The 72089-nt window shown below is 39.7% G+C and overlaps 1 protein-coding gene across 3 annotated transcripts; it reads right to left on the reverse strand.

The window, feature by feature from the left end:
* Nucleotides 1–11377: 11377 nt before the first annotated feature.
* Nucleotides 11378–30930, reverse strand: LOC121508618 (protocadherin-10-like). Of its 3 annotated transcripts, none has more exons than XM_041785595.1 (5): nt 27927–30930; nt 26834–26892; nt 26142–26248; nt 14689–14849; nt 11378–12492 (listed from the first exon to the last, which is right to left on the reverse strand). In XM_041785595.1, exons 1-5 carry the CDS (start codon nt 30468–30470, stop codon nt 12439–12441), a joined length of 2925 nt encoding a protein of 974 aa, XP_041641529.1. In that variant the 5' UTR covers nt 30471–30930; the 3' UTR covers nt 11378–12438. The 3 variants fall into 3 exon arrangements, with proteins under 3 accessions (XP_041641529.1, XP_041641528.1, XP_041641527.1); XM_041785594.1 differs by having other exon boundaries at nt 14466–14849; XM_041785593.1 differs by lacking the exon at nt 11378–12492 and having other exon boundaries at nt 14326–14849.
* Nucleotides 30931–72089: the final 41159 nt, after the last annotated feature.

Genomic DNA, 72089 nt, shown 5'->3' on the forward strand with positions numbered 1-72089 from the left:
GTGAAGCCGTAGCCTGACGCGCACCTCCCAAAAATTCTAACTACGTGTCTTGGTCCGCTCAAAACATCATTTCCAGCAGTTACTTTTTCTGGTCTTTCTTCCAGTCATTAGCGTACATATCCTCTCTTTAAACACCAACATTTACTCATTTATCATGAGGATTTCAACCATGAAAATATAACAGAGAGATGGGTGAATGGTGATTCAGATCAGCGCCTGTTGCTTTATTCTCTCTTGCTTGCTCCACCTCACTCGACCCTCTTCTCTCTCCCTCTCTCTGAAACCTCACTTTCACTGTAGTTTCCATGATATCAGTCATGGAAATCTAACAGATAAAGGTATATGTTTGTAGCCTACTCACAGGCCATAACAGAGACAGAATTAAAAAGTTGTTTTCCAACTCGTCTCAGCGCTATTACGCATGAGCGTGTGCTGTATGAAGCTCTCTGTCAGGATGGATCCAGTGGGATTTTAAAGGAGTGACAAAAAAGTCCAGCGCAACCTCTGGTTTGTGCTTATGTGCAAACAACATGTAATATCGACTACGGAAAGACATGGCCGAGAGAACAGTGCGATTATGTGGCGACGGCTTTTCCAAAACAATACAATGTACTTTGTTTTTAAAACATATTTTCACGGTTGTCTTTTCTAAGCACGAGGCGTTTTCATGTCCTCTGTCAGCCGCCATATGTTCACTTATTAAGCAGTAAAAATATGCAACCTCCGCTTAATCAGCGAAAATTGCTTTATTTGTTGAATTGTGCAATCGCATAATGGCGTTCTTCTGGAGAGACAGCTTAATCTATGTGGTTAGTAGATGAGCTGAGTAGAGCACACGCAGCCCCCTGCTACAGAGCTGCATGGAATCATGATGTAGTTTAATAAGGTGACACCTGGCTATGAATGTAACAGTGTAAATATGACGTTAACTATGAAATAAGCCACCTGAAGTCAAGTATACTTTAGTTTTAAAAAAAAAATCTAATTTATAATGTTAAAAATGTGTCAATTCAATTCAGTGTATAAACACCATAGGCTAAACAATGGGGTCACAGAGCATGAAGATAAATAAATGTTAATGTTAACTGTAAATCTGGTAGGATTATGAACCTGCTCACTACAGCACTACAGTGCATTAAAGAAGCTGTCACACCAATGACTCAATACACCTCTGTGTGCTCTACTTAACACATTTTCTAGTTTTCCATTTAGTCAAATTATAATTAAAAATTATACATGAGGCTCACTCTAAAGTTGTTGAATCTACATATGAAACCTAAATATTAAATTGCAATAGTTTATCCATCTCCACCCCCCACCCCACAGACAAACAAACAGATTCCAGCAAAATCAACTTCATAAATATATTTATTTTATTAAGAGAGAACACTGGCATGTTAAACGTTGAAAATATTATTTTAAGTTAATTAATTAAAAAAAAAAACTAAAAATATTAAGTTCCACATTCTGTTATCAATTATTCCATTAGTTTTATGAGGTTTTAGGTTTTGCCACAGTATCATTTCAGTATCGGTATCGAGATACTTTAGGCAGGTATCGTATCGAGATCATAATTTTGGTATCGTGACAACACTACATACAACAAACCTACATACAGATTCATTTTCACTTTACAGGGTCTTTAAAATAAAACCAAAATTGTGGGTACATGCTGCAGTGATGAACAGTCGTTACATTGAAGCACAACAAGTCTTAAGTACCACCTTCGGGAAAAGCACATCTACAATAGAAGAGAAGTAGAAACTTCAGTAAGGAGTATCGATAAGGGTATTGATATCAGAAAAAATGAACGATCCCCATACCTGTTTGAGACATCATCCAGATTGCCTCAGTTGACCCGTACCACAGAACACCTATAACTACTGTCACAAGAATCCATGGACTGTACGGTAGCGAAAAGGCAACAGCTGACGAGAGACCACTGGACATCAGACAGCAACTTCAGCTACCGCGGGGTAACACCACATCTGATCATTCACGTTACAACAGCAGTTATTTTGTACCTGATGTGTTTGTCTGCTGGGCTCGTTTGCAGTTTATAAATATTGTTGTTCAGAGAATTAAGACACTCTGATTTACAAACCATCACAACAAAGCTGAGATGTTTAAGAAAGTTTAAAAACTAGAGTTTAATATTTCTTTATTTAAAAACCATACTTGTACTTATTTTATCTCAAACAAAAATCCAAGTAAATGGTAGTATTTTGGATGTATGATTTATAAATAATAATACATTTTTTCATATGTACTTTCAATGTGCTGTACATAGAAATAAAAGAATGAAAATAAAACACTTGACAATAACATCCTTTAAAAAATCTGAAAACATAAAAATAAACTTGAACTAGAGAAAAATATGCCGTGATTAATCATGATTAATCACAGTGTAGTGATGTGATTAACTTGATTGTTTTTATCGAGTAACAGCACTAAATAAAACTTTATGTTAGAAATTTTTACAATTATTAGGCTATGATAACTTTTAACTTAGGTTTGAAAGATGTCATAGGACAGAGTGCTGTCTATCTAATGTGTGTTCACAGAGCTCTCAGTAACTTGTAGTATGAGTGGTTATTCTCCATCTGACAGTAACTACTCTCATGTTTTATTTATTACTTGAAAATGAAACTGTTCTGTTCATCGTCAATGTAATAATGAATGTGTTTAGGCACAACACTGCCATCAGCTCACAAAGGCGGCTCCACTGCAGACACAGCAGCCTGATTGTCAGTCACTCTCTGGGCGGAAGCAGACCAGCTGTCGCTCTGCTGCATGGCCAACATATTGCAAAGTGTCGAAAGAGATAAACAGTAAAATCAAAGTCATGCGCTGCTAGTCTGTCGCTGTCAGAAAATGGGATAAGGCTTATACAGGTGCATTTAAAAAAGTAGAAAAACATGTAAAAGTTCATTTTATCCTGTGATTTACTTCAAACAAATGGAACATCCAGAAATCCTAGATTCATCTCATACAAAGTGAAATATTTCAAGATTCTATTTGTTTTAATCTTGATGAGTACACCTAACAGCTCATGAAAATCAAAAATCCACAATATTATAATAAGATAATAATGTGGGGAAAGTCCAATTTGCAAAGGTTTTCTGAGCTTTCATTCTCTTACTCTAGTTCAGTACACACAACCATCACAATCATAGGGGAAGACTGCTGACCTGACTCTTGTCCAAAAGACAATCACTGACACCTGCCACAAGTAGGATAGGCCACATAATGTCACTGCTGAAAGGGCAGGTTGTTACAGAGGCTGTATCAAAGCATATTTATAAAAAGTTGACTGGAAGGCTAAAGTGTGGTGTGGACAGGTGCACAAGCAACAGGGATGAGCTCAGCCTTCAGATGACTGACAAACAAAGTTGATACAAAAACTGAGGGGAGCTTCACAAGGAGTGAATAGGGCTGGAGTCAGTGGATCAAGAGCCACCACACAGACATTTCAAGTAAATGGGCTGCAAGTGTAATGTCCTTGGTGTCAAGCTACTCCACAGATTTCATACGCATCTCACCGAGGCTAAGGTGAAAAAGAACTGGACTGTTGATCAGTGGTCCAAATTCCTTTTTTCAGATGAAAATAAATTTCGCATTTCATTTGGAAATCAAAGTCCCAGAGTCTGGAGGAAGATCAGAGAGGCACAGAATACAAGGTGCTTGAAGTCCAGTGTTTTTGGTTTCCACAGTCAGTGATGGTTTGGGGTGCCATGTCATCTGCTGTCGTTGGTCCATTGTGATTTATCAAGTCCAGAGTCAACACTGTCAGCCATCTACCAGGAGATTTTAGAGCACTTCATGCTTTCATCTGCTGATAAATTAATGGAGAGACGGATTTCTTTTTCTGGCATGACTTGGCACCTGCCTACAGTGAAGCCAAAACTACCTGTTTTCTTACCATGGTATTACTGTACTTGATTGGCCAGCCAACTGACCTGACCCCCACAGAAAAATCTCTGAGGTTTTGTAAAGATGAAAATGAGAGACACCGGACTTAACAATACAGACGAGCTGACGGCTGCAACCAGAACAACCAGTGCCACGGACTGATTGGCTCCATGTCACATCCCACTGATGCAGTAATATGTGCACATAACTTTTACATGATATTCTAATTTTTTTAGAGACACTTGAACATGCCACAGTATCTCATTTTCTTTCTGAGTTCTCCGCGTTGCAAAACCATGCTTCTCAAAAACAGGAGGAAGGCGTATGCCAGATGGAACCAGTATACTTTTGAAATCTGGTAAAAGCTGGGATATTCAGGTCTATGTAAGCACATTGTGAGTAAGAGGAAGGCATGTATGATAATAGTGTGATTTCTAATACCAAGATGGCAGTTGCACATGATGATTTTAGTATTTACATGGAAAAAGGGTAAAGGTCCAACTATTGCATTTTGATTTGCTTCGAAAAAGGAAGTTCTTTAACCTTTAACCTCAAAAACAGCATGACAAGGTTAGACAATTTCCCTGCATTTAGAACAGATACTTTACTAATTTGTTCATCACACAATAATTCATTGAAAGCTCAAACTCTGCTTACTTTTTGCTGTAAAATTTAAACAGTAATACTAGTTTAGGATGTTTTGATACAAATGTTTTGTGATACATCAAATTAAAACAGGGTTCCCCAATTAGTTTTTCCTGGGGGGCAAAATTTTTCAAGGACAGAAAACCAAGGGCCAGACATGATTTCTTATATATATATATATATATATATATATATATATATATATATAATTATATATATATATATATATATATATATATATATATATATATATATATACACACACACACACAGTATGGCTTAATTAGCTACTTTAGACAGGATTTATTTGCAAGTAATCTAAACAGGTCAGTCATAAATATGCTGTCCTTGTATCAGGTGGGAATTTTTACACATTTTTAACATTTTTAAGATCCACTGGAATATGGAATACTGGAATATTCATTATAAACATTTATTCAGCATGACTGTTTATGGCGCAAAAATGGCAACCTGTTGTCCACAATATCTGATCAGACCCTGAGATTATTTCATCTGACCTGGGATCAGTGCAGGGTCCAGAAAGAGCCTAAGTAACCAAATTTAGTCTAAATGTTGAGCCTTGAGCGTTTCTACAGATATAGCCTTTTTTGATGATTTATTTTGTAAGTTTTGTCTTGATTTAAGCTGAGGTAACTTTACTTCCTGTTTAACAGTAGCAGACTTTTACTTTGAAAGTGCCAGAAAGGATGTGACTAAAGTAACACAAGGTAACTTGAACACAGTGACAAAAGTTAGCGGAGCAACGTAAACAAACAGAGCTTCGGTAGAAATCGAAAACCTAGCACCCCCTGTGCAGGCATTGAGCTCTTATGGTGAATTTTTGTGCTTTTGTGACTTCTGCAACTACAGTTTGTTTGACTTTGACAAGTTAAAATAAACCACGAAAATCATCAAATCAGTATGAGAGTCAACGATCATTCACTCAGGAGGGATGCTACAAAGAGAGTAGGATCCTGCTGAGATGTTTCCCTGACTGCTGCACTATTACTGCTCAAAGAGCTATAAATCCTCACCTACTAAGTGAAAACTTGACTTATAAGCCCATGTCTGAGTCACAACAGTCATTCTTCCGCATGCCCATTCTCTCTGAGTCCCCCTGACATCTCTGCCCGCGTCAGGAAGTGGCGCATCTCCGTGCATAATTATGTCTGTGAGCGCTGATCAAGTCCAAAAATGCCGATCTCTCATGTCATAGGACAGTCTGTGTCCAGGTTAGGAATACATCTTTAGTTATAAACTATTTGTTTTTATCGTTATAAGTGTAATTTTTACCATTTTTGAGGAGACCTGTAGTTAAATACAGGTAGGATTAATAAACTATGTCCTGTTTAAATGTAAATGATCAAGACCATAATTCACGTCTTGTTGACATAAAATTGAATTGTATGTAAATAAATGTAGCTGATATTAGTTTGGCATTACAGATTCTTTGTGAGGGATTAAATCAGGTTGACATTAAATTGAATCACCAAAGTGAGATATGCTGCATTTGTGGCTGACGGACAATTACGCAGGAAAAGTGTTTGCTATCCTGAGCGCAGCTCTTTCAGTCTCCCACAGGGATAGAAGTTTGGTTTGACAAGGCAAAACTTCGTTAAGGCCTGAGATGCAGAAAACTAGTCAGAGGTGCGGGAAGGGCTGGATTCAATGAGAGTCTGTGCAGCAGACCTTTCCTTGCTATAATTATAGAAAGATCATGATAAATGAGTGAAAAATTAAATTTTTAACACCAAAGGGGGTAAACATTAAAAATTAATATATTTTTTTTGAATTTCCATTTTTTTTTCCCCCAAATGTCTTGCGGGCCAGATGACACCTGCTGGCGGGCCGGAAGTGGCCCACGGGCCGCCATTTGGGGATGGCTGCATTAAACCTTACTTTATACAGACACTACAGAGTCAGGCTGTTTCATTTTAGTTTTTTTTTCTCTTTCCCCTATTTTTAAAATCTATGCTGAACTCTTTGAATGAGATTTTAATCAGAACCCCAGGCCATTCACTCACATCAGCAACTGCCGGATCAGTCACAAGTGGGTCATATGTACCACTGCTTTTAGAGGAAGGCTATCTTGTGACAGACAAAAACAGATTGTCTCTGTTTTCAGGCTCTTTAGTGAGGGGCTGCTGCATCTCCCACATGACCCCAGGCTTCATTTGAAGGAGTGGATCCAAAGTCCAGCAGTCTTCTTCTTCTCATGCCTGTTATCTCGTGCCAGGCCAAGTAAAGATCACACTTGAGTGAGGGGCTGGGAATGGGATTGCTTTAGAGTTTTTCAAGGAATAGAAATGGGCAGAAAACTAGAGTGGCAAGCACCAGAACATTTTTTTAGCAATTGAGGTCAGTGAATGAGGAAAGTAGAGCAGAACCAGAGTGATTACATCTTGAAATATTCTATTGGGATGGCCTGATGTCTTTTCATTAAAATTCATGGACTAAAAACAACAGTGAAAACAGAGTACATACTCTTTTATTGCTCCTCTACTACAAAATAAAGGAAGCAGGTACTTGCCTGAATTTACAAATAGTTTTAAGCTTGTAGATCTGAATACATTTATGTTTCCTCTTACAAAAAGGTGCCTTTTTTTTTCAAGTTTACAACATCATTTTTAGCCATGCTGCAAACTACACTTTGAAGATAGCATTAGTGATCTGTATAATTCAAACTGTTACTCCATAACTTTGGCAAAAACTGACACATCCTTACAATTTAATTTTAGGGTTTTCAGAAAACTCTGGAAAAGACATTCATGACCACTGGGTAATGAACAAAAATGAGTTTGGGGGTACAGTTTTGTTTTTCTTTGGTTCCATCAGCAAGTTGAGATTATAGTTAGTACTCACTTGTCTCAACAGCTTTTAGAGTTGTTTCCATGAGTTATAGCACACACATCCATAGTCCCCAGAGAAAGGAGCCTAGTGAGAGATGAGGACAAAGATTTTAATTATCCTTTCAGCTTTTCGAACACAGAGCTGATGGATTGGCACAATAGCTAGAAATGATTGTAATGGTGGCTATGAATGGCTCAGTTTCCATTCAACACAAACTTTTTTTGTGAAAGATTTTTGCATATTTAATCTTTTAAAATCACTGTCTCTCAACTTGTCCAGCCTCAAGACCTTCTACCAGCTCCATAATGATAAATTGCAAAATTTCTTCAATTTTCAGCTACTTTCATTTATTCAAAGAAAATGTTGTGGTCTAGATCTTGGATGAAATAAAGCATATGTCTGAACAAAGAGTCAGTGCAAAACAGCATGTCTACAAAGCACATAGAGTAGCCTTTGGATCTTAAAGGGATACTTCAACATTTTGGCAAATTCGCCCATTGCCATAATTCCTATAGTCTTAGTAATAGGTTCTTTACCTTTAGTTGTCAGTGCAAGCTGTTTTTAGATCGCCGAGTTCAGACCTGCTGTGCCAACTCAATTTAAGCAGAGGGTATTCTGGCTTTCCCTCCTCAAACTCATCAAATACACAATCCAACAACTCCAAAACCCTCTCGTGGACAAGTTGTGACCTGCACATTCACCACGCTATGAAATAATAACATATAATTATGTAACATTACGATGCATGAAGCAAATACTTGGAACTATGAGTAAACCATTGGGCGGAGTGACACAGTGCAGCAGCCATGTCCGGAGTGTAGTTCCGGCTTTGCATTTAGCTTTAAAACATCTCCATCTTGTAATGTTCCATGATTACTTCATAGCGTGGTGAATGTGCAGGTCACAACTTGTCCACAAGAGCATTTTGGAGTTGTTGGATTGTGTATTTGATGAGTCTGATGAGGGAAAGCCAGAATACCGTCTGCTTACATTGAGTTGGCGCAGCAGGTCTGAACTCGGCAGCGGCGATCTAAAAACAGCTTGCACCGACAACTGAAGGTAACGAACCTATTACTAAGACTATAGGGATTATGGCAACGGGTGAATTTGCCAAAATGTTGAAGTATCCCTTTAAGAAATAATAAAGTATCACAGGAAAAGCAGCTTTGTTATTTCAGGAGAATGAGATAAGTTAAGATCTAGAGAAAGAAATTAGGCATTATCATAAGAAAAGAGAGTGAAATCAAATATAGGAAATGTGGCTATTTAATAACGAAACTGTGTTTAGGAGGGTAAAACCACAGTCACATCAAGTGTTGTATTTTAATGGTTGGGTTTTCACGCACAACTACTGTAAGTTTCCATTAAGTGACATCTTTAGTTCACTACTAGCTACTGATGAAGTGATCGTGGTTTTGCAAAGGCACTGGAAAAAGATCAGCTTAAAAGTTGAGCAATGCATTAACTTGACATTTTTTGTGAAATCAAACAAAACAGTAGCCAAATCTATTCATACATTAACTGAGGTGTGTGAGAACACTGCATGTCATGTGCACGTGTGTTTGAGTGGCACAGACATTTTTATGAAGGCGGAGATGATGTCTAAGACAGTGAATGCTCTGGGCACCCATGCACATCAAAAAACAAATTGAACAAATAGTTTGAAATGATTAAAGACTCAGGGTAAGAATGATAGCAGAAATGGCCACCATTGATAAAGACACAGTTCGGCAAATTTTCCTGAATATTTGAACATGACAAAAGTGTGTGCCAAAGTTGCCCCAAAACTTCTGATGCCTGGTCACAAGGAAAAACACAAGCAAATTTGTGGAGACAATTTGGAACTAAATGGAAGGAAGGAATGAAAGGAAACCCTTTTTTTAAATAAGGAGTGATGACATGCAATGAACAGCAAAACGGCAGTCAATACATTGGAAAACCCCATCCTCACAAAGGATGACGAATGCATGACAAAGCAAGTCCAAATTCAAGGCCATGTTAATTGTTTTCTTTTGCATTAAAGGGGAAATATGCAAAAATCACTTTTTCAGGCTTTTCTAACAAAAATATGTGCCCCTGACCTGTCCACAATCCCCTCAAATACCAGAAAAATCCATTTCCTTCCACCTCTCTTTCTCCACCTTTTAGAAAATGTGTGCTGAAACAAGCCGTTATCAGATTTTACCCTCATGACCTCATGTGGGGAGTAAGCACCCGCCCCCAGGTTTGGTTGGCCCTCACCGCTTGAAAGCAAGTTCCACGCTCCTCTCCTGATCTTCTTCTCAGCTGCCTGCTGAGATGCTGGATAGCTCAGTGTGTTACCCCGCTAACATTGATCTGGGAGATTGATGGTTTGAATCCCAGTCAGGTCCTTATCTTTGGATAAAAGTGTTTGTAACATTGTAACACCAAGAGCGCCACATCCATTTCCTGAGGGGGTGTGGTCAGGGATGGAGTCAGACAGCTCATTAACACTTAAAGCCACGGACACAGAAAACAGCTCGTTCTGAGAAAGGCTGTAACAGAGGGGTTTTTAGACATGCAAAAATCCAATACTGGGGTGTTTTTTTTTTCAGCAACAAATTTCACAGGCATGTTTTGGGGACCTCTGAGACCAATATAAACTTGTCTTAAATGGGTAAAATATGTCCCCTTTAAGGGTATCATTTTGGAGGAGAGGGTGACTGAAAGGTCAACACTGAATCAATGCTATTACATACAGGTTCAAGGAAAACTCAATAAAGCAGTTTCTGGTTCAAAACCATTCACAGTGCTTGATAACCCTCCCTATTCCCCTGGTCCAACACCATGTGACTTCCTTTTTTCCTTAGATGAAATCTGTGCCCAAAGATAAAATGTTGTGTCTGTGTCAGAAGTTAAGTAAAACACTCAGGTCTTCTGAGGCTGTGGTGTTTTAAAGCAGAAGGAGAGTATTTTGAAGGAGAAAGATGTTGAAATATGTTTATTTTTCAATAGACTTGTATTACAGTCTCATTCTTTAAAGCCATACCTTGAATGGATGTATGTCTGCTTAGTGTTTCAAAGGCTGCTTTCCACATTAGTTTTTATCCAGGCACACATTCATAATATAATAATAATAATAATAATAATTATTATTATTATTATTATTACAGTACTAATAATAATTCAGGGATGCTGGGATGGCATTAAGGGATGGGTCTAAAGTTATACTGAATGAATTCTTATGGTTAACACTATTCCTGCTTTACATTCAAATGTATCTTAAGCATGCTCGTAAGCATACTGACTGCAGTTTGAGGCACAAAATAATATTTACAGCCTGACTGAATTGCCAGCTGACCTGTATGCTCAATCTCTTTTTTTCTTCTTCTGATTAGATGAAATGATGATCAGGTAAACAGGACAAGGCACAAAGTAGAGAATTTCAATGACACTTTTTATTTATCACCACTTGACCTGTGTTTGTGTGTAAGGGTGTGCATGTGTGAGTGTGCATAATGCAATACTTTGCACCTGACCACATATTGCCTAATTGTCCATAACTGTGTATAGCTCGCTTGTATGATTGTAAAACCTTTCATATTGAGCGCAATTGTGATAATCCTCCTTCCTGTACAGAAACATATATTCTGCTTGTTAAAACACATAGCAGGCCCAATAACTGTGCCGTTGCTACACACAACAAGGCCTAACTTCTGTATACGTGAAAAGTAACAATCAAATAAGAACATCAACGTAATCCTTTGTATGGTGTGAAAATGTTGGATTTTTCTGCTGTCTCCTCCTCATTTTTAACTGATACAAGTCTTGATTTTGTAGCACTTGGTATTACTAGATAAAAAGACATAATGAGGTGTAGAAAATAACCAATGTTTACACAGTTTTCAGAAAAAAGGATCCTGTATATATATATATATATTTATATATATATAGTTATATATAGATTTATATTAATTTATACGCTTTTAAAATAGCACAGTAAACACTTTGCACACATGATAAAAACCACTGAGTGTGTCTGATTGTTATGTATAGGCCAGTGGCAGGATCCATATCCTGGTAAAGGGTCATTTCCCTTTCTTTGCAGTCAGCTCAGGAAGGAACTTGGAAACTGTTAGTCAGCATGTATAAATGAGAACATTCACATTTGTGATACTTTATTTATAAACTGAACATCAGAGTTATTTAAGCGTCTTTTATAACACAGTGTATAAGTCAAAATCTCCTTCCTGAAGTGGCCAAACTTGAAAGAGGACTGAACCATCTCCAAGACCACATGTTCCTGTCCATAACCGTAAGTAGGAATATGTTAGAGTCTGCACACTTTAACCACACAGAAAGAACAACTGAAATAAAAAATAGAAGTTATATAAAGACAGTCAAGTCAAAAAACCAGAGTTACAGAATTAATAGTACTGCACATCGTCTCTGCTTCTCCCCTCCAACTTCTTTTTCATGTCATTTTACACCTGTACAACTGCTGTTTCTCTCTCTCTGCTTGTCTAACACTGTTTCTCATTCAGTCTCCTCACCCTGAGTCTCTGTACAGTTGGCTTAGTGGTGACCATAGAAATACTGTAGCTAAAGGGTTCTGTGTAACATTGGTTAAGTTTGTACAGAAACACTAGTTTTTCTTCATGTAAACAGGCACACACAGATCTCTGGAGTTTTACTCCATAATGTTCAAAAGTCCCCCCCAAAAATACCACTGAGTAAACCAGTCCTTTGTCTTCTTGTATTGTATTCCTTTGTTTGTTTCAGTTTCCCACTTCTGCTGATGACTTTATAATTTCCATGTCAAGTGCTGCGGCCCTGATCTCAGTCCTGCTGAGAGGAATAAGGCCTTGGATTGCTCCACGGAAATCTAGAGGTTTACAGCTACTAAGAATTTATGTTTTCTCTCCTCCCTCGGCAACCACTGCCAAGGCTTTGTTACAGCTCACCAACCCAGATAATAAAGCTTAACCAAGGTTGCTGTGTCCAGGTTGCTGTTTGTTTCATTTTATTTTGCTGTCACTAGCATCAGTGTTGGTGGGCTAGTAAAGAAATTCACGCTGTCTCCGACAGGTCCACGTGGAATGAGCTAGCAAATCCTTTTGCGGGCTGAAAAGAGAGAACACACTCGTTAAGACAAATGGCAGACTATCCCTTGAGACTTTTTTGAGACACAGTCAGCTCGAAATACCATTTCAGAACGATATATGCCACAAAAATCTCTTTATGACGTTATTTATGTACCTTTAAGTCTGATCTTTGCTGTGTAATGGTAACTAGTTTGGGAACTGGGTAAAAACATGTCCATCAAGAAAGATAAATGTTAAAAATTTGGTGGCTACATAATGCATGCATAGAAAATACACAGACCACTAATTGCCTCATTAATTATCCATAAATGGATCATTAAGCATTTATAAGCCCTTTATCAAGGCAGTCCTGGTGATCAGAGTATTGCTGTAGCCAGAAGTAGCATGCCATGCTATTTTAAAAGCAGAACATGATGCCTGTTGGTCAAGAGCCTCGGCCTCTGAGACTGTTCTCATATTTTACTTTACACTGATGAACACTGTGTTTGTCGTGGAAGTTTGGGGTCAGATTATTTTAACAAACTATGCAAAAAGACAAATCATAAGTCAAAAAATGTAACAGAAATATAAAAAAGGAGTATTTCAGATCGAGCAAATGTGGAGTGCATTTATCCTAACCCTCCGAGGCAGACAAGATGAGCAGACGCGCAGACTGCTATATTTGGAGCAAGGCAGGCTCTAGCACCTTAAGGCTAAATACAAATTATTTTTCACACAGATCTGATGTGCAAGAGGAAAATTGCTTGGCTCTGTTTGCACAGTAACAAAACAAGTGAAAAAAGGCAGGTTATAGTGCTCATCGTTTACCTGGGAGACAGCTCGGCATGCAATATCATGGAGGATGGTGGTTAACATGGTGGTGACTTGACTGGAAATGACTTCTCTACTATGTCTGTGTATCAAATCAATTCTCTCCTCTTAGAACTAATAGAATATTCATGTAATGTGGAGCTTGGAAGGCAATTGAAAGCTGCAAGACATATCATGCCTTCCTTTTCTAGAGAATCTCATTCTGCTTCTTCTAAACTTCCAGTAGGACACTCACATTTTTTTTCAAATGCATATCAATAGTTCCCATTTGCCAAATTAAACATTTCTTGTAAGCTTTGTTTACATTCTTGAACAAAACTTGGATGTGTTCTTTACAAATGAAGAATTGACCTCAGGGATGACAGCTCATCTGGCCTGATTTTCTTTATGTCAGTTATTGATCCACAAGCAAGCAGGCATAGATCCTTGTGACCTCCTTTCTTTGTCTTTCTAAATGGACTTCAATCCTCACATAAAAGTGCAGCATGGGTTGTATATTTCACCCTTCAGGCTTTTAAGTAGAGAAGTCACCTTGTTTGATTAAAACGCTGGTTGTTGAACAAATGGAAAAAAGATGATGGCCCTTACAACATGAATTGGTCTATCTTATATTCCCTCTCTATGCACTGAAAATGTTTCTTAACTCAAAAGTGGTGATTACTGTAGGTTTATGACTATTGTAAGACACAAATGTGACATGTTCTTGTGTTGGTGACCTTTACTTGTATGAGCATCAGACAAAAAGGCTGATTGGGAGGAATTTGGAGAGAAATTTGGAGAAAAGGAATAAAGAAAGAAAAAGGGGCCACAGCAGCTCAAATGGGTCCAATTCAACTTGTTTTTATTTTAATTATTGCATTATTACAAACAATTTGTAGGGTTGGGATGGGGTTTGATTAAAGTTTTCAGAGTGGGTTTTGGAAAAGGAGTTAGCAATGACTGATTACATTTACACTGAAAAAATAAATTATAACAACAAAAATAATAATAAAAAAAACAGTTCAACAAAATATAAAACCTTATTCTTTTGAACTCCTTAAAATAGTAGAAATAAAGTTTGATGAACAATATAAAAAGTCCAGATCAGAATAAAGAAGCAGAATCATGGTCCCCTCCTTTAGTATCTGTACTGGACCAGACCAAAGTCATAGGGTCCCAGGGAACTTTCATACTGATACTCACAGAGAAAGGTGGGTTTGTACGGTAGGGTCCCCCTATCATACTCTTTCCTCTCTAGCGTGCTGGAGCTGTACTGTTGTTGTTGCTGATGGAGGTGATGGTGAAGGCTGTGGTGTGACTGTGACCTTTGACCGTCCTTGCCAAAGGTGGAGAATGACCTATCGGTGGTCGAGACGGTGGACGAGGTCATGGTGAGTTGGTCGGAGAGGTTGACAGAGGAGGGTACCTCAGTGTCAGGCAGCGTGGCGTCCATGCCAGGAACGTGCAAGTTGCTGCGGTAGTCTGGCCCCTGGCGCCCATCAGACGGCACAAAGGATGGCATCCAGCAGCGGTCCGAGTGTCCAAGGGCTTTGCATTCCTCTGTGCAGTTGGAGAAAAGGTCAGCACCTGCAGAGAAGATACAGATTGAGGTTTGGAAAGTGAAGGATAATGGAAGATGAAATGGAAAGATGGAAATGTGGACAAAGGTAGCAGTGATATAAGGAAGGAAAAGGAAATGGACAAAAGAAATGGCATGACAAGTGGTACAGGTATTTGGAGTGGAAAGGCAGGAAAGGGTGAGATGAGAAAAAAGAGACCAGAAGAGAGAACATAAGTTAGCAATTATTTGCCAGTGTCGCAAGCAGAAAAAGTGCAGCAAAAGCTATTCATCAAAGAGACAAGGCCAACATTGATGAAGTGAATTGTTTGTTTTTCCTCCTCACCTCATTCATTTCAAATGAAATGTGCAATCAAAGTGATGTGGTGTTGCAAAAACATTTCAACTCCTCTCAACATCAGTATCCTCAGACTCACGATTGATTTCCAAACACGAAAAGGCAAACTGTGAATCCATACTCCATTTTTCATACACAAAAAACCCACAATTATCTTAAGAAATGCCTTGCAAATACCAACACAATATTCACTGGCTACAAAATCATACTCCAATGTCAATCATTCCTATGCAAGTGTACAAAGCAGGTAACTGACACAGAGCTAATGCCAAAAACAAACAACATTAAAAGGTTACATTAACATCTGAAAATATATAATGGAATAACACATTTTTTATTTTTCTCTCACACACACACAACCAGTATGAATGAGTGAAGTTATGTTAATCAAACTCTCCTAGAAAGAACAAAGAAAGGATTTGGGGTGTCACAGAAATGAGATAAGGGGAGGGAGAAAGAACATGAGACTTGAACAAAATCATTATAATGAGGGTCTACAGATATGCAGAGTGGAATCGCAGTTTTTTAGCTCTCAGGTGAAGCCTGAACAATGTGGCTCGAGGAATATGGCATCAAAGCAAACAATGAGCTGTTTAAGGTAAGGGGAAGGCAGCAAAAACATACAAAAAGAGAGACTTATACTCTCTCTTTCCTTAACAGAGAGAGATATCTGTAATTTGCCAATCCCATAAACTGTCACAACTTACGATCAAAGAGTCCACTAACACAAGTGTTTTCACCTGGTCTGTTTCACTGATAATGCCATTGTTGATCCATTACAAAAAAAAAAAAAAAAAACAGGCCTGAAGGGCAGAGGGAGAATACTGAATACAAGAATGATCAATACAAAAGTGATTTAGAGAATTTAATATTTTGGAGTAAAACATTCAAAGAAAAGGATCTCCGTCTATTTTTCTTTTTCAGCTTGGGCTTAGCTTCTTTACCTGGAGCTTTGAAGAAAGATACCCCCTCCCCCAGTTGGACTAAATCTGAGAATATCAGCCTGTCACAGATTATGGATTATCTTTTCCATAAGTGAAAGAGGCAAGTACTGAAGAAGTGCCTTAAAATGAGGTGGCAGGCACTGGAAAATCACTTTTGCCGTTTTTCAATCAGACATATTGCTACTTCTCTTTGAGCTTGTGCATTTCAGACGTGTTCCTACATTCTGACAAAAATTCAACGCAGTGGGAAAAAAGTTCCATCAAGAAAAACAAGTACAATTGATCGCATCATTATCATAAGAGAACATTAACTGTTCCTATGACAACAATGTATGAGTATAATTTAATTGTAGATGGAAGGGAGAAATCCTGCTATTTGTCATTTAAGTTTGAATTACAAAACCGTCTCCAAACAGTGTAGTCTAAATGTAAAATACAGATGTAATCACACAGCTGGTGCTGCCCTCAGTTACTGATGCTGTGACTAAGGTGTGTTTTACTCCCATAGATTTTCCTCCTCATCTCATACATGCAGAAATATTAGGGCAGAGAAGTAAATACATATTCTCAATATGTTTTTGTTTAAAACAGTCTAATATATATCAAACATTGTTTACAAAATGTATACATCCTAAAACATCCATCAAACTAAAGGAATTACAGCAACCTTCTGCTAAAAGTAAAGAGGCAGAGTCTTATCTAAAAATGATAATGGAATCAAAAGTGAAGCAGATAATGAACATTTTTCAAGTTATGATTTTTCTTCCAAATGTTTTTTGATTATACTACTTTTATTATAGTCTACAAATGGTTTGTGTTGGAATTGTGCTGTAATTATACACAGTTGTCACTGTCCAGTTGCTGGAACCAAATCTCACCATTAAAATGAGGGACCCAAGACTGAAATAAAGAGAAATGTGTATGTAACTGAGGAAGCAATTGTGCTGTACTCAGTCTGCCTTGTCAAATATTACATTTTAAAAGCCCTTTAGATACCACTCATCATAAAACAGCGACAGAAAAAGAAAATCCAAATATCTGTAAAGCTTTGATTTAATTTACAAAATATCAAGAGTTATTTTAGGGACAAATGGCATCCAGTGACATGATTATCATCAGCTCTTCAACACATTGTCAGGTATCTACCACTGTGGCTGGCCCTATTTTTTATGCCTGTTTGCATTGTGTGGATTGAATCGTGTTGCTAATTCAGGTCTCACAGGGAGTGAGACAGGCAACAAAGACTGTGCAGTGCCCAGAGAGCCAGAAGAGACACAGGGCTTACAGACAAGGGACAGCAAGGGCCAAACAGACGGGGGATTCACATATTTTACAGACTGAGACAGCAGGCAGGGGAAGCAGCAAGACTGCAGGAACCATAAGGAGGGAGAGGGGAGACCTGGGCAACCACAGATGGAAATAAAAATGGCCAGAAGAGACAGTGGGAGACCCGGGCCTCACAGATGGAGACGGGAGAGAGGTGACACAGCGGTAGACAGAAAGAGAGAAGAATTTAATTAAAGCATGCATGAAGAAAAATCTCAAGTTCAACAAGCATTTTTATATTTTAACCCTGGCACACCATTTTATATATCTCAAGTTCAATAAGAAATGAGTATCCATGAACACATTTACAGAAGAGGGTTAATGGCAGTTTCATTTTTTCTTTACTGAGATGTTTAAAATAAACAAAAAGAACATGAAAGGCAAATTGCTACAAAATGTTCAGAGTATTTATATATATATATATATATATATATATATATATATATATATTTATATATATATATTCACCTATATGCACACATATATGTATGTATGCGTAGGTGTGTGTCAGTGTGTGTCCGTTTACCTCTGTTTCATCTTACGGTCAAAAAGATTCAGCACTAGCAGTGCTTTTAGAGCCAAGGGGTTTGTTCGTTTTTATCACCACCTAGCACATGTGGGTTGTGGTTCAATGGATGCTCTGTTCTAAAGGGAACACACCATGATCTGGTGGAGAACAAAACAAGCAATCTTAAAATACCTAGTGGGAAAGCTTTCCTCAGTGAATCTAAATGCATATTCAGATTCTGAGCTGCATCGAGTTTTCCCTGATTTACCCTGCAGTGTATGTCTATGTTGCTCAAACTAAGGGAAATCAACTCACCAATCACTTAATTAGGTATACATGTTCGATTGCTCATCAATGCAAATATCTATCCCAAATATCCAGTACATTGGAGCAACCAATGCATTTACAAATGTAGACATGATCAAGACTGCATCAGTTCAAACTGAGCATCAGAATGGGAGGAAAGGTACTTTAAGAGACTTTGAACGGCTGTTGGTGGTCTGTCAGGCAATCATGTTGTTTACACAAAACATATGTATCTACTGTCCATATTTTGAAAAAATTGAGTCTCATCAGACCAGATTGACCAATCGTGGTGAGCCAATTTTGGTGAGCCTGTGTGAAGTGCAGTCTCATTTTCTTGTTCTTTGCTGACAGGAGTTACACCCAGTGTGCTCTGCTGTAACCCATCTCCTTCAAGATTTGACATGCTGTGCATTAGGAGACACTCCTCTGCATTCCTCTTTTTAATGAGTGTTTTGGTTGTTGTTACTTTTCTCTCAGCTTGAACCAGTCTGGACATTCTCCTCTGACCTCTGACATCAACAATGCATTATGGCCCAGAGAACTGCCTCACAGTGGATATGCTTACTTTTTCAGACTGTTACCAGTAAACCCTAAAAATGGTTGTGCATAGACATCAAAGGTCTTTCAAAAGTCTTTCTCCACAATACTGATGCTCGGTTTGAAATTCAGCACGTCGTTTTGACCATGTCCGCATACCCAAATACATTGACTGATTGATTGATGATTGATTACCAAAATATTTGGGTTGAGCAGTTGAACAAGTATTCCTAATAAAGTGGCCAGTGATTTTATTGATCATTACAGTTTTTAATTTCTTCCAACGTAGGTCTTCCGCCTTTTGAATATACCTATTGCAAATAAATGAGCTGTTCTGAAACATAAGGGTGTCGACTTCATGCCCTCGCATCTGTGCTTTACCATGGATTAAGTGTGTGATAGCAACGACAAAATACACTCCTTAATATACCAAACAAGTCAGCAGAAAGATTGAAGCACAGGTGCAAGGCCAAACAAATGTGCAGCTATGCAGAAAGAATATATGCATACTGATCAAGATACAGAGTTATTATCTTGGGATTAAGAGAAAGGCTTCGGTTGTTCCCTCTTTCTCATCTCTCAGAATATTATGAAGCAGGCACAAGAGCACACTGTACTCTGGATATATTAGGTAAATATAGTCTGCATCGGTTCCTCTCTTGTCACGTACTTCCAAACTATGCAGTAATTTCTGCCTGCCTGCTCACTTAAATAAAAGCAACATCAACACATATGTTTGCAAACACAATGGCATTTAAAAATACTCTCTGAATGCTGGGATATTTAAATGTATGCAAGAGAACATGGAGAAAGGCTATGACGCCACATGACACCCAGTGGCTGTTGATTCTCGTGAAGCACCTTTTCTTCCTCTGGCAGGAAGCAAAACAACAACCAAAACAGTGACTGGCAATGACAGGCCCTGCCAGCAGCCCTCTCTCTTTTATTGTGACCTTATCAGACAGGAAGAACACATGCACACTCTCACACACAGACATACACACTTGTGTAATGATGCAAACACAATCAACTTGCTAATAAGCAGTCTGCTGTCTTGGATTACTTTTCAGTGCTTCTTCTTTTTTGTTACATCCTTGGGTGTTTCACAATCCTACTTACCTGTGATTTTACTAATTATGCTGCCTGACAAACATCCAGCAACTGGGAGCAGAAATGAAGGAAAGCAAATCCTTGTAAGCCATTACCCCCATGTTTGAATAGACTTTGTGGGTATATCTGCTGCACTCAGGTTTGCAGTAATTCCCCCTGTGCACTCATTCATCTGCCTGTCTACCTTTTTTCTGTCTCTATTAGTCCCTCTGTGCATCTTTCATGCCTTTTTGTCCCAGTCTCTAGTTATTTTCTCCAACATTTAATCCTCTTCGCCCATTTCTCCCTCTCTCTTAATCCCCTTTACTCTCTTTCCAACAAACAAACAAAAAAGAAAAGAAGTCTTGTCCCCCAGGTAGAAGGTGTCTTTTCTCCATTCCTCTGTTTTTCATCTTGTCCTCCAGTGCTCCGGAGAGAATGTGGACACAAAACGTCAATATTTTGACAGTAGCTAGGACAGCAGGGGAGTAACATAAATTCCTTAAAAGAGCTGTCCAGTAAGGCTGCAATGAGTAAACCACAGACCTCCCAGGACCAAAAAAGAGCAGGATGGTTCTTGCTATATTGAGTAATTCCACACGGAGAAATTGTTCTGAGTCTCTTAGAGAGAGTGACCATTTTTGATGTTTGTTACATAGCAACAAGACTGATAAGAAGAGCCAAGATGGTCTCTTACTCCAGTCGAGTAGGTTTGATTGATAAAGCCCCTTGACTATGTGGAACCAAAGATTCTAGAGCACCACTTGTTACTGGTCTTGCCAATTATTTGTAGACTTAGCCAGTCTTTGTCTTGTGATGATTCTGAGGTCCTATGTGTAGACTGGGACCTCTGAATCATTTATGGGTTATTATTCTTTGAACAACTCCCTAAATCAAGTTATTTTGTCTGTTTTGTCCATAAATTTTATGTTTTCCACACAAAATAATAGGTTTGCAAGATTATTAGGAACATAAAACATATTAGGAACCTTCTTTCAACAAGGGATTGGTTGAAATACTCAATCCCAACATCTATAACATTAATAATTTATTTGGATGAAAGAACTCATTCACAATTTTACATTTAATTTCCTTCAAAATAATATTTTTAAAAAGATAAAGTATTTATTCATTAAAAATAGAATACACACACATATTTATATTATAATAAATACAAATTGTGATAATCATTCATTTAACCTTTTACAAGAATAACACACATGTATTTTTATAATGCAAGTTCACACACAATCCATATAGCTCAGTCAAGATTTCCTACCCTATTAGCAAACACTTGAAATGAAGTAACTATCACATATCATATTTCAGAGTTTAGCAACCATTAAGCATTGTATTGGGTCCTTTACAGGAATTTAGCATTGCAGCTTTAATTTCCATTGATTTCAATCTCTGAACGGATATTTCCATAGCTCAAGGCCAAATCATGTTTATGTCTCAGGCTTTTTCTAAAGACCTCCGTTAGTCTTGCTGCTTCCCTCTGTTTCAATATGTTTAAAACCCTCATCAGGAACAGTGATAAGATATGTTTTTCTTTTTGATCTTGTTTTTTTTTTTTTCAGAAGAGCTGAGGGAGACTCAGGTTTACTGGTGCACTGTAAAACCAAACAATACTCAAAATATTTGTTAAAACTGATTGCTTGGGAGTTTTTAAGCAGTGAAAATATTTTTTAGAAGACTCAAGTTAAAATATATAATTTACACTACAATCCCCAGATTTTTTTTTCAGTTTAACAGCACTGTGGAAATGTTCCTACACTTAAAAATTCTGTCTATATCCAACTCAAAAGGACTTTAACCTTGAACATTTATGCCATTCAGGGAAGACCAGTGACGACAAGAGGCAATTACTGAAAGATGCACACTGTACCAGGAAGTTGTCTCCCATCAGTATTACATTCATTGTATATTGTGGTTGCTTCCTACAGTTAGGACTTCTCTAACTGAGTCAGTGACTTCACTCAGGGTGCAAAAGTATCAACTGCACAAAAGCATTCTGGGAAAACAATGTAGATTAAGGAATGATTGTCAAATAATTCGAGTCTATTTATAAAAAAATACTTCAAGTGACTGAGTAATGTTCACTTAAAACTAAAAATATTTTCAATCAACTCAGAAAAATAGAGCTGAAATGGGTGTTTGGGATTTTTAAGTTAACACAACTGCATATCTTTAACAAGTGTCTACAGTTCAGTCTTATAGTGGACTGTAGGTGAAGACTGCTTGTGTCCTTATTTTACATGTCAGTGCAGAAGCACTTAATGTGCTATTCTATTCAATCAGGAATAACAGCATAGGTATTATTTTAAACACTGTACTAAAAAAGAAAGACACTGTGGGAACTGAAGCCATCCATTTAATTAGTTCATCCAAGGGACTGATCCCTCCTTTTCCTTTGCCTTTACAGATGTTTATTGACAGTGAATAAATTAGCTGGCTCTGCTAGCATGTGAACCTTTACTCTCAGTGCAATTTAACCATTTCCACCTGTTTAAAGGTTCTACTTTTTCCTGACACCATTATACTTCTTTGGGTCACCTACTCTCAGTCAAGCAATGTTAAACAACCAGTGTTTGCATAGCACCAATTCATAACAATTCATAACACTGACAAAAGAGCAGTACACAATTATATTGTGATTGTGTCTTTGATATTAATGGACTACTCGTGGATGATTTTCCAAAAGCAAACGTCAAACATTTGAATGTCTTATATGCAAAGACTTCTGTTTCTCTTTGTCTTACAAAACTGAATATCTTTGGATTTTTGGTCAAACAAACAAGCTATATTGAAGAGACTCTCAAGTCTCATGAAGGTATTTTAACTACTTCACTGAAACATAATCGACACAACTTATGAAAAAGTTGATCTACAGAGAAACAGATACAATTTTGAAACCTGGAATTGAATATTTTCTTAACTTTGCGGGTTTTTATGAAGCGACTTTTCACTCATCTTTTCTGAAATGTCTTTTTTGTCATCTATGCTTCTTTCAAAACTTCCCTTTCACTTTGAGCAAGGTCGCTGGTGTATTTTCATTCTGTGAGCTTCTGAAATAAACAAGACATTTGTTTTAGTTTCATGGATCATAGAGTCAAGGATCACAGCTCACTATTTTCAGTTTCTAGGGCCTGAGTGGAGGGCGTTTCAAAACTCTGTGTGCTAAATTCCTCTGACAGCTCACTGACATGGGAAACTGCAACACGGTGCCCGCCACTAATTCATAATCAGCCATCTAATACACCGTTGCCAAAGTGATTTAATTGTCCCATTTGTCACGGCTGTTGTTCTCACCAAAACAAACGTCACGATAATGATGATTTCCCGTCTCTCACCTAGCCTTCCACAGCTAATCGAAGGTTTCAAACATGCTACATTTTTCTACTGATGAAAAGTCTCTCCCTCTTATTTGTCATTTTTTAAGGTTTCCTTGTTCCTTATCTCTGCTATTAGTATGAGGAGGAACATATTTAGGAAAAAAAAAGTGTTCTATTCAAATCCATTCATTCAATCCAATGAGGTAAAAAAGGACGTGGGATGCTAACAGGTGTGATTGTCCATCAATAGTGCTTTGGCTCCTGACACAGCAGTGCCTCACTCCAGACACACTGCTTTCAGAAAAGCCATTTGCCCACTTTTTAAAGGTATCCGCTGATAACCCAGCCTCACAGGCAGTGTCCTTTTGATTTAAAACCACGTCAGGAGACTTATTTTCTAAAGTGTCAGACGAGCGGCCGAGCGGGAAGCTACGGCAGGTGTAGTTGATGATATGCCAACTGGAAATGGTTTTCCCTTGATTTGAAATATTCTGAGGTGCACCAAAAGGGAGAATGTGCCTGGCGCAGTCCCGTGAGGAAACCTTGCCTCGAACCCTCCTTTGATAATTGCTATGTAAAGGTTGTAGAAATGAATTACTGATCAGCCGAGTGTTGCAGAGAGCCAACGTGTGAGGGAGACAGAATGAAGGATGAGACCCTGCCACATACTCCAGAAAGAGAATATATGTGTGTGAAAACATACACATACAGAATGCAAGTACTCCTGCTTAACCTGTGAATGTATACACTAGTTTGCTTATACGGACAAACCCTGCACAAAAGCATAAAAATACATGCTGAATACAGCTTTGCTCTTGCATGTTCAGTGTGGCTTTGCACAAAACTGAAGAGCATGCTCTCAGCATAAAACTCCTAAAGTCAAGTTCACAAACAATTCAGAAAAACATAGTGTTACAACCCACACGAGTGACCATCAACATTCTCTTCCCAATATATGAACTGAGTAAAATAAGTCTCACATATGCATACAAAGAGACAAATGAGCCAGTGGGTTAGCCTATATGGAGGCAATATATACCTGGCAGTGGGCCAAGAACTAGCTACCACTCTCTTCTCAAACAGAATCTCATTTAAGCTTCCCAGAGCAACGTCTCAGAGGAAAACTCCTTTTCAATACAGACATCATCACCTCGCCTTGTTTTCTCCTACACAAAACACACACACAAGCGAATTACATCCAGGTACAAACGCCTACATACTGAATCAGACAACGGTACTAAGTATACACCTATACACACACACCCACACCCACAAACACACATTGTGTCTGGTTTTGTTATTTACAGAAGTCTGTGGAACTCAAGTGTCCCTCTATCCAAAGAACCAGTCGTGTGATATCACCTCCCATGGAGTGGTAAGCTGTTCCCTTATAAATCCAACATAAGAGACAAATGTTGGTTTCTTCATATGAAACACAAAGTACATTACCAACTGGGTACATTCCCAGGCCAGTGCCAAATGAACACATTCAGAGCCAAGCAACGCTGAGACAACATGTTATTGGTCTATAAATGTGATCTTATTAACAGTGAGATGTATGGGGCAGTTCTCCACAGAAAATAAGTTTAAAATACAGAGTTAAGTTGTCAGGGCTGCTAGATGTGCAATAAGATGCAAATTACAGCAATTACATGCCCATATTACCTTTGAGTACAACTGAACAAAGGTTTAACTCTACATCACTGTACTGTTCAAGGTCTTCTAACATCACTACGCAATAGAAGATATCCAACTCTGAATGTATGTTTTAATATCCATGCTATTGTAAACCATAACATTCTCTAGAAATACAGGAATAATCCTGCTGATTTCTCCTAATTCTGCATGTCTGCCTCACAGCAAGTTTCATCAGTGAGGACAGAGAGTGATTCTACCACTGTTGCACACTGGCTCTCAATTTGGACTTTGTTCATTAATAATGTCAAACACCATGTAGCCTGATGAGGAACATTTACTGTCCTACAACATCTATCTAATCGGCTTTATTTGTATTCACAGCACTGATATGATATTTGGCAGACTCTGGTCTAGACAAGGGTCTTGCACAAGACCACTGCAAGAATCCCTCAGAAGAAAAGGGCAATTCAATATGAAATGAGATTTGATATTGCTCTACTTTTTGTCTGACTCCAATCTGATCAATAAACAGGTACTAACCTAATAGAGTTTCAGTGCAAACAAGGAGCTGGTGGGGCTTATGATAAGACCCAAAGCCTTTTATGAAAAAAAAATATGGTATTGTAAAGGTCAAGAGTCAGTAAATAAACCTGAAATGAGGCTAGAGGGCAAGTGATCGCTAATTCTAACATTTACCTTTCCCTTAACTTATTATAAAGCTGAAAAGATTTGGCTGGCAAAATCAAAGAAAAGAAGAGCTAATATGTCTGAACTTGTGCCCAACAAAGCACTTCAATGCGCAGGCAGTCAAGCTTAGTGAAACAAATCTCATTATATCAATTTAGCTTCTATGCCTTTTCCTCTCCTTGAGTGAATCTATTGATTTGTGTCACTAAGGCACTATAGGCCTCACACTGCTGCGCTGCAAGTCGCTGTCCTTTCAGCACCACTTGGAAAAACAGCAGCAAGGTTAGAAAGAAAAAAGTGGAACAGCAAGAAGCAGAGAAGAGAAAAAAGATTTCTCCAAATTTCCCTCCTTTTCACTGAGGTGTGAATTACAATCAACACCTCTGGGGCCTGTTCTTGCCAGCCAGCCAACCAGCAACACCGAAGCCCGGGCCTTTGCACACTCTTAAATTAAGGAAATTAAAAGCTACCCTTCCGCACCAACAATTCAGCCTTATTCCACTCACAATCACAAAACACATAGCATGGAAACAGAGGAGGGCTATCTGAGAACTGAAATCACAGCATAATAACATGATGGCGGGTAAGCTCACCGGCTGAATGACCCCGGTTGGTGGCATCGTGGTCACTGTCCCCTTGCTCACTGTCACCATGACCACTGTCTTTGGAGCTGACAATGTCTGCCTCTTGGAATGCCGAACTGGAAGAGGGGAAGTAAGGGAAAGGGTTCAGAGAATTGTGTCGGAAAGGGGAGACAGAGGTTAAAAAAAGAAGAAGGAGGAGGCAGGGAAGAGACAGAGAGAGAGAGGTTGATGTACAATAGGGATGTTGAGAGGAGAGGGAGAGGATTAAACAAGGGGCAGAGAAGAGAGAAGGAGAAGGAAAAGCCGAAATCAACACCACATTAATACAGTCATGGTGGCCGTCAAGAGTCTAAATTGGATGTTACACATGGCATGTAATGAAATCCAGCATTAGAGCTTTAATGGGCACTGCTCTGTCAGTTATGGGACCAATGCCAAATTGAAGATGAACGTTATGGATACAGTGGGAGCCATGTTGCCTCTCATAGCCACAATTAACATTGCACAAAATACGGGATTCACCCTGATGGGTGTAATATTCTGTTTTATTGATATGTGAATAGGCTGTAGTTCCATGAGGCCTATTGAATGTTACAGGTCCTCTGAGAGTGAATGGTATGTGGCTCACTAAGTTTTGCATGATAGTAGGATGTGTGTGTGAGTGTGTGTGTGTGTGTGAGCGTGTTTATGCATTTTAGTACCTGTTGACACGCCTGGGTCTGTCCACCAGATAGCTGAGTTCTGCTCGTTGGTGTTTTGTCTGAAAGACACATTTACACACACTTTTAATGCCAAAGACACATACTGATGAATAAAGCAAAAAAAAGTTTATCCTGTACGGCATGGACTTTAGTGACCACGATTAAATGCAGGCTATGCAGTGGTTAGTTAAAGGAAATTGTGGTAACACAAGGCGTTGTGCCGATGGTGTGCGCATCCACTTGGTGAGTGAGTGGGCGAGAGGAGAGGAGAGCAGGGGAGAGTGGGTTAGGGCTGCAATTGAATGCGTAAATGATTGAGCCGCCCGATACTGAAACTGAACAACCTTTGTTCATGGTGCTGCCGTGCTGGGTCGTGCACAGAATATTTAACGCACAGAAAGGCAAGGCTGTGACTGGCTGTCTGGCTTCATTCCAGCCTCACCGCAATCAACAAAAAGCCCCTACTCCGCAGCTCACCGTGCAGAGCACACTAGCTGCATAGAGCATAGAGGGGCTGTCAAGTACCTCTTCCTCTCCCATCATTTATAACATAATATGGTTACATCAACTAGCACGGGCGAGGGGGTGGGGTCGAGTTTATTATGGCATCACGTGTAGCCAAACTATCTTAGTTTGGGAACTTCAGGTAATTTAATGCATTCATGTGATGACAGAGCTTTGAATAAAACCAGATACACAGGAAAGTGTGCGCCACTTTCATGATGTTGAAATTGTCTGAATTCCAGTGAGCTCTGTTTGTTTTCCACCATATATATGTGGATATATATAAAGGTCACTCTGACATCTTTCTAATGCATTAAAGCAAAAGGCCATCAGAGATTTAACTTTTTCTCAGTCATTGTGCAGGACCATGATTAAAGGCCACTATGTCACCACGGTGTCCTCCTGGAGACTGTGTGCTGCGTGGGGCACCTTTGGATACTTGACGTGAAGGAGACACACAGCTGTTTATTTCTGAATAATCGTTAAAACTGGGTTAACCCTTAAAATTCCAGTTTGGTGCATTTGAATACATTTTGTGGGGAGTTAAGTGTAGCCCCCGGTGACAAAAGCTGATTCAGGCCTCTCTTACCTCATTAGACAGAATGCTGCCATTAGATATGATGTCCGGTTGTTGGTCACTGTAACCCGTGACTATGGCGCCGCAGGGGTTGTGATCCGTGTCAGTGCTGCGGGAGGGGCTGCATGGTTTGAGGAACATGAGATCCGTTTTTGCGGACTCCGGTGTCAAACACACCTGATAGCAGTAGGAGTTCTGGTTCTGGTGGTGGTGGGACCCGAAGCCCCCTCCCACGCCACCCACACCAGACTCTTCTACGGGCACCTGTCCCACGGGGCCGACCCCTGACGTCACGTTGGTGCTCTGAACTAACATGATGTCTGATTTACTCAGCTTCTTCTGTTTACGGCCGCGAGCCCCTCTGCTACAGCAGGAGCCGCAGCAGAGGCAGCAGTCACCGGCCAGCAGGCACGTGTACAGGTTGAGCTTTTTGTCCTTTTGACAGCGCACAGCCAGCACGATCATAGCCAGGAGAAATATAAAAGAGACGGAGCCCAAGGCGATGATGAGAATGAGGGTGAGGTCAAGGGAGGTCTCCTTTGCCCTGGAGGCTGATCCACGATCCCCACTGCGGCCTTCGACCACACTGTCCACTAAAATGACATTCACACTGGCTGAGGAGGAGAGAGGGGGCTGCCCGTGATCCCTCACTTCGATCAGCAGGTCGTAGAAGCCCTGCGGGTCCCGCTTTGGAGAGATTCTCCGGGCTGTCCTCAGCTCGCCTGTTCTCCAGTCCATGCGGAACATCCCCATCTCGTTGCCCTGCAGGATACTATATGACAGCCGTGCGTTCTCGCCGTCATCTGCATCTATGGCCACGATACGCGTCACCAAGTAACCAGGCTCAGCAGAGCGCGGCAGGTGTTCTTTGGCTGTGCCATTTTTCACGACGGGGGCTATTACAGTGGGAGCGTTGTCATTTTGGTCAACTATGATCACATTTACTGTGGCGTTAGAGAAGAGCTCGGCCGCACCAGAGTCTTTAGCCTGGACCATGAAGCGGAACTCTTTCAGCTGCTCATAATCAAATGAGCGCAGTGCGTAAAGGTAACCAGTATCCTGGTTGATGGACACGTAAGTGTCCACAGACATGCCCTGTATGTCACACTCCAATATGGAGTAGGTAATTAGTGCATTTTGTCCTATATCAGGGTCCAAAGCACTCACGGCGTGAATGAACGCACCTGGCACATTATTCTCGGTCACATACACATCATAAATAGCCTGCGTAAAGCGAGGCGCATTGTCGTTCTCATCCGAAACGTGCACTTTTATGGACTTGCTGGTTGCGAGGGAAGGTTGACCCTTATCTTTGGCCACCACTGTGATAGTATAAGAATCTGTATTCTCTCTGTCCAGCGGTCCGTCTGTCACGATGGTGTAATAGTTTTTAAAAGAGGATTTCAGCTTGAAAGGAACATCTCCCAATATCTCACAGCTCATATGTCCATTCTCACCAGAGTCCCGGTCAGAGACACTAAAAAGTGCGATAACGGTACCCGGGGCGTCCTGCTCGCTCACAGATTCAGTCACCGTGCTGAAACCAATCTCCGGTGTGTTGTCGTTAACGTCCACGAGTTTGACCAGCACTTTGCAGTGAGCGGGGACCGCATTAGCCCCAAGATCTTTAGCCTGGACATAAATCTGGTGCGTACTACTCTCTTCATAGTCCACTTCACCCGCGACCTCTATCCTCCCTGTTCTTGCATCAATGTTGAATAAGTCCTTTATCCGCGGGGTGTTGTGGCTGCTGAAAGAATAAACTATTTCCCCGTTCTGTCCCTCATCAACATCAGTGGCATTGAGCTGTATGACTAAAGTGCCGATAGGGGAGTTTTCCCGCAGGTTGACTGAGTAAACAGTCTGGTCAAAGGTGGGTGCGTTATCATTGGAGTCCAAAACTTTAACGACGAGGAGAGCCGTCCCGGTTCGCTGTGGGATGCCCCCGTCCACAGCAGTCAGCACATAACGGTGCACCGCCTGCTGCTCCCTATCCAGTGACTTTTCCAGCACCAGCTCGGCGAACTTGTTCCCGTCGCTCTGCGTCTGCACATCCAGGTAGAAATAGTTATTATTCGTTATGGCATATGTGCTGAGCGCGTTAGTGCCCACGTCTGGGTCGAAGGCATTTTCCACCGGGAATCGGGTCCCGGGAATTGCGCTCTCTGATATTTCCACTGAAATGTCTGTTTCGGGAAAGCTGGGCGGATTGTCGTTAATGTCCATCACCTCAATTTCTACGCGAAAGAGCTCTAGTGGGTTCTCCAGAAACACCTCCAGGTGCAGTAGGCACGGGATGGTCTGTTTACAGATTTCTTCCCGGTCAATTTTCTCCTTTACCACAAGCGCACCGTTCTCTAAGTTTACCTCCAGGTAAGGTGTTCTTGAACTAGGCACCGTCTGAAAGCGGCGAGCCGAAAGTTTGGTAATGTCCAGTCCTAAATCCTCTGCAATATTTCCAACCACAGAGCCTGATTCTTGTTCCTCCGGCACGGAGTAGTGAAGCTGGGAGACAGCTCCATCCAGGATGGAGAGCAGGAATAAAAAACAAATCATCTCCTCACTCTTTCATAAAGTGCACTTAAAGATGAAACAAAAAAAGTGTTATTCCTTTCTTTTACAAGCAATGAACATTTCCCATTTGCTCTGTCCGCAAAAGGGCAGTGAAAAAAACAGCAACAGGGCTGTCCAATTGTGAAACTCCCCTCCTTTGCCTCGGGTTAGTGAAACATTGTGTCGTTTCAGCTGTGAGAAGCACAGCCATTTGATCCGAGCTTCTCTGTTTTAATCAATTCTGCACCGGTGTGTGACTTCTGGTGTCAGCGCAAACATGCAGGATGGAGCCAGGACGCATAACCACCTCTCTTTATGTCCCTTCTTCTCCTTAAGTCTCACAGCATATTCCACATGAGCAGTGAAAAAAGGGGGGAAAAGTCCTCTTTACGAACCGCTGAAACCTTAACAAATTTAACTCCTGATTAAAAACTGGCGAATAACAGGACTTTCTCTCTATCTCCCTCTGTGAGGATGTAATCACTGCGCCTAAGCGCTCAAAGCGGATGATGTTCTCAGCTCGGCTTCTGTAAGGCGAGTGGGAGCAGCGGGGTTGGTTTTGCGCACAGCTCCCTTCCCCACCAGCCAATGGTGTTCTCAAACAGCGGGTGTGATGGCACCTGATTGGGGCTCTACAACGCCAGCCAGAGCACACATCGAGTCCTTCTAACAAAACCAGTTAAGTGCCGCTGCGCTCCTCTCCTCTTCTCCCCTCACTACTCCAGGCCCAGCCTCAGATTTAGCAGGAAAATTAAATGTTTTACACAACTAAAGCATTAAGAAAGTCGAAGAACAGTGGAGGGCAGTTGCATTGGTGGGGAAGTGTGTGTTTAATAATGCATCTGCCAAAGCAAAATTTGTTTTTTTGAAATATATTATAGGAAACCTGCCCTTATTTATAATGAACACGTTCCATTTTGTTTCCCAGTGAGACAAACTACTTATCATTTGGTTAATTAAGAGCCATCTCTAGCCTTGGTTTGCCCTTGACGCAGTCACTTCAACAGTTTAATATTAAAACTCTGACACCGATGTATGAGTCAGAGTATAGTACAGGACGCTCACAGCCAAAGACCACCATGTAAAGAGCCTGCGCAAGTAAAGACAGCCAGTGACGCAATACTCCACAAAGCTACGGCCAACCCCCTCCCTCTCTCTCTCTCAGATATGAACAAGTATCTAGGCACTCGAAAACATTTCCAATAAAGTAATATCTTCAGTGTAGTTTTGACCTGAGCAGATGCAGAGTTCCATCAGAGCACGATCACACATGAGCTATTTTAATCCAGTATAATGAAGCGTTATTCTTTAGTCCTACCGTGTTGCTAATAGCCTGAAGCCTATTAGTTCCCCTATCTTCACATTCTTATCATTAACCCCCTCACATGCTGCCCTTAACTGGAATGCAGTTGCATCATGCGCTAATTTAATTCATAATGCATACATTAAATATGCAAATGGATAGTGGAGAGGGAGACACAAATAGTGGGGGTCTAACTACTTGCCAACAATTTGGAGGATGATGACAAAAAGATGAAAAAGAGCGTAATTGAAGTTAATTAGCATAAGTCTCTAATTCCGAGTGTAATAGACGGAGCGCAACAATATCGGCCGTAATGCAAAGCGACGTGCCCATTGTGCGCTGGATTAAACAGCGAGTGATACGCGATTCTGCATCTCGCTATACAAGTCAGGAGAAACAAAGAGGAGACGTTAGATGAATTTCCAGCCATGTCTGAGCCGGAGCTGTGTGACTGAATCGAGCTGACACTGGAGTGGGATCTGGAAGCGAAGCGCACAGCAGCTCCTCTCTCTCCCCTCGCCCCGTCTCGGTCAGGCTTATTCAGAGACCAACGTCGCCCCCTTGTGTCTGAATCTCTCTATTTGACATTCCTGGAAATGTGGTGGACTTTGATGAAACTTCTTCCCCACTTTAATGCTCGATTTATTCTAACTGATAATCAGATCATTGATCACAAATCAACAAGATCTGTTCGAAAGGATGACAAAATAAATATGCATAACGTGTATGTACAGTTTATACATTGCTTTATGTAGCAAGTATCAAATATAAGTATCTGGCCTTTTTTAAATATTATCTGATCATTTACCCAAGTACAGCAAGGAAAACCACAATGTCATCCAGGGATGATGAAGTAAATGGTGAAGCTGCATTTTTATTTTTGTGAAGAGAAACACTGTCATGAGAAACATTGGAGGGCAAATATATTTTAAAGTTCCTAATAGAAGATCAGGAGTCTCATGCAAGCCAAAATGTTTGTGTGTTTGCGTGTGTGTGTGGGTGAGGGGGCTCTTGCAACTTGTTAACTTGAGTTTAGTAAACTTGAGTTGAATGAACTTTATTTCATTGCTTGTTAACACTTGAAGCAATTTGTAAAAGTTATAAAAAGTTGGTTCTTTGTAGAGTGTAAAGATGGTTAAGGTTTTAAGAAAAACCCGAGTTAAATAATGCAACATCCTTTCACTCATTTCCACTTTTTCTCACTTTTACTGATGAGATAAAATTACAAAAGCCAAACTAAGTACATCGACACAGTGGCCTGCTTTATAAAGATTTATAAAGCTGCAGCAAGTAAAAAACCTGTACTTCAACAGCGATGAAGAAGTGTAATAAAACACTGACTTTTCAGATTCACATTAATAATGCAAAATAAAAGAAATAACTAGAAATGTAAAGCATTTTATTGTGGTATGACACATTCTACGTGAGAAAGTTGACCTCTACTAAGAATATTATTCAGGTGATATCATGTAAATATTATATTTATAAAGTTTTGAATGCTGAGCTTTTACTTGAAGCAAATTATCTGAGTCCTCTCCCGTAATTCAAATCACATTTTTGTCATGTAGGACAACAGAGGTATTTAAGGGGTAAAGAGTATTTATTTGTCTCACCAAAAATAACCTACCTCCTGGGTTTACAACCTTTGGTGCTGTTTTATGTTTTCCCAGGAGAAGACATTTCCCTGATCCTGACCTGAGCCTATCCCATAACGACCTTTTCTTTTGATTCAGTGTTGATAAAACTACGGCCTGAGAAGATCTAGTTAAAGCAACAGTTGTTATTTGTTCACATCATCATGACGCTGTCTTCATTTTTAGGCCTCCATACTGAAACAAATATTCAGCCCAATCTACTTAGAAAAACCTAGGAAACTTTTTGCATCATTTTTTTTTGTAGATTAGCCAGATTAATCTTTGTAAAAATACAGTACTACTCTGTTTTAGTTTGAGAACAAAAAAATCGAAGTGAAATTTACTTACATTTTCAAGTAGATTCAACAAGACTAGTCTTTGTTTAACTTAATGTTTTCTTTGAAATAAATGTAATTTCAATAATTCTCAGTTTGTAAAAATGACTCATGCTTTCAATGCAGTCTAACACACTAGTATGAATAGCATAATCTATGATTCCATCGCACTAGTGGTATTCATTAGAAAAAAATCTTTAAGAATGCTTACAAAGGGAGTATTTGCATTTGTTTTCACACCTTCTTGATTTTCCGTCATCAATGAAATTAACAGAGAATGATGATTTTTTTGAATACAAATGTAGGTCAGGCAATCAAAGTCATTTTCAGGAAGTACTCTTTTCACTCAAGGTGCAAATGTGTTGACCATCAAAATCAACAATAATCCATCAGAAAGATGAACAAAGGAATCTCAGCAGTGATCTCTGTACAACATTCAACATCTAAACTCTCACCTGATCAAATTTAAACATATCTAAACACATATAAACACTCTGCCCCAGGGCATCATGGGAAAATTCTGCTGACATATCCCCGGATTTGAATCCCACCAATCTGATCTATCATCACTGCCATGTCTTCAGTTAGCAGGTCATCTGTTCCTGATCGTTAGAAAAGCCATTTGTCACTAATTTGAAATACCCACAATGCATCACAAGGGGCATTTATTCATGGATAATGTAGTTTTTTTGTGTTTTTGAAACACAGAATGAAACTGAGTAAAGGTAACAAAGTCAGGCTTAGTTATGTGGATAAACTTTAAAAGATTGGCTTACATTACCTAAATTATTTTTGTTTAAGAACAAAATCACATTGTCTTGTATTTTTAACAAAAGAAACCGACAACAAACTTAGATTTTCTTATGTCAAGATAAAAACTTGGATTTTTATTGTTGATATCAAAGACTAAATTAAGTTAAATTTACTTCTGTGCTGTTAGAATCTCTCAGATGTTATATTTTTTCACTAATGTCATTAAGATTAAACATTTCTTCACATCTTGTCTGTGGGTTAAGAGGCTCAAAGGCTGTTTCAAACAATTTCCCAAACTGTCAGATCCTTGTTTTGAGGAAGTTTCTTGTTTTTTGAGTTACCAGTATTCAGAATTTTTTCTAATCTTGACCGGATCCTCTGCTAAATTAGAATTATAACTTGAACTTTAAAATCTCAGTTGAAGTTAGGATCTTTTGTTGTGTACAACAGAAACATCCTGCCTGTGTGGTGGAGCTCCCTCAGCCTGCATAGCAGTTATTTGCTCAAACAGTTTTTTCTTTTTTTTTTTCTTTTTCTTAACCTTAGCTCCTCCCCTGAGGATGACCATACACAGTTCCCTAGGGAAGGAACAACCACTATATATCTACTTTACTCCCCTTATAAAAGTCTTCAGCACCATCTAGGCTCTAACAGGGGTATAACTGTATCTTCAGTTGTTCATAATGTTTTTTGTGTGTGTGTGTTATTATACATTCATTTTCTACTATGTGTCTTTGTCATGATAAACTGAAGGCTGCTGGTGAAAATACAAATGCTATTTTAATGTACTGTAGTATTTCATTACTACTGGAACACTGTGAAGATCAAGGGGTATTTTCCACTGGGCCATGTCCATCTTATCTTATCTTATCTTATCATATCTTATCTTATCTTAATGGCTCTACTATGGTTATAAAGGAGAAGTTAATATGATCTTCCAAAGACCACTTTAAACTGTGAGTATAGGCCTTCTGGATAGAGCCCAGGTTTCCTCAATCCCAGTGCCTTTGCTGACCTCCGTTTAGATTAATCTTTGATAGAACTAAGCTGTGAATTAGAGTGACCTGGAACAAAAAGATTTAAAATGTAATAAACAAACTGACACAGTGCTCACAGAACTTTCTACAGTTTCATTTGCCTTCAGATGCATTAAAACTTCTAAGACTGCAAAGGAACTAAGTTGTGGTCCAGTGACAGACCAGTAAATAAGACACATGAGTCTTTGCTGTTTTGATTAGTTCCTCTATGACAGACAGGAAAACAAAACCCTACCTTGATTAAATGCACACTAATGATCAGAACAGAAAACAAACTACTCTGGGAGTTAATAAGATCTTAGCCCAATAGCTCATAAAAGCTCCATGGTTGTAACTGCTGTGGAAGCATGTAAGAAAAGAGGTCAATAAATACATAATTCAGATGTGGACACTTCAGCAAGTTCTTCCCATTTTTGCAATGATCAGGGCTGAAAAGAAGAACAATCAATACACGGCAAGTTCACTTTGCTGATCGATTGTCCCTCTCCTACTTCATTCCACTCTCTCATAGGGGCAGAAAACAAAACATGCAAACATTGGAGCAGCAAAAGTAAATTTAAAGCAAATACATTTCAGTCTAATCAAAAATAAGTGTTATTTTTGTGATTCATTCTACTTTGCCTTTTTGGTTCAGCCTAAAAAGAGTAGTGGATTGAATGAGATGATGGTGGAAATGGATGACTGTGCCCTCAGCCTAAAGTGACTGTGTGTGTGATCAGTGTCTGTCCCAGACAGCTGCAGGGGGACTCCCTGTCCTGATAGCCATTACTCAGTTTGATGGATGGAAGGATAGCAGAAAGAATGAAGGAAAGAAAAGCAAGGGAGTTTTCCAATGGAAGGAGAGATGGAGTTCAAAGAAAGCAGTGGACAGTAGATTAGAGTAGGATGAGCAAGAGAGCATGAGGGAACAGCTGTATGGATGGAGGAACAGGGGCCCCAGGAGGTTGAGGTGTTAAAGTGAGATTAGTGGAGGCAAGGGAAAAAGTGGATGAGAGATGGTGATCTGGGATCAGGATGTGGCAGCAGTGAGTGGTGCTGATAAGAAATGTAGGAGAAGGAAGAAAAGAAAAAGTAGGTGATGCTACTTAAAGTAATTGGTTTATTTTTTTTACAGAGAATCCACCACAATTTCTGTAAATACACTGGTCCCTGTCAGCAGGATAATTTTCAGCTCTCCCATATTTGCACACTGCTAAAAGCATTAAAATACAGCCATTAAAAAGCTGGTGCCTTTACAGCAATGATGAAGCCAAACTTTATTATACTGAGAGTATCCAGCACTGATTAATTAATCGGGAGATACTCTATCATTTAATGCATTTTTGACATATGACACAATCTCACACAACGGTGTGTATTTTTATAGAACAATAAACTGCAAATACTACAATCTACTTTATTGAATGTAAGCCACGTTAACCTGGTACAGTGCCTATAAAAAGTAATATCCCCTCTGGATATTTTACCCTTTTATTGATTTTATAAATCTACATGGTCAACAAATATTTTGCTTTTTTTGCCCAAAAAAAAAAGTTAATGTCAAGCTGAAAACAGACAACAGACCAGAAAGTAATGCAAATTCAATAAAAATATGTAATGTAAAATAAGTGATTGCATAAATTATTATTTAATAATTATATATATATATATAAGTCATTAGTGAATTTTCCTTCGGGGATGAATAAAGTTCTTGTATTGTATTGTATTGTATTGTATTGTATTGTAAATAATCACCCCCTTTAAAGTGACTGGCCTAATCCAACAGCTGTCCGGCCAACTGGTGCCAGTAGTCTCAGAATTAGTGAAATGGGGATCACCTGATTGCAGTGAATGTGAATTCCTGAAAACCATTACACCATTAAGACAGAATACCATTCCAAGTAACTCAGAGAATGGTTATTGAAAAATATATGTCAGGGCATGGATACAAAAAATTTCCATGGCACTGAAGATCCCTTGGAAATCAGATAAATCCATAATCAGGAAATGCAAGGGAAATGGCACATGCCCAGATCAGTCCATCTTCACAAACTGACTGACTGAGCAAGAAGGAGCCTAGTGAGAGAGAACACCATGACACCTATGACTACTCTGAAGGAGTTACAAGTTTCAGCAGCCGAGATGGGAGAGACTCTGCATATGACAGCTGTTGCCCGGGTTCTTCATCAGTCAAAGCTTTATGAGAGAGTGGCAAAGAGAAAGCCACTGTTGAAGAAAACTCAGCTTAAATCTGGACTAGAGTTCACCAAAAAGCATGTGGAAGACTCCAAAATGGTGCTCTATGGCCATCAGACAAGACACTATGTTTGGTGGACACCAAACACTGCACATCACCGCAAACACACTATCACCACAGTGGTGGAAGCATCATGCTATGGGGATGCTTCTAAGCAGCTGACCCTGAAAAGCTTGTAGTGATAGAGAATGTGGAAAAACATGGGAATAATAAATAGGAAATCAATAAATAGGAAACTCCTGGAGGACAATCTTATTCATCCTGCAAGAGAACTATGGCTTGGGAAAAATTTTATTTTCCATCAAGACAATGGCCCAAAGAATTCAGAGAAAGCTAAACAGAAATGATTTAAAGACAACAAGGTGAATGTTCTGGAGTGGCCAAGTCAAAGCCAAGACCTCAGTTCAATTCGTGGCTGGACTTGAAAAGGGCTGTTCATGCCCAATCCCTATGCAACCTGACGGAGCTTGAGCAGTTTTGCAAAGAAGAATGGAGTGAAATCGCCGTGACCAGATGTGCAAGCCTGATTGCACCTGAAAGGTGTAAATATTACTTTGTAGAAATCTGTTCTCAGTTTGACATTTGAAAGTTGTTGTTGTTTTTTTTTAATCATAAAAAAACGAATTATGTTGAACATGATTAATTTCTAAAATCAGTTAAAGGGAACACATCCAAGGGGCTGAATACTTTTTATAGGCACTGTAGGTCCAGTTAAATATTATATTTCACATTAAAAAAAAAAAAAAAAAACATTTTCATGTGGTCAAGGAAATTTATTTGTTAAGTGTCCTGAAATGAGCCCAGGCTCCAGTACAGCAGACACTTGTTGGTCTGTGTCATGGGGGAATTTGAAAACAGGTTAGAGTAGAACTTGACAGAAAGGATCATATGTGGTGCACAAAGGCAGAGCAAAGTGATGACTTTAGGGGTTAAAGGGGACATATTTGATTCTTTTAAGACAAGTTTATATTGGTCTCAGAGGTCGCCAAAACATGCCTGTGAAGTTTGTTGCTGAAAAAAACACTCCAGTATAGGATTTTTGCATATGTAAAAACCCCTCTGTTTCAGCCCTGCTCATAACAAGCCATTTCTTTGTCTGTGGATTTCGTTGTTAATGAGCTGTCTGACTCTGCCCCTGACCACGCCCCTCTTAGGAAATGGATGTGGCACTCCTGATGTTACAGACACTTTTATCCAAAGTTAAAGATCTGACTTGTATTTGAACCATCAACCTCCCAAACCATTGTCAGCAGGGTAACCCACTGAGCTATCCAGAATCAGCTGGTAGCTGAGAGGATCAGTAGAGGAGGGCGGAACTTTCCTCCAAGTGGGAAAAGGCCAACCAAACCTGGGCGGGTGCTTACTCCCCATGTGAGGTCACTAGGTGTAAAATCTGAGAACGGCTTGTTTCAGCACACATTTTCTAAAAGGTGGAGAAAGAAAGGGGGAGAGGGCATGGATTTTTTCTCGTACTTGAGGGGACTGTGGACAGTCCAGGGGCACATATTTTTGTTAGAAAAGCCTGAAAAAGTAATATTTGCATATAATATGTCCCCTTTAAGCTATGGATGTTCTCTCAAAACCCTAGAATCTTTCAGGTTAACAATTCAACTATATCTCCATCCCATGCAACTTTAGTCTCTTCCTGGCTGAACTCTGACAAATAATTGAAAACTGTGTAAAAATTGCCATATGTTGTCCTGTCCTAGCTATGCAGCAAGGTGTGGAGGAATGAGTTCTGTTCAATCATCCTACTTCAGGGAGCGAATAGGATAGCTAGCTGCCAAAGTAGCTTATCTGCTGTGATGAACACTCCGTTTTTTAAAATGAAGATGTAATGACATCAGCTGCAATTCACAGGGAGATAATTAGTGACATCATCTGCCTTTGAAATGAGGCATTTGTTTCAGGTTAGTGAATGTAGCAGAGTCTATGAACTAATGTTAGCCTAAGTATTATCAATGAAGAGAGGGTGGAGTCAATAATATTTGAGTATCAAAATTAAATCCCAGAGTGCTTCAGGTGTTTGTATAGTTATTCTGGACACTACTCTTAAAACACCCCAGCCCACAAAAAAAAAAAAAAAAAAGAAATGTTATTACCACTGCACGCAACCAATCACCATCCAGGCAATTACAGGAGATGCAGCAGGATTCATTCCCCAACAAATCAGACACAAGAAATAAAATGTCTGCCAGAAATTCCAAAAGACACAGAAACACAGTTATTGAAGCAGATAAGCTGTGTTGCCGCTGAGTATTGTGGCAGGTAAAATGTAAAGATAATGATAAACAATGGACATTGTCGGCCTGTCACACAGCATCAAAGCTTCATTTTGTAGCCTAAAAGACAAAATCAACCTTTTTTTTAAACTTTCTTAAAGCATGCTTACACCATAAAGTAGCCTTTAAAACACACCTCTTAAAAGTTTGCAGAACATTGTGAAGCTAGCCTAAAGAAATGGGCCTACTTGTCACTGACTGACTTGGTTATTTCCCTAACAATATGTAACTCAAAAGAACATTATTTTTATCACTGAACTTTAAAATGCTGATTTTGTTTCAAATTATATAAAGATGGCTCGAGAACATTTCGATCTTAAAAATAATTTTGGTGGAACTATTATTTTTTCCCAAATGTTATACATTTTGTATAACATTTGGGAATTAATTACCCCCTCAATGGTAACAAGCAGCCCAGGCCCTGAGGCAGAAAAGCAGCCCCAAATGATGATGACCTCTCCACAGTACTCCACTGTGAGGATCATGTTCTCATGTTGGTATGTGGTGCCCTTTTTCCATGATATCCTACGATGGACTCCATGCCAATCTTTTGTGTATGGTACACTCATGAGCAGAGATGTTGTCTTGTTCAAATGGTTCCTGTAAGCCTTTAACTGTTACTCTAGAGGTTTATTTTTACCTCTTGGACATTCTGCATTTATTCATGGACTCAACCTGGCTTGGCGCCCACTTCTAGGGAGAGTAGCCATAGTACTGTATTTGTGAACAATTTCTCCAACTGTTGACTGGTGAACACCTAAAGTCTTGGAGATGACTTTGGGAAGCCCTTCCAGTCTTATGCAGTTCAACAATTCTTGATCAAAGAGATATGTTTTTCGCGAGGCATGACTCACATCAGCAGCACATCAGCACAATCATGACCACGTTTAATTGATTGGGCTTTAGGTGTGCTAACTCCTGACTCCAGTTAGCTCTTTTTGGGGGTCATTAGCCTAAAGCCGTTTCTGACTGGAAGTGTGACACATGCATCTAGACCGTGACATGGCTTGATTTTCAGTTTGTTTGCATGTAAACAAGTCAGAGCTTTCAGATTGCCTTTATGTCCACATTGGTAGAATATATTTTCAATGTGTTTCTTGATGACCCAAATGAAGGTGACAAGCTTAAATGCAATTGTTTAATTAAATTGTTCTCTAAACTTCTATTATTAGTGAAGGTTTCTGTATCCACACCAGTACAACATGTCACAGGAAAGATCAACACAGAATGAGAGTGTAATGGCAAATCTAAGAGACAAGAAGGAAAGAGACCAATCAAGTCAGCAGGAGAGAAACTCTGTATTTATTTACACTTGCACAAGTGGACACACCGACCATGACCACAGAGTGGCCATGGCAGAATGTGTCCCGAACCTTCCGTCCAGTGCTCTTTTATACTCCATTTTTCAACACTTATTTGCATGCTTACAATTACACACAGATTGTAAAATAGGTCGTAAAAATCTTTCCTCAGCTTGACCCCACAGCTTAACAAACATGAATCTCCATGCTTAACCCCTCAGGTTAAAGATCTTTTACAGTCATTTGTCCAAAACACAGATGGTACCGTCATAAACAAGAGGACCCTTTGGCTATGACACACTTGATTGCCCCGAAACCTCTCCAAGAGGGAACTCCTGACTCAACATACTTTTTATAGCACATGACATGATTAAAGGTTTTACATTCCAGGAAAACAAAGGTACACATACTTTTCCATCACAGAGAGCACTTCTAGTTTATGCTTTTCAAAGTAAAGCCCGGGGTTAGCATTTCTTTGAAGAAACTCCTTTCTCTCCATTCTCATTTGCACAGAATGATTTTATTTTTAATAGTTCCAGACACACTTCCACTATATGCTGAATCAAGTCACTTGTAGGGGGGGTTTATTGAGGTAAAACTTTGGCAGCAGGGAGATGCAGCTAACACGCAGCAAACTCGCAACTAGTGTGAAAGCTGCAATGGCTGGAGCCAGAGGGGACATGCACAGCACATGTGAGCATAAAAAACATGCAGCAAGTCTAAAACATGCTTAAAGACTCACTTACTTTTTCCAGCAGCTCTGTGAATGTTTAATGGCTGTGTTCAATAAAGACTTTAAATCTTGTAATTTTTTTCTGTGATATTAGGTTAAGCACATCGTGTTTGTCTATACTTGTGACTTGGATGCAGATCAGATCACATCTGATGACCAATTGATGCAGAAACTGGATCATTTTAAAGGGTTCACATATTTTTTCTTGCCACCATATGTCTAGAGTAAATATGTCCAGCAGAAAAGCACAATGATGACAATATGATGATGATGTTAGTAACTGACAAGAAGATGAAAGGTATAGACCTACTGGTACAATAATATTATTGATGCCACTTAACAGCAAGTAAATCAGTAAAGAATCAACACCTCTCTGTTGCACACCCTCACAGACTGTAGACTGATAAAACCATAGAGCATAAACTATTCTCAGTAAGATTTTTTTCACAGTCTTGTGCTGTTAATACAGCTGCTTTAAAAACAGCTCAATAAGCAGTCTTTATCAGTCTCAGCTTGGCCCTTGGCTCTGATGTGCTGTGCTCAGGGTCTGTTTGGTTATGCAGTGATTGCCTCCTTCCTGCCCTCTTTACTAGCCGCCTGCAAGACTAGCTGCCTCGTCATACACAGAACTGTGTTTCTGAATCCCCAGACAGTAGACTAATCTATGGGCTCATATTCATCTTAGCTGGAACCGATCTGTACTCTGTCTAATGCACTGGCCTTTCCCCAGAGGTTAGGTTAGGCCCCCATCAAATTCCTCCCACTCTCACTTTCTGTCTGTCTCATTTTCTTGCTCTCTGATAGAGTAAAAGATTTAATGCAGTGAGAACTGCATGAACACTTAGACAAATATAGCCGTCAATATTCGTGCCGTTATGCTGTACATATGCGTGTTCTACCTGTAGGCTCAAAGTGACATGTGCGCTCTGTTTGGGAATGATTGACAGTAAGCCCCCCTTGTTGTCAGAATCAGGGGGAAATGCTTGAAGGACTCAGACTGAGGGATTGGTTTCCATCAAATTCCTTTTAAAAATGGATGATTCGTCTAAATGACTCAAGAGGCCATCTGTCCCACCTCAACCCCCCTTTAGAAAATAGATGTTTATGTTCAATATCCTTGCTTTTCTCCCACTCCAATTTACTCATTCAATAGCTGAGCCTCATTCAATTCTGAAATTGTTTTGTTATGTGGTTGGCATACTAAGTTATGATCGATCTCCAGTGAGTGTTGTGTGTTTTTCTGTGTGGGTGTGTGGGGGTGTGTGGGTGTGTGTGTGCGTTGGGGAGGAGGCAGGTGTGTGGATATGTGTGTGTGCATCTTTGTGTGTGTGGTCAACAGGCCCATACCTTGAGGCTGTCCATATTAAATCTGCTGAGCACTCTGTCATCTTAGCAGAAGACATAGATGGAACAATAGATATTTCGCCTGATACACCTGCTGCCGTGATAATTAAATGACTCATGATCTAACTTTTATTTATTCATTTATTTATTTATTCATAGCATAATGAACAAATTACAAAGGCCTGTAGCTTGTTTGCGCTTTTTGAATGTTTGGGCACATCTTTGTGTATTCGAGCAGTGCTTGCACCCAAGTTCATGACATTGAATTGGTTTTTCAAGAGTGTACAGTGTTCAAGAGAATGCAGTACATCCCCAAACCTCCTAATCGCCAAGGTACAGCTTGCTTCTTTGCAGCATTAAGCCTCAAAACTCCTGGCAGTCAATTAGGGGCCGTTGTGTGTGTCAATGAAGCGAGAAGAGTTTGCTTGCTGATATTATGGCTAATTAGCTCAACTCAACTCCCCCAAGACAGAGAGGGAGACACTGAGGTATTGTTGTGGTTTCACTGGTGTTCCAGGCAAAATCTCCTAAGTCGTCAGTGTAGAATCCTCTGCTCAACATTTCTTCAAATCAGAACATGGGCATTGTTTTAAAAGCTAAATTTACAGCTGTATTTAATTTTGAGACAAACACAGGCTAAGATGATTGGACTCCAACAGTGTATTTTATGTGTAGATATTTCATTTTTCTTATATTCCAGCCCACTTGGAGTTTGCAAAAAACTCCAAGCAAAAGCCAAGTGGGAATTCATGTGTTTTGCACTGAGGAGAGGCTTCTGTTTAGCCTCTCTGCCATTATCCTATAGTTCCATCTCCACACTGGAGCTCAGTCAGAATGACTATCAGATTCTTGGTCACCTATCTCACTAAGGCTCTTTTCTCCTGATTGCTAAGTTTGCCAAAAAAAAAAAAAAAAAAAACGCTCTTGGAAGAGTCCTGGTTATGTCAAACTCCTTCCATTTGACAATTATAGAGGCCACTATGCTCTTGGGAATTTTAAGTGCAGCAGAGTGTTTTTGTAGCCTTCCCCAGATCTTTGTCTTGGAACAATCCTATCTCTGAGCTCTGCAGGCAGTTCTCCTGGCCTCATGGCTTGGTTTTTACTCTAATATGCATTTTCAGCTATGAGGCCTTCTACAGAGAGTTGTGAGCCTTCCAATGCTTTAGCCAGCTATGAGGTCACCGAGGTCTGGACCTCTGGGATTTTTTTCCAGAAAAGACTAAAATTTGGTACCAAATAAATGTGTGTATAACTAGCTGGCTTGCACTTTGAAAGACTCATTCAGAAATGTCATGTAATCATATCCTGCCCTGCAGTACCTCATGTTCTGAGGCAGGGGAATTTAAGTTATCGCGTTAATAACGCATTAACTTTAATTGGCCTTCATTTGGCCCCCCTAGCCAAAGGTTGACCATGATGGATTGTTTACAACAGAGACACTCAGACATCTCAGCAAGAAACAAACTTTCAAAAGTGTTTGCTAAAAGCGTGGCAGCAGATTTCAGGCTGATTCATATTGTGGAGGATGAGGTTCTGCTAGAAATAATTAGTATCCAACAAGTGCACTTACGAACTTTCTTCAAGAGCCACTATTGTAAGTAAAGGCTCTCTCATCTACATGTATGCTCTCACTGGAGACTTTACTTCTCCCAGTTATCTGTGTAACTCTGTAACTGTATTTATTCTCTCTTTTTTGTATTATCCTGTTTTCAGCTTTCTTGGTGGAAATGGATGTTTTTTGAGCCTTTATTTCCCCCCATGTGAGGCTGAAATTATATCCTTTAAGTGTGAAGGATCCAAAGAATGATCTTTAAGTGATTTCAAACTTAATTGACCATGTACTTTATTTACATGTGTGATGCCTGAGATTCATTGTTTTGGGTTGTTGCCATGAACAAACATTCCCATAAAGAAAGAATTTTTCACTCATGTGTTCATAAGGGTATTTATCGTAATTAATCTTGAAACCTAAATGTGTTAAAAGAATAATAACGCAGTTTAATCATATGACCAAGTTTGACCGAACTTGCTCCCGTAGTCCTCCAGCGCGGATGTGTAGGTGCCTGGGTGTAAAGAGGATGACAGGACAGGCACAGCCAGCAGTGATAAGTGAGGAGACAGACCAAGGTCTGCTTGAACACAAATTTCTTTTTAAAATGCTGGCAAATAAAAATTAATATATATACTATATATATACTGCAGTGATGAACTGTCTTTTCACTGAAGCACAACAAGTCTGAAGTACCACCTTCGGGCAAAATAAATCTTTGCTAATGTTAGCAAACACGGGACTCAAGCCATGGTAGTCAAGCTACACCTGCGGAGTCCAGGAGACCTGGATTTGTCCACAAAACTTCAACATATAAGCAATCACCGGAGACTGCAGGCCATCAACATCATTGACGACAAGGGGCTTAAAGACAGCATCCAGATCGCTTCAGGTGACTCATCCTACAGAACACCTATGAGGAGAACTATTGTCACAAGAATCCATGAACTGTATGGCAGCGAAAAGGCAAAGAAAGTGGAGCAGCTGGCTGAGCTACATTTATTATAGTGACGGGAGACAACTGGACATCAGTCAGCAACCACAGCTACCTCGAGGTAACAGCACACCTAATTATTCACTTTTCAGCATATAGTATTTTGTACGGGAAGTGTTTCTCTGCTGGGCTCGTTTGCAGTTTATAAATATTATTGTTCAGTTCATTAAGACATTCTGATTTACAAACCATTACAACTAAGCTAACAAACTAACTTAGATGTTAAAGTTTAAAAACTATAGTTTGTTGAATAATTCTTTATTCAAACACCATATTTGCACTTCTTTTATCTCAAACAAAAATGCCAGTAAATGGCAGTATTTATTTAATAGGTATGATTTATAAATAATACATTTTTTTATAAAGTGCTTTTAAAGTGTTCTACATAGAATAAAGGGAATGACAATAAAACACTTGACAACAAGAAAGTTTAAAATCTAAAAATGCATAAAAAACACTAAAACTAGTTAATAAATACTGTGATTAATCATGATTAATCACAGCGTAGTGATGTGATTTACTTGTTTTTTGTTTTTTTTTTTAATCAATCAACAGCACTAATATATACATATTTGATATTATGTATTTTTGGTCCTCTTCAGCTAAAATAGCCTGGGTCATATTGACTCCACATGAAACCAATGTGTAAAAAGGGACATTAAAACATATGATCATGCTTATCTTATTGGATCCATTTGACCTAAAAAGGTTAGAAGGTTAGAAAACAGTAAACGATTCTTTTAGAAACATCCGTCACTGAAAGAAGTCCACTAGACTCGCAGGATAATCTGAAATTTAATGCTATTTCTCTCATATGATTACTCTTACATTCTTTTATTGTGGTGGGTTGAACATGAAACGCTTTTGCCTCCGTTCAGTTCATTCAAAAGCACATTTAATGCAATTACACTGAAAGACACCATGATATTTAAATTTTAACTTACCCATGATAAAATACACAACAAACCAAAAGGATGAATTAAAAGAAAATTTTTAGTTTCATCTGACTGCTTTGTTACTCTCAAATCTAAGTAAATGCACACATAACTGCAAAAAGCAACTAAAACACTAAAACCTAGCACAAAGTATCCTCACAAAATCACACTAATCACAGAATTGGCTCTAGACGTGTTTAAAGGCTGAGGAAAGAAGAAGGTGCTGCAGTCAGTGGATGCCAGCTACACTGTGGGAAACCTGGTCTTTTTGGACCACAGTATGTTGTCGATGAGCTCTTCTGGCAGAGGCACTCCCCCTGGACAAGCCTTCCACTTCATCTACACAGGATGAGCCACCTGCAAAATGACAAACACTGATCCACATAGAGCAAAAAAGCAGGAGCTCCTCTTACAGTTAAACAAAACATAATGACATATTTAAAAAATGCAGATGAAGGACAAGGCACACTTGTACGGTGGCGTATTGCTATCACTTGAAAATAAAACAATCCTCCTGTTTTTACAACATAATTATCTCATAAAAACAGGATTTGTCATTTATTTTTGATTTTCCTGTTTTTACGAGATACTATCTTGTAAAAACAGGGATTTATTTATTTTTGAATTTCCTGTTTTAACGAGATATCTCACTGATCAAAAAAGTGGAGGGAAAGGGAAAAAAAATCAGGGGAAAATACATTAAAATGCAAATGATATAGATTTCCTTAAGAATCTTTTTGATAAGAAAACTGTCTTGATGAAGCCAGAAATGATTGAAATCTAACTCTGTATCTTTGATTGGGACCTAACTCTATATTTTAAAGCTCACCCATGCCAGACTGTATTCAGGCTGTTTGGTGTTCTACCTTCCCTACTCCCCAAAGAAGACATAAATGTTTGATTAGATCAGAGGTCAGGACCTTGTGGCTTCTAAGCCACATGCTTCTCTTACATAACTATCCAGTTGGTCTCTCTAACTTTATCTAAAAAAGAAGAAGGGAAACAAAGAAAACCTTAATTTAACAATTTAATTTGTTATTGTTATGTCAAGGCGTTTCTATATTCTTTACCTGTAAAATGTGCAAAATATTCCTTGAATTTTTTATATTTGTCATCTTAAATATGCATCATATCATCTATCTAGGGCCCAGCACAGATCAGGACTCTCCTGTCCTGGGGGCTAGAGGTCAGTTCGTGGGAGTTCTGTGCACGTCACAAACTAAGTTGTTGTTATCAGCAATTTGCTCTTGTACTAAAGAGAAGAAGGGAAATGTAAAACTAGATGCTCAACTTGAATGAGCTTTGTATTAAACCATGTACATTAAGAAGATTACAGAGTCCACAGAGGAAGATGGAGATAATTATGAAAACACTATAAAAAATGAAGACCAGTTTATCAGCATCATACAACTAAGGAGAGAAGGGAAAAATATCAATTTTGGATTTTTTGGGCCAAAAACAAAACAGGCAATCTCATATTTTATTGTTATTCCCTGCTGTGTTGCTGGGCATTCTTAATAATAGATTAGAAGACTGATGAGAGTAATGATGATGATTGATGTATCAGGATAAGAAATTAGAGCGTGCTCCCTATGTTTATAGGTAAATGCCTTGCAGTTGAAAGCTTTTGGTGTCTAAATATTTTGGTATATAATCAATGTAAGAACCACAGTGTAGAAGTGGGCATTTGCATTGTGAAGTATGAAAATGTTTATGTTTCCGCAAAAAAAAAAAAAAAAAATGAGTCTAAGTATGGCACTGTCCATGGTGCTGAAGACTGAGAGACTGACAGTTGACAGAGAGCAGGAAGAAGAAAGAAGCTCACTGTAAACAGCTGATCCACACTTCTTTCCTGTACATTTGGAGTGATTATTATCAGTGACTGATGTTGCCATATGTTTGTATAAACAGTTTTGAAAGGTTTTGGGTAGATAATATATGATAAAAAAAGTCATAAAAGGATCAACTGGAACAATTTTTGTCCTCTACTTGATGTAGTTTTTTTGATGCTCGTCTTTCACTACTCTAAAATCTAAGTCACGGTTTCACACCATACTGGTGTAGTGCAGTAAAAATTCAAAAAAATCTAAAAGTCAAAATCATAAAGCACAACCCCTTCATTCAACTCCCAGATCAATACTAGAAGAATTGATCACATTGTCAATACTAAAAGTTGCACTTTGGAATACTAAGAACTGAAAAAATTCTAAACGTGGGATAAAAAAAGACAATACTATTGAAATTCAATAATTAATTGTGATTTAGAATAATACTGTTGAACAGCAGTTACCAATATTAATTTTGGTGTGAGACGATCAAATTCGGTTGCTAAACAGCTTCCTCACAGTGCTTCAGTTTATGCCTTTATTCATCAGTGAAGTTGTTAAGACCAAAATGAGTCTCCCTTGTAATCTCTATTTTAACATTATTATAGGTCTAAGTACCCCCCTCTCTCGCCCATTTCAGAAATTTGAAAAATGCACAAAAAATGGGCAGTTTGGTACTGAGAGGAGGGAGGGGAAAGGACAGGGTTTTCCAGATGAGGTGGGAGTGATAGTGATATCCCCTAGCCAGATAGTGACACAGAGTTCTGCGGCACTGCTGCATCAGAGCGATCTTTAGAGGTGGAGGATTTTTCCCCTCCAGGGTCCCCTGAAGCAGGCTGTAGTGTGGTGGTGGACCGTGGTGGTCCTGAGCACTACCTGTTTGGGCTGTTGGCTCCAGCACCAGCGTTACTAAAGCCGGAGCTCACGGAGCTGAGGCAGTGCAGGTGCAGGAGAGGATGGGAGTGGTCTCTTAATGGTAAAGTTGATTAGAGGCAGTAATGTTTTACCTTTTATATGTCACATAAGCCCCACCTTTTCAGAAAAGATTTTTCAAAGCAGATGTCTTTTTGAGCTAATTAAAAGCCATAAAATGCAGATTTCATCAGTTTGGTGCAAATGTCAGAAATAACAGAAGCATTGATGTGTTTCATCAAAGTTCAGTCAGATACTTCAGTGTACAGCTGAAAAAGAAATGTTACAGCGTTCACTACCTATTTAGAAACAGTCAGTTAGTATAGATTGCTGGCAGCAAACAAACGACATTAAGAGTAAAGCCAAGAGACAGCTGCAGGATCCCAAGTCACACTGTTTACTGCCAGCCACTTACTTTTTGGATCATAACACACTGTCAGACAACACTGTGAGAGAAATTATGACTGAAGGAAATGTCATCTAATGAAGAGAACAAACCACACTGAAAAATCACTTTTCTATTCATACAAGAAGCTGTGGTCACACATAACTGCCTAAGACCAACATTTAACATGTCTGTACTACAAGTCTAAAACCTCAAACTTTCTGTAAGCAGGAATTTTATCAATGCTCTTGCAGATGGCTTCAGTGTAGATGAGAGAGAGGAGTGTGAGAGGTGGAAGAAAAAAAGGCAGAGTCTTTGAAAGAGTGAACAGAGATGATGAAACCGGGTTGACACACTGCAGTTTTGGTTGGCTAGGTTCGATGAAAGGAGGGTAAGGGATGGAGTACAAAGATACAGGTAGGGGTTGTTGTGTGTATGAAGGATAAGCATGAAAAGACAAAAAAAAAAAAAAAAAAATCCCCATTTGGTGGCTACTGCTATTACCACTCTGTAGTAGGGATAGCATTTGTAGCAAGGACACATCACATTTCCTACTGTGTTAAATACATCTCTCTCTCTCTCTCTCTGTCTCTCTCTCTCGCACACACACATACACACACGCAACACTCACTAATGTGTCACCATTATCCAACCACTGCAGCCCCTCCCACTCAGTCCTTCTAGACATGTTGAGAGTGTGCACAACTCACACCAGTTGGTGTGTACATGTGGGTGTGGGAGTGTGTGTGTGTGTGTGTGTGTGTGTGGGTGTGTGTGTGATTATCACAACAGTAACAATCAACAAGGGGGCAATCCATCAGTTGTCACTCCTGCTGTGAAGTTTTAATTAATTACAAGTAAGAGGACAAGGTCAACACAGCACACTACAGTGGACTGCAAGCCTTGCCTCTCTACAGGGGATCAATAGGGCTTTACACATGCCTGTAGACTTCTATAAACAGAGTTATTAAGGAAGTTGGAGCAGGTCTATTGTATCACCAGCAGCCTTGCCTGAGTGAATGGACATAAAGAATGTCAGCTCAGTTCATGTTCACAGTAGGGGAGAAGCGGATGGGACTTAACGGATGTAACGGATTGGGGAAAGTGGGAGTGAACAGACATCAGAAAGCAAGAGATTTTTTAAAAGGTGGAGAATTTGTTGAATAGTTGTTTAGTATTTCTTTCAAGGTTCTAAATCACATCACAACAAAAGGTCTGCTCCACATTTCTGTTGCATTCCCCCTGCCATTCCCATTAGTCAACCTGGGGGGATACTTAAGCTAAAGTAAAGCACCAATGAAGAGGGATTAAGAACGTCACTCCATTATGAAGTGCAATGGTATGAAAACACTTGAGACAGTGAACCACAGTGGCCTTCGCAATATAAAGTGAGAGAGTGAGAAAGGACTGGAATAAGGGAGGCTGGTTTGAGGGGAGGGATGCATTATTCATTGCAGTAAAGCACACAGCTCATTGATTTAATGGAAATACGATTCTTATCTTTAGATCTCTCAAGTCAGAACTCTTATTCTCACCATATGTCATTGTCTGATTGCATAATGCTCTGACCAACAGGCAGACAGTAAATGTCATTCCAGTGAATGCAATCCTGACCTGATTCTGGATAGCTACTGTTTTGTGGTAAAGCATTCTTTATGGGCTACTCCATGGAGTTCAGAAAGAACGTCATTAGATTGTGTAAAAGAGAAGTGCATCTACATCAAAATGAAAAAAAGTAAGGTTATACGCACCACATACTAATAACTGGTATTTCTATGATGCAAACCACTTGTAACTCCTTTTTTGGAGTCACTATAGCCTTTCATTCAACTGTGGGGATGAGTCTGTATACAGATGGGAGGTAGACCAGCTAGTCCTTTGGTGTGGTCAGAGCCTCCTGGACCTGAATCTGCTCAAAACTGTGGAGTTGACAGTTGACTAAGGCCGGCCACACACCACAGGATTTTAAGTCCGATTTGGGGCAAGATTTTCCTCCCCCGACGATCGTGGGGGCGTATCCTGAGTGGAGCCTCGTCGCAAATGACTGTTTGCCTGAATAATCCTCGTGTGGTGTCAACACGACTGTTTTACTGCTCCATATCGCTTTGGAGCCTCCAAAATCCTGAATCGTAAATATCAAACACATTTGATATTTACGATTCTAGGTCATAGTGCCTCTGACAGAGTACCCACAACAACCAATGAGAGTGAGCAGACCGGGTAGTGTCACAGACGGATCATACGTACTTTCAACACTCACAACCGTAAACACAACTGTACCTTAATTCCAGCCAGGATTTCATCCAGAGTCTCTCCCTTGTTTTATGATTTTTGCTTCACCTGTAACGCATGCCAGGGCCCTCTGTTGTGGAGGGACAGCAAGATGGTATCGACAGACGTCCATGTTTGTTTGTTTTTTCTGAAGTCACGTGATCACCAAGGTCGTAGGCAGGTCGGCAGGTGTGTGGTCTCCAGTGATCTAACAGTCTGGCTGAGTCTTCTAGTGTGTGCATTCAGAGGATTAAAGATGAAAAATCTTTTGAAATTATCCTCATATCTGTGGTCTCACACAGTTTTAAAATCATTTCAGATTTACAAATCGTGTAGTGTGTGGCCAGCCTTAGAGAGAATCCTTTGCAGTCACAGAGGGACAGAAAATGTCATCCTATCTCAGATGTATTGTACAGTTTTGTGATGTGAAATATCTTGCTCTGTCTTCCTCAGTAGCGGATGTTGCCATTTTGGGGCCCGAGATGAGCAAAGGCATGAGGGCCCTCCACTTTCATTGTTCTCCACTTTTTAAAATTCTTACTCATCAAAGCAGAGCTACTTTTATCTTTCTTAAATCAGCCTTTACACTGCAATGGTGACTTTTGACCTTATAGTCTAATATTTTTAATTTCAATTCCTGTCTTAAGTATTCCTGTGCTTTCAATATTTGTTTTTAACTATGTTAATTTTTAGGGTTTTTTTATGTAATATTTTAACTGTGACTTAATAGAGTCATTACTGCATGCCTGATCATATTCAAGTTAAAATTTGATACAAAAATTACTTTTTGGCAGTGTTTTTTTTTTTTTGTTTGTTTTTTTTATAGAAATATCCAGGCAGTTTTCAAAATGTATTTGGAGACTCTAAATCAGGGGTGTCAAACTCATACTGAGTCCGGGGCCAAGTTTGCTCTGATGAGGAGTCCTGAGGGCCGGACTATTTAGGCCAGGATTGTGAAAGTCAATCGTGGATTTTGAATTTAGGCCTCACCTAAGAGCCTAACAAGGTCAAACATAAACCGTCAACCTCATTTTCACCATTAGTAAAATATGGAAAAAATATAAAAAACACTGATAATACATCATTCTGAGATGAAAAAAATAATAATAAAAAGGATAGGTTTAAAGGCTCAAAGTCTGAGATAAAAAGTCAAACTTATTAGTTCAGAAGGTCAAAATGTGAAATTTAACAGCAAAATAATGTTTTAAAAAGCAAATACATGAGATAGAAAGTCAAAATCACAAATTTAAAAGGTAAAAATATGACTTTGAATTTTGAATGTGAATCTTGAAGGACAAAACATGAAAAAAGTCAAAATCATAAGTTTGAGTCAGAATTGTGAGATGCAAAATTGAAAATATGAAATGACAACAATTTCGTTTCCCACCTTACTGACTTTTTATCTAACTTCTTTTACTTTTTACTATTTCAGATTTTTATAATTCAACAAAGATATTTTAAATCATCAAGGTTCAGTTAACGCATTTATACTTGAGGAAATCTAAAGACCTCTTAATGGTGGACCAGTTATTATAGAAAGATCGTATGATCTTGTGGGCCAGATACAACTGTACCACGGGCCAGATTTGGTCCCCGGGCCTTGAGTTTGACACCTGTGCTCTAAATGGACATCTGGTAACCAGATGACACTGTAACTCTAAATATACTAATTTTGCATGTTTTTTTCAACAAAAAAAGACAATTTACTCAACGTCCATTTTTTGATTTTGTTTTTCTTCACGTTTTGCCAACTAAAGCCTCTTAAAAAGTGGCCAAACTGAGATCTCAAAGTCAACATGGGTAGGATAGGAGCTAGAGGTAGGGATAAAATGATTCAGGATTTTAACATCATCATTAAAGTCAGAGAAATAAATACAGAAATAACCCAATAACCAAAAAATCTTGTAAAAAAAAAAAAAACAAGAAAAAAAATAGAATAACAAAAATCCTTTTGTTTTGGAGCATTGGAGCCATTGTTTATGAAATAACTAGTTGACCTTTTTGCTTTAAAGTGTCTACTGGTAATAAATTTACCCAAGGTAAAAGTTTTATTTTGTATTTTAATAGTTAATGGTAATTCTTATTTTACATACAGCCAGAGAAAATCCTTTTGTTTTATTTTATTTTCATTTTAGGTTTCAACAAAATTGCTTGAAATAAAATTAAAAGTCAGAACATGTCTCCTGCAGTTTTATTGACAATTAAATTACAGTAATTAAATCTTCTGTCATGGAGCTGGAAGTCTACATGTTACTGATGTTACGTTGGTGTTTCACACTGTTTATTTATTATACCTCACACAAGGGAGGAATCAAGGATAGTACTCACTGTCTGATTCCTGCAGAGAACTGAGGAGTCTCCTACTGACTAGCTGCTTCATTCATCATACCTTAATGCCAGACCGTAACCACTGCCAAAGGGTCAAAGGTTGTTTTGAGCCTGGTGGGACAGCTCAGGGCCTGTGCCCTTTTCTCTCCATGTTTGGGTTGAGGTGTTGGTTGAAGAAGAGGGAGGCAGAGGACTCGAGAGGATGAGACACATGTGGGTACCAAGGCAAAATCACAATGTTTTTTTGTTTTTTATTGATTTTGTTTTTGTTGTTTTTTTATTGGTTTTTGTTTTATTAGAGTAAATGTGAATGATCAGAGTGTGTGCATGCTGTGTAATGTGTAGTGTGGTATTGTATGGTGTTGTGTAGTGTTATGTAGCGTATGTTCATGTTGTGTTTTCTCAGGCTGCACTTATCAGGGTTATGGAGCGTTGGGGGGCTGGGGGGGGGGTCTTTAAACTGAAGGATGAGTGACACAGGGGTGTTGACTGACTGATGTGCTTCTTTGATTGTTTATCTGAGGGCAGGGGTTACTGAGGCAGATGAAATATACTTGATGGCTATTGCTTGGTGTTTTTTGATGGTTTTGATGCCGGATATGGAGTGGACGTAGTGGGTGCTGATGAATGGTGGGAGTCTGTGGGCCAGCTTGAGTGCTTTGTTTTAGATGGTTTGCGGGCAGCTGGGTTGGTGGTCTGATATGGTGATCCAGGCGGGGGCAGAGTATTCAAACAGGGCACGGATGTATGCTTGGTTAGCTTTGGTTATTGTGGAGGGTGAGGCGCCATGCTTTCCGCAGAGGGCTTTGAGGTGGTTGAGTCTATTGTTTGCTTTGTGTTCCAGGTTATTGATGTGTTTGGTCCAGGTCATGTTACTTTGGAAGGTGATATCAAGGAATGTTGCTTCTTTGCTGATGGTTATGGGCTGGTTGTGAAGAGTGAGGTGGATGTTGTTGGACTGTAGATGTTGGTTTTTGGTGAAGATGACACATTGGATTTTGATGGGGTTGAGGGTGATTCTCCAGAGGTTTGAGCAGTCTTCTATTTCAGTGATGCATTGTTGGAGTTTTGAGGCAGCGGGCTGTGGGGACTTGGATGTGGACCAGTAGCAGAGATCATCAGCAAACTGTGAAACTTTGGCTATGGTGGATGGGGGATAATAGATGTCGGATATGTGGATGAGGAAGAGGAGGGGGCTGAGGACTGAACCTTGGGGAAGGCCTGCTTGGGGGGTGAAGGGGGTGGAGATGGAGACTTGAACTTTTATCTGGCGATTGTTGAGGAAGCTTGAGATGATGGATTGTGTGGGTGTGGGGAGTCTGAGGTTATTGTATAGAAGTCTGTAGGTGAGTCCATTATGCCATATTTTGTCAAATGATTTTTCAATGTCGAAGAATATTGCTATGGTGAGTTGTTTTTGTTGGAGTTCCGGTAGATGTCTTCTGAGAGTCTGAGTATGTTGTCTGTAGTTGTTCTTCCTTTCCCGAATCCGGCTTGATGTATTGCTAAAGGTCCGAGTGTGTTGATATGATGGGTGAGGCGTGATGTGATGATTGTTTCAAAGAGTTTTCCAGTGTGGCTGAGGAGGCTGATGGGGTGGTAGCTGGAAGGGTTGTGGGGGTCTTTACCAGGTTTGTGGATCATGGTGATAAGAGCAGATTTCCAGGGTGAAGGGAAGTGACCAGATGTGATGCAGGAGGTGAAGAGCTGTCCAAGGTGCTGAAGGTAGATGACTGAGGCTTGTTTTATTAGGATGGTGTCTATAGTGTCTGCTCCAGGGGCTTTATTTTTCATTTTCTTGAGGTGATGTTGGATTTTCTTTGTTGTAACTGGGTCGGTGAGGGGATGGGGCTCTGTGGTGGGGTTTGCTGGGTTGTTCCGGGTTGAGTTGTGTTTAGAGATTTCCTTGTTGATGTGGGTTTTCCAGTTGGTGTCAAAGTGTGGCTGATTTGGACATGAATGAATGGTTTCTAGATGGTTACAGAATAGTGTGGCTTTGTCTATGTTGTTTATGATTATTGTATCTGCAGATTTGAGATGTGGTGTGTTGTTGTTGTCCATATCTCCATTTATGCTTTTTATTTTCTGCCAGAAGGTGCGAGGGTTTGTGTCTTGGTTGAGTTTTTTGTAGAAGGTGATCCAGGTTTTCTGTCAGTGGAGGGTGAGTTTTGTTTTGATATTACTTTGTATTTTGTTGATTTCTGTTTTGGTGAGGGGTGATCTGGGTTGGATGTATTCTCTGCTGAGTTTTTGTTTGTGTTTGATGAGCTGGAGAAGGTGGTGGGATAGTGACTGTGGTGGGGGTTTTGTTGATTTGAGGGGTATGGTTTCTGCTCTGGCTTGGGTAAGTAGTTGGCTGAGGTGGGTTGCTTGTTGGTCCAGGTTTTGGATGGTGGAAGGGGGGGATGTCCTTAAGTTTTCCTTCTATGTATGATCTGTAGGTGTCCCAGTTTGCTTTTCTGTAGTTGCATTTCTTTGTTGTGATTGACTGGAGCTGGAAGGAGAAGGTGGTGAGTACTGGTAGGTGGTCACTGGAGAGATGGTTGGTGATGGAGAAGCTGTGGAGTCTTGTGGCCAGGTCGGGGGTGCATAAGCTGAGGTCCAGGATGTCTGGGTTGCTGGTCAGTGGGGATATGTGGGTGGGTTCATTTGTGTTGATTATTGATAAGTTCTGTCCTGTAGAATCTGTTTGAGTGCTGTTCTGTTTGAGTTGGTTTTATTGCAGTGGAAGTCAGTGTGTTTGGAGTTGAGGTCGCCCATGATTAGAAAGAGGCTGGGGTTGGAAGTGGCTTTGAGAAGGGGGGCTGAGGGTTTGATTTCAGGGGGACAGTAGATGCATGTGACAGTGATGGGGTGATGGGAGTGGAGTTTGATTGTTATTGCAACGTATTCATTTCCGTTGAGTTCTTGTGATGAGAGACCAAAATCAGTTTGACTGTAGTTGATGCTGTTTTTGTCTAAGATGGCGACTCCTCCTCCATGTCCTGTTTGACGTTCTTTTCTGATGATGTGGTAACCAGGGATGCGGATGTGGGATGATTTAGAGAGAAGAATTTTATTTATGAGAGTGATGGATATGTTCTTGTAATTGAGTAGATGGATTAATTCTTCTTTATTTCCTCTGATTCCTCGGAGATTTATGTGTAGAATTGTGGTAAATGACATTACGGAGAGAGTTTAAGGTAGGCGGGGTTTGTTGGTCTTGGCGGACAGTGAAGGTGGTGTGTTTCCTGATGCTTTAAATTATTTGTTCGATTCTGTTGTCATCCATTGAGAGTTTCTTGAGGTCGTCACAGAGGTGGGTGCTGTTTGTAAGGAGTAGACTGGGGATGATGGAGGTGGATGTTTTTCTGGCTGAGGGTCCGGCTGGTGGGAGTTTTCTGGAGGTTGGGGTCATGTGTGATAGGTAGACAGGGCAGGTTTTGGAGGTTGCAGAGTGTGATCTAGAGCAGTTAGCGCATGTGGTTTCTCTTTTTCCTTTTTGGCATGTTTTGTGGTGATGGTTTTCTCCACATCTGAGGCAGACTGTGGGGTTATTGCAGTTGGTGGATATATGGTTTAACTGTTGGCATTTATAGCACTGACAGATGGTGGGTGGGGGCCAGGCCTTCTCCACTCTGTTGAAGTTTGAAGTTTTGAATTTATTATTGTGTCATACATACAATCATATGCTCAGCCCACATGGGCTTACATGACACCAAGAATTCAAACAAAACCAGGATCAGAGTGCATGGTAGTTCTCTCATCATTATAGAACAGAAAGGAAGATGAAGACAAACTAACAATTAATTAATTAGATAAATAAAGTATCTTGTCTTTTTTTCCAGGCTTTTGAGACAAAATTAGCAAGCTTAAACACATCAAACTTAAAAAGCCATTCCAATTTTTGCTCATCAGTCAACTGCTGAATTTTAGGATTTTGGCAAGTCATTTCATGAAGCAATACTTCTCTGAAGTCATCATATTCGGTACAATGCAAAATAAAATAGGACTCACTTTCTATTTCTCCTAAATCACACAGCTCACAGAGTCTGTTTTCTCTGGGGGTATTTTTGAATCGACCGATCTCAATAGCCAGAGGAAGGATACCAGACCTCAACTGTGCTAGCAGGGATCTTTGGCTTCTAGATAGTCGAAATGTAACGTACAGTTCAGGAATAAATGTGTTTTTAATCAGCACTCTCTGAAAAACTCTGTATTGGAACAAGTCCATGTAGAAGCCTTCGTGGAGAAGGCCAGCAGCTTGACAGGGGTTGGTGAGGAGGATTTTTATGAATGTGGTTGGCTGTTGGGTGGTTCTGCTGGTGATTCTGTGGATTTTGGAGACTGAGATGCCTTGGTTTTCCAGTTGTTGCTTGATGTAGTCCTCTGGGATGTCTGTATGGATGCCTTTGATGACCAGTTGTTTTGTCGGTGCTTCAGGTGAGGGTGTGGATCTGGGTTTGCGTGCCAGTCTGCAGATGAATTGTGTTCCGTTAAATGATCCTTCAGGCCAGGGGGAGAGAAGTGAATTTAGTGAGGGGATGTCTTTGGGGAAGATGAGGATATTGCCGTTTCGCATGTGGACCAGTTTTTTAAGTTGAGCTTTGGGTTTTTGTTTTTAAGTTCCTGTATGATGGAGTGGTTTGTGGGAAATGGGGTGCTGGAGGTTTGAAATTTTTTGATGACAACTGGTGTGATGTGTTGGTTTTCAGATGATTCTCTTTGTGCTCTTTTTCTGGTGCTGGAGTTGAAGGATGGATTTTTGTGCATGTTAGAAGTGACTGTTCAGAGTAGGTGGCAGAGAGGGGTGGGAGGGGGTTCTGCTGCTGCGCTGAATGCTTAACAATATTGATGAAAGGGGTACTTTGCTTTGTTAACAGGGTGATTTGCAACTGTAAGAGATTGAAGGTAGGAGAGAAAAGGAGAAGAAAGAGGTGCTTTTAAATTTTAACAGGTGCCTTGGTCCCACATGTGTCTTTAACTCTTGAGTCTGTGGATTCTGTTGGGGCAGACAGGGTAGAGGCTTTGGTCTGTGGCCGCTGTGGAGAGATGCTTTGGTGGTTGAGGTTGGAAAGCTACGCAGATTCGGTGTGCAACAGTAGAAAGCGTCAAGTCGTTCTGTGCTCTCAAGTCGTTCTGTGCTGAAGTGAATCATATAGAACCACTGCCAACTCGAAGTGACACGTTCCATTTGGTAACTTTTAATCAACCTCAGTTATGGTTTGGTGTTAACTGGGTGGTGTTTTGACACATCAGATGGAACTTCTTTTCTGTTCTGTTTTAAAAACAGGGGCACCATTGTCCCCTCCCTGAGCTGCCACCTTATCGTAGTGGAGGGGTTTGTGTGTCCCAGTGATCACAGAAGCTAAGTTGTCGGGGCTTTATGCCCCTGGTAGGGTCTCCCAAGGCAAACGAGTCCTGAGTGAGGGACCCGGGTCACCGGGGCCCCCTCCTGGATCCAGGCCTGGGAGTGGGGCTCGATGGCGAGTGCCTGGTGGCTGGGCCTGTAGGGCCTGGCCAGGCGCAGCCCAAAGAGGCATCGTGGCACGTCCACTCCCATGGGCCCGCCAACCGTGGGAGGGCCCGTAGGGGTCAGGTGCAATGTGAGCTGGGTGGCAGCAAAAGACAGGGATCTTGGCGGTCCGATCCCCAGCTTCAGAAACTGGCTCTAGGGACGTGGAATGTCACATAGCTCTACACTCTTGGTAGGGTCCTAGAGGGTGCATGGGAGTTTGCCCAACCAGTCTACATGTGTTTTGTGGACATGGAGAAGGCATTCAACCTTGTCCCTCAGGGAATCCTGTGGAAAGTGCGCCGGGAGTATAGGGTACCGGACCCCCTGATAAGGGCTGTTGGGTCCCTGTACAACCAGTGTCAGAGCTTGGTCCTCATTGCTGGAAGTAAGTTGGACTTGTTTCTGGTGTGGATGGACTCCGCCAGGGCCGCCCTTTATCACCGGTTCTGTTCATAACTTTCATGGACAGAATTTCTAGGTGCAGCCAGGGCGTTGAGGGAGTCCAGCTTGGTGGCCTCAGGATTAGGTCTGTGCTTTTCGCAGATGATATGGTTCTGTTGGCTTCATCAGGCCACGACCTTCAGCTCTCACTGGAGCGGTTCGCAATCGAGTGCGAAGCAGCTGGGATGAGAATCAGCACCTCCAAATCTGCCCCAAGTGGAGTAGTTCAAGTATCTCTGGGTCTTGTTCATGAGTGAGGGAAGAATGGAGTGGGAGATGGACAGGCGGATCAGGCGGCGTCAGCAGTCTGCATCGGTCTGTCATGGTGAAGAAAGAGCTGAGTCATAAGGCAAAAGTTGTGAAAACTACTCAACATAAATCTACGAGTACCTATTATTTAAAAAATTGATTTCTAAAACCTAAAAATTTTGGTGTAATCAGTTTCAACAAGAAATTTTGAGCAGAGTGTACTTATTTTTTTGTGGTTCCTCTTTATTTTTTCTGCCTTTATTTTGAGTACATTCACTCAATTTAACTTGTTAATTCTACTGACTCAATCTATGTAGACATAATTGAAACTATAAGTTAGTCCCTTGAAGCCAGCAAAAAACAAACAAACAAACAAATAAAGAAAAGATAAGGACATCTCAGATGGAAAGAAGATATGACACATTGCTGTGGTGGATGACTTTACTGTATCTCTTCATGCTTCTAATGTACAAGAGAACTCATCTGTTTTGGTTAGGACAATGATTTGTCTGTGTTACAAAATAAAAGGGAGGCATGTCAGCAGTTTAAGTGATTTATTCCAGCATGAAGGATTATACCCCCACAATGACGGATATAGAGGAAGAACGTTTTCTCAGTACCAATATTGACAGTTTCAGTTTGACTCCAGGGGGCTGAGCCAGTACAGTATGCACTAAAGCGAGAAGAGCCAGGGGGCGATGCTCAAGTGTCTGTCTATTTATTGCAGATACATACACACACACACCCACACCCACACACACACAACAACATGGATGGATGCACTTCATCTATTTCTTCCAAAAAGCACACATAAGTGGGTGCACATTCTCATCACCATTCAACTCTCACACAGCATTGCTCAGGTGAAACAAACCTTTCTGTAAAATACAGTGAAGGGGTTTTTTTAACCCTTAAAGCCTATATTGGCTAGATACCTCAATTCTTCTTCTCTTCCCTTTACATAGCCTTGAGACTTTCACCAAACAAGGCCTAACCGTTTCACAGTGAAACACTCGACTCTGATTTCAATACCACCTCTTTTTCAGTGGCAACCCAACATGGCCTGAGGTGGTCGATACAAAAGCAGTGGGCTCCTTTCAGATTTCTCAGTGGGATCCTCCTCATGTGGGTGTAATATCCTGGGTGGCAATGTTACTTGAAAAGAGCCTGAAATCTGAGGTTGTAGTGGAGGGCTAAATGATTGCAGGGGAATGAATAATGGACTCATGCTATATTAAGTTGGTGGTTACCAATATATATTTAAAGAATTTATGATCTGTTGTCTGTAAAGATGATGTCATAGTGTCAAAGTGACCTGACAGTTGAAATCTGTCACAGTTAAAGCCTGACCGATATGGATATTTGGGGGGGGGGGGGTGATGCCGATACCGAAAAAAGATTCAGATAGCTGACATATTGGCTGTTTTTACATAAAATGTTTTCAATTGATTAACTAATTTAACAAATAGCTGCTTCTGATTCCTTCATTAGACTAAATTTACTAACTTTAGAACTCTGTTGACTGTCAGAAAGCTCATTATTCTTCTGTATGCTTCCTATTGTGGTGGGAGGGGGTGTTAGTGTATGGAGAATCATATTTAAGACTCTGATATTTTGCGAACACACATGCACCAGAGGGGTCAAATATTAGGAACACTCCTTACAACAACAGCAACACTCACTATAATCTCAGTAATAAACATAAAAAAGAATGGATCATCTCTGACACTGTCAACGTTTACAAAGTCAAACATGTATTGAAGAACAATTGATGGTAGAGATGTTGTTACTGGTGTGCATTACATCATAGATGTGTCTAATGAAATGGTCAGTGAGTGTATTTACAAATGATAAATTTGTTATTATCTTAATAGGTAAGTGTATAAGCACCATCATAAAAGCCATTGGTAATATACAGTCGCAAGAAAAAGTATGTGAACCCTTTGAGATTTCTTGGATTTCTGCAGAAATTGGTCATAAAATGTGTTCTGATCTTCATCAAAGTCACAACAATAGACAAACACAGTCTGCTTAAACCAATACTGCAAAAAAAATGATATGTTTTCATGTTTTTATTGAACAAAACATGTAAACATTCAAATTGCAGGGTGGAAAAAGTATGTGAACCCCTAGGCTAATAACTGGTTGACCTTCCTTTGGCAGCAATAACCTCAACCAAACGTTTCCTGTAGTTGCAGATCAGACCTGCACAACGGTCAGGAGGAATTTTGGACCATTCCTCTTTACAAAACTGTTTCAGTTCAGCAATATTCTTGGGATGTCTGGTGTGCATCGCTCTCTTGAGGTCATGCCACAGCATCTTAATTGAGCTGATGTAAGGACTCTGACTGGGCCACTCCAGAAGACGTATTTTCTTCTGTTGAAGCCATTTTGTTGTTGATTTACTTCTATGCTTTGGGTCGTTGTCCTGTTGCATCACCCATCCTCTGTTGAGCTTCAGTTGGCGGACAGAGGGTCTTAAGTTTTCCTGTAAAATGTATTGATAAAATGGGGAATTCATTTTTCTGTCAATGACAGCAATCCGTCCAGGCCCTGAGGCAGTTGGGATGAGGTTTTGATGTTGGTGTGCTGTGCTTTTTTTTCTCCACACATGGCGTTGTGTGTTCCTTCAAAACAACTCAATTTTGGTTTCATCTATGGACAGAATATTTTGCTGTGGAACATCCAGGTGCTCTTTTGTAAACTTCAAATGTGCAGCAATGTGTTTTTTGGACAGCAGTGGCTTCCTCCGTGGTGTCCTCCCATTAACTCCATTCTTGTTTAATGTTTTACTTATTGTAGATTTGTCAACACAAATGTTAGCATGTGCCAGAGATTTCTGTAAGTCTTTAACTGACACTCTAAGAGTCTTCTTCACCTCATTGAGCATTCTGCGCTGTGCTCTTGCAGTCATCTTTACAGGACGACCACGCCTAGGGAGAGTAGTAACAGTGCTGAACCTTCTCCATTTGTAGACAGTCTGTGGACACATGAACATCAAGGCTTTAAGAGATACTTTTGTAACCCTTTCCAGCTTCATGCAAGTCAACAATTTTTGATCGTAGGTCTTCTGAGAGCTCTTTTGTGCCAGGCATGGTTCACATCAGGCAATGCTTCTTGAGAACAGCAAATTCAACACTGGTGTGTGTTTTTTATAGGGCAGGGCAGCTTTAACCAACACATCCAATATCATCACATTGATTGGACTCCAGGTTGGCTGATTCCTGGCTCCAATTAGCTCTTGGAGAAGTCATTAGCCTAGGGATTCACATACTTTTTCCACCCTGCAATTTGAATGTTTACATGTTTTGTTCAATTAAAAACATGAAAACATATCATTTTTGCACAGTATTAGTTTAAGCAGACTGTGTTTGTCTATTGTTGTGAGTTAGATGAAAATCGGAACACATTTGAGGACCAATTTCTGCAGAAATCCAAGAAATCTCAAAGGGTTCACATACTTTTTCTAGCAACTGTATGATTTGAAATGCACCACTCTGATGTCCTCTTAACTTGCATTCACATTTTCTGTCCTCCATCTTTTCGAACTTCAACCAGAAACGCACCCACTACCAACCTTGCTGGTCTTGACTCATGTTTTAAAGAAATGATTTTAGGATTTAGCAATAATTAAGCTGTATTTTGTGGTAGAATTCCATTAAATTACATCAAATCAAATGTTATTTAGACATTATAGCTAAACAAAATGTAAATATGCCTCATATAAACACAATAAAAACAGAGTACACCTTAATATGAATTAAGCTTTATTTCTGAGTAAAGTGTAACTAAATTACATTGAATTTAATGTTATTCAATATTGATTACTAACTCCAACCTAAATGTACTTTGCATGAACTCAAAATAATTTGAGTAAATTCCATGAGATCAGAAGGGTTTACTGTAACTTTCACTGAAAGCACACATATGATAGCACAGGTAACATCACCACTGGAATGATTCAATGCAATGAAACCACTTTTATATGGGACATTCTACCGAACTGGTGAAAATTGCAGTCCCATACAATTAGATATTCACACCCTTGATGTTTACTGATATCATGTGATCTGGTCAAATGTATTAATTCAGATAGAATTTTAAATATATAAACTGTCCTTTCTATGTGACTGTATTGGGAAGTTGCTGTCCAAAACTCTAATGCCTAAATTTCAGTGAATGAAAATTTTTTTTTCAAATGGGTTTATTTGAAATATATTCATTTAAATATCATTTTGAAGTTTTAAAGGAAAGTTTAAATATTCAAACTGATTTTGTGGTTTTGTTGTGAATTCAAGAAATAAACGTCAAAAAACGTCCATGTTTTCATGTCACTACCGAAACAAGATGAGTTAGGGTCCATAGTGGGTGCCTGATTTCAGCTACAAACACCAAGATTTTACCAACAATAAAGGCAGACTTCCTATCTCAAAAGGCCACATGGTGAGTACAGAAGCAGTACCGTTTAAGTTATTGAGTTGCAAAGTCTGACAAATCAAATGTTTTTTTTGTTTTTTTTTTTTTTTAAGAGTGACACTACCGAGCAAATCATTTCTGTGACTAAACAAATGTTTTTGCTGTTATTGATAGATGCAGCATTTTTATTTGTGAACATCTTTTCAAATCTGTGATTGCTGGCCATTTTTAGCCTAGCATTGCTTAGTTTTGTTTCTAATTAGCTAAAATTGTGCTTTACGAAACATTCACTACCGAAACATACAGTAAGGTAAAGCTATGGTTGTGACCTGACTGTTTTAGTAATGACAATGATGTCAATTATTTTATAATAATAATAATAATAATAATACATTTTATTTGTAAAGCGCTTTTCACTCAAACTCAATGACACTGTACAATGCAGAAAAAACAATACAGACACTTATAAATGAACATTAAAAGTAGATAAAGCCAACATAAACAAACAGACAGACAAACACAAAGAACAGAACATCACAATCACAGATTAAAAGCCGTTCTAAAAAGGTGAGTTTTCAGTAGTGATTTAAATGTAGGTAAGTCTGCGCAGTTTTGAATGTGTGTTAGGAGAGAGTTCCAGAGGGAGGGGGCAGCTATGGAGAAAGCTCTGTCCCCCCAGGTTTGATGCTTGGTTCTGGATGGTTGGGAGAGGAGTTTATAGTTAGAAGAGCAGAAGTTCAGGTAGGAATGTGATGGTGGAGGCAGTCAGTAAGGTAAAGGGGTCCTGTTGGTTTAGGCCTTTATGGGTGAGGAGGAGGACCTTAAATTGAATATGGAAGGGGATGGGAAGCCAGTGGAGTTCTTGTAGAACAGGGTGGTCACGGGAACAGGTGTGAGGAGGCGTGCTACAGAGTTCTGAATGTGCTGGAGTTTATTGAGGATTTTGGAGGATGTGCCAAATAGAATACTGTTGCAGTAGTCAAGTTGGGATTTTATGAATGCATGATTAAGGTTTCTGCTGCAGAGAAAGACAGCGGACGGATGCGGGCTATGTTTTCAGGTGGAAGAAGGCCATTTTGGTGAGTGGTATATGTTCACACTGAATGCTATTACTGGCAGATAATATCATGCTGCCCTTCTTTAAATAGGTCAACAGTGCTTGCAGCCACATGCATCCATTTGCTAACAACACATTGATATGTTGTAAAGATATCTAGTTTCAGCAGTGTCAAAGCAAATGTGTACTTGAAACATCAAATGACCACCTATTAATATGTATATTAATATGAATATATAATTAAATGAGATATGACAAAATCACATGATACTTGTAGGTCGATTCTTTCATTGTCAACTTTGAACTGACTTTAATGTTATTCACCAGAGGTGGTCAGATCCCCCTAAATGCACCAGGTGGACCCAAATGGGGTCGCAGAGCTCTTTCCAGTGGGTCACGAACAAGTTCCCAGAAAAGCCATAGTGGCGAAAGTCTATAATATATGGAAGGCTTAAGTGGACACACATTCATACTTTTTATTTTACTTACTTTTCATGTGATAGCAAGTACAGTCAGTCTCCAGTCTCATTTTCTCAAGATTTCCACTGATGTATCTAATTTTCTTGCTTGTTTCCCAAGATAAAAAAGGTAATTCCTCACTAATTTACTGAAATTGCATGCTGTCCATATATATACTGTATATACAACATCTGGTCATGATTTCTGACAAGGGGGTAGTGGTGAGTCCTGATGCCTCACCAGTTGGGGACCATGTCTCTTGACGAAACAGTATTAAATATTTAAAAAGGGAATTATTTTATAATACATGGACTATACTTAAATACTACAAGTCTTCTGACTTCTATCAACAATAAATGTCACATTTATCTATTCCCATACATATTCATACACTAATGGCAGAGTCTGCAATGCAGAGTGCCCATCAGTAATAACTAACCCCATTAATATACATTCATAGACCTGTGTGCGACATTAGAGCAATTTGGGTTTTTTTTTTGAATGTGTTGCTAAGGAAATACGGCCTGCAGTTAGAACTACCAGTCTTTTGAATGAAAGATGACTGACTCTACCACTTTGAGTGTAAATAAATGCTTGCTTGTAAATAGTTGGAATTCTTTTTTAATTGTGGATGGGAGCATGGCAGTATAATTCAATAAGCACCAAATGCCCATCACAGCAGTTTAATGAGTTCTGATCTGTGTGTACTGAATACATAAACTCTCACTACTAGCAAATACACTTTTTTTCCCAACAAATAAAAACATTTGCTTAATTTGCAGGGCAACTTTGACTGCAGTGTGATCTCCTACATTAGTTTTCACTTTAAGTACACTGATCCATGCAGCTTTTAATGGAATATACAGTACGAGGTCACTTTCAATTGTGGCCTTTGAGACTCTTCCTCTCTCTTATATTTCTACAAACATGTTTTAACGTTAATACCATTTCCTACTCTAAAAGGCTCTATGGCAACATAACTCCCATTTTACTTGAGTCTGCAACCACTGCAATTTGCCAGCAGCCAAACACACTAAAAGTCACTAGCTGTGAGGCCAGGTGTTTCACAAGCAGCCACTCGGTCTATTTTTTTTTAAGCCCACAGCTAAACTGCAGTTCCAAAAAGGAAGAGCTTTGAGCAAGCAATCTGCAGACAACTATGGATTGGTTCCACAGGTAAAACCACTGTAGATGTGTAAAAACAACCAAAGGATATCCCTGTGTCCAGCAAAAACACCTTCTAGGAGTATCAATAATTCAGACCGACAAAGTGTCTGATAGATGACAGGAAAATGCAGCTTGCTTTTTTCGTCTCACGTCAATATTTTGACAGCAAGTGCAAAGAGAGGGACAAATCCAAGGGGACTCTGCTGTATGAAGTGTTCTTTAATGTTTTTCAAAGTAAGCACTACCTCTTCTTCTACATCGATTAAATGGAGAGTTGAGAGGAAACCATTGTGCTTGTGTTCAGACTGACTGACTTTAAGAATGACTTACTGCGACAATGACTGAATCTCATGTTGCCTGTCTATTTTTCCCATCAGCTGCTCCCTATTCAAGTCTCACCATTTCCTGATCCTTTCTTCTCTCATCATTCATATTTTTTTTCTGTTCTGACACGCCCTTACCTCCTACCGAGACAAGAAACGACTAGAGAGAAGTTTGTTAAAGTTACAAAGAAAAGAGAGAATAACACATAGGGGGAGAAAAAGAAAAAAAGGGGGTTAGCACAAAACAAATGGAAATTTATCTACAGAAGATAATGAGGCCAAAAACTAGAAGGTGATTGACAAGACCTTGCTAACATTAGCATTACTTAGTTTAGGGCTCTCCGTTTTCCATTGCTTTTATCATTCCTAACATACCTTTGTTGTGTTAGCAATATGGGGTGTTTTGTAGAACTCCAAGAGAGGAAGGCATACTTTTTTTGTTTTGACTATTGCATCAACTAACACATTTTTCATCAGAATAGCAGTTGAAACAAGTTGTACTAAGGCTGTCATCCACATTTAGTTTCCAGGTTACACATAAAAATCTCCCAAAAGCACCATTTTATGTTGCAAAGAAAAACGCACATACATACTCAGTGAGATGAAGACTTAAGTGGCAAACACTGCTTTAATTATGCTGTGAAGTTTTATCCCACATGCCCCAGTTATTCTGAAGAGCATGAATGCTGCAGTCTTTTGGGACAGATGATGGTCCCTGAAGAGGGCTAAGGAGGAAGGAAGATGTCTCTGGTGGCACCAGGGGTAGACCACATCAGTGCTCTCATGGGGGAGAGCAATTCAGGATTATTTTCCTCTTCTTTTCTCTTTCAAGAGGATGAAAAGAAAACAAAACAACATCTCTAAACTGCTTTCGTCTTTTTGAGAACATTATATAGTTGATTTAAAAATAAAAGTGGGGAGTCATCAGATGGGAGACTAGTTTTGTCACATCCCCGGGTTGAGTTAGTTAACCCTTTGGGAGCCACAGTTTCTTCAAGAAAATATTCAATTGTGATATCAAGATTTCAAAAGGCAGTAGCTTGAAAGTGGTGAGAGATAAAGGCATACTGTAAATTAGAAAACTCTTCAGTATGACACAAAGGTTGTGGTGGGAGTAAATTCACTCATCTAATTTGCATATTCTGACATCACCAGGCGGCCTCCACCGCCACTGCTTCTACCACATCTGCCCCTACCTCCGTGGTGTTTTTTTATTCCTGCTACCTATGCCAATGTTTGTGTTTTGACCACCCCTGCATTCCCCCCCAGCCACCATGAGGAAAAGCATCTGCTTCGCTATGTGCTGCTTGTGGACTTTCATGGTGTACAGACTTGGGTTGGCTGCTCACAGACGCACGGCAGTTTCCGTCTCACTGGACAACTGAACGTCGTGTATTGACCACCCCTGGAACCACCACCATGACCCCTCATCGGCATTCGCCGATTATTTCCAAACCAGCCCTGGTGAGGAAAAGCATCAGCATCGGTATGGGATGCTTGTGGACTCTAATGGCACTGAGTTTTTTTTTTTATTATTATTATTATTTAACCTTTATTTAGCCAGGTAAGTCCCATTGAGATCAAAGATCTCTTTTTCAAGGGAGACCTGACCAAGAATGGCAGCAATGCATAGTTTCAACAGCACATGCACTCAAACTCACAACAATTCACAATAAATATAAACAACAATAATAAAATAATCATCAGTTGAAACAGTGGCATTCAGAGAGTTTGAATTCAAGAGTTTTCACTAAAGATTTAAAAACTTTCAGTCACCAAGTTCTGCAGTTTAAATTCAGTCTGCAGATTATTCCACGCAAAAGGAGCAAAGAACCTAAAAGCTTTCTTTCCCAGTTCAGTTCGAACTTTAGGAACAACAAACTGCACAAAGTCCAATGAACACAAGTTTTGCAATCCATCCTTCAGTATCAACAAAGAGGAAAGATAGTCCGGAATGCTGCCGAGAACAGCTTTATAAATGAAGATGTACCAGTGACCAAGGCGATGTGTCCACAAAGAAGTCCAGTTGACTTTAGAATATAAAGTACAATGATGAGTCAGAAATCCACAGTTAGTGATAAATCTCAGAGCTCCATGATAAACACTATCCAGCAAATGAAGACTCTGAGTAGAAGCATTCATGTACAAAACATCACCATGATCAAGAACAGGTAAAAAGTGGACTCAACCAGCCTCTTTCTTACATAAAAAGAGAAACAGGACTTGTTTCTGTAAAAGAAGCCTAGTAAAACCTTCAGCTTTTTAGCAACATAGTGAATGTGCTCCTTAAAAGACAAGTTTTCATCTAGTAAGAACCCTAGAGGTTTAAACGAGGATACCAGCCCAATTTCTTGACCATCTTTAGTAACAATTTTCTCAGACAGAGAACTTTTAGCTGTTCTTGAAGATGTAAAGAACATGAGTTTAGTTTTATCTGCATTTAGAACAAGTTGCAGCTGGCTAATCTGATCTTGTACTAAATCAAAAGCATGCTGAAGATTTACAAAAGCTTGTGCAGGCGTAGGTGCACAGCAATAGATGACAGTATCATCAGCATGAAAGTGAAAATAAGTGTTTGGAGCATTCTGTCCAAGACAATTAATATACAAAGTGAATAAGAGCAGTCCCAACACTGAACCCTGAGGATCCCCCTTATGAATCTGTAAAAACTCAGATGTGACTCCCTCTGAATGAACAGCCTGGGTTCTGCCACTAAGATAGTCTGCAAACCACCCAACAGCATGCTCTGAGAACCCAGAAGCTTTAAGACGTTCCAATAAAATTCTGTGGTCCACAGTGTCAAAGGCTTTAGAAAAATCTATAAAAAGAGACACACACCACACTGTTTCTTATCCAAGGCCTCCAGAATATCATTAAAAACTTTCATAGCAGCAGTGGTAGTGCTGTGGTTCTTTCTAAATCCTGACTGATAGCTAGAAAGGACAGAATTTGTAGCCAGGTATTCTTTCACTTGATCACTGACCAGGGTTTCCAGTACTTTTGACAGCACAGAAAGTTTTGATATTGGCCGATAATTATTTAAAACAGTTTGATCTCCTCCTTTGACGAGAGGGACAACAAAAGCCGATTTCCATATCGCAGGGATTTTATTTTCACTAAGAGATAAATTAAAACTGTGACAAAGTGGTTCAGCAATGAATTCAGAAGTGAGCTTTAAAAAGAAGGGCTCCAAATTGTCTGGGCCAGCTGGTTTATTGGTGTTAGGATTTTTCAGAGCTGCCAATAGATCATATACACTAAAAGGAGCAAAGTTAAAAACAGGAGTGTCACATCTGGTTTCTTCAGTTACTGAAGAAATCTGGGGGTGTGTATCAGATTTAAATATAAATCCTGAAGAAATAAAATGTTTATTAAAAGAATTCAATATGTCAATTTTATTTGATATCTTGTGGCTGTCCATGATAATGCTAGTTGGAAGGTTAGTAGATTTGGACTTATTTGAAAGAGACTTAATTGTGCTCCAGAAGGTTTTGGGTTTTTTAAGGTTATCTGTTGTCAAAGACAAACAGAATTCAGCTTTGGATTTACGAACAACAGATGTGAATTTATTTCTCAGCTGCCTAAAACAGAGCCAATCAGACTCACTTCCAGACTTGCGTGCCCTGGCCCAAGCCGAGTTCCGCTCATGCAGCAGGTCTGAAAGCTCTCTAGAAAACCACGGGTTATCACGCCCTTTGATTCTATATGGGCGCGTGTTTATTCACAATTTGACTAAAACCTTCATAAAAATAGTTCCAAGCGAGTTCAACATCATCAAAAAGGGAGACTCTGTCCCAGCAAAAGTTACACAAATCCTGCATGAATGCCTGCTCAACAAAATTTTTTATAGTGCAT

This window comes from Cheilinus undulatus, linkage group 4 (assembly GCF_018320785.1).
Source record: "Cheilinus undulatus linkage group 4, ASM1832078v1, whole genome shotgun sequence".
Classification (NCBI taxonomy): Eukaryota; Metazoa; Chordata; class Actinopteri; order Labriformes; family Labridae; genus Cheilinus; species Cheilinus undulatus.

Bases quoted from the DNA above. Each gene is read 5' to 3' on its own strand.
- LOC121508618 (XM_041785593.1), bottom strand. From the start codon at position 30,470: ATGATTTGTTTTTTATTCCTGCTCTCCATCCTGGATGGAGCTGTCTCC. The intron at 26,893-27,926 runs GTAAGAGAGGCC...TGTGTCTTTCAG, and splicing joins GCAGCATTCTGTCTAATGAG to ACAAAACACCAACGAGCAGA. The intron at 14,850-26,141 runs GTGAGCTTACCC...TCTTCTCTGCAG, and splicing joins CAACCGGGGTCATTCAGCCG to GTGCTGACCTTTTCTCCAAC.